Here is a 72,089-nt window from a genome sequence, read left to right on the forward strand (position 1 = left end):
TGGTAAAGAATAAGGTACTTGATATCAACCATAGGGATCCCGGTTTGGGATCTCTATGAAAGATGTGCCTGCACTGCAGTTTGAGCTTTATTTCGTGAAAATATGTTAAATAGTTCGGAAGATATAGATCAAAACAGATTATAATACACAACAATTCGTAACAATTCAATATGTACATATTAACATATGATATATTGTCAGAAGGTTGCTAACCGACAGTTTTACGTGAAATAAAAAAATATATAAGAAAAGTGAATAACTCAGTGGTAATTCGAATCAATTTTTGAAAGAAGGTGCGCGTCATGTGATCTCATTTAAAAGGTAAGGGTTAAAGTCCTTCATGTATTATATATCTTGCTTACTTCATCATTTTATAATTTTTCTGCTAATTTGTGCCTTTCGTGTCTATCCTGATGTGTAGAATGTGAAAACAGCATATTTTGTTCTGACATCGAAATATATATACAGGGTGCAGCAAAATTAACCGTTGCAGAAGACAAGATAATATTTCGTTTTCAGGAAAATATAAACGTTTTCTATAATTAGGGTATTTTCTCTTTGTGTTACGTAAAAATACACATATTTTAACTTCGGGTGTCATATGCAAGCAACATAGTGGTGTGTCAGGGAAGGGGTGTGCAGTGAAATATGCGTTATTTTGAAAAAAACACAAAAGTAGTAGCAAAAATGGTAAAGCATAAGGTACTTGATATCAACCATAGGGATTCCGGTTTGGGGTGTCTATGAAAGATATGCCTGCACTGCAGTTTGAGCTGAATTTCGTGAAAATATGTTAAATAGTTATGAAGATATAGATCAAAACAGATTATAATACGCAACAATTCGTAACAATTCAATATGTAACTATTGACATATGATATATTGTCAGAAGGTTGCCAACCAATAGTTTTACGTGAAATAAGAAAATTATAAGAAAAGTGAATAACTCAGTGGTAATTGGAATCAATTTTTGACAGAAGGTGTGCGTCACGTGATCTCATCGAAAAGGTAAAGGTTAAGTCGGTCATGTAGGATATATCTTACTACCTTCATCATTTTATAATTTTTCTGCTAATTTGTGCCTTTCGTACCTATCCTGATGTGTAGAATGTGAAAAAAGCATATTTTGTTCTGACATCGAAATATATATACAGGGTGCAGCAAAATTAACCGTTGCAGAAGACAAGATAATATTTCGTTTTCAGGAAAATATAAACGTTTTCTATAATTAGTGTATTTTCTCTTTGTGTTACGTAAAAATACACATATTTGAACTTCGGATGTCATATGCAAGCAGCATAGTGGTGTTTCAGGGTAGGGGTGTGCAGTGAAATATGCGTTATTTTGATAAAAACACAAAAGTAGTACTAAAAATGGTAAAGAATAAGGTACTTGATATCAACCATAGGGATCCCGGTTTGGGGTGTCTATGAAAGATGTGCCTGCACTGCAGTTTGAGCTTTATTTCGTGAAAATATGTTAAATAGTTCGGAAGATATAGACCAAAACAGATTATAATACACAACAATTCGTAACAATTCAATATGTACATATTGACATATGATATATTGTCAGAAGGTTGCTAACCGACAGTTCTACGTGAAATAAAAAAAATATAAGAAAAGTGAATAACTGAGTGGTAATTCGAATCAATTTTTGACAGAAGGTGTGCGTCACGTGTTCTCATCGAAAAGGTAATGGTTAAAGTCGTTCATGTTGGATATATGTTACTACCTTCATCATTCTAGAATTTTTCTGCTAATTTGTGCCTTTCGTATCTATCCTGATGTGTAGAATGTGAAACAGCATATTTCGTTCTGACATCGAAATATATATACAGGGTGCAGCAAAATTAACCGTTGCAGAAGACAAGATAATTTTTCGTTTTCAGGAAAATATAAACGTTTACTATAATTGGCGTATTTTCTCTTTGTGTTACGTAAAAATACACATATTTGAATTTCGGGTGTCATATGCAAGCAACATAGTGGTGTGTCAGGGTAGGGGTTTGCAGTGAAATATGCGTTATTATGAAAAAAGCAAAAAAGTAGTAGCAAACATAGTACAGAATAAGGTACTTGATATCAACCATAGGCATCCCGGTTTTGGACCTCTATGATAGATGTGCCTGCACTGCAGTTTGAGCTTTATTTCGTGAAAATATGTTAAATAGTTATGAAGATATAAACCAAAACAGATTATAATACACAACAATTCGTAACAATTCAATATGTAACTATTGACATATGATATACTGTCAGAAGGTTGCCAACCAACAGTTTTACGTGAAATAAGAAAATTATAAGAAAAGTGAATAACTCAGTGGTAATTGGAATCAATTTTTGACAGAAGGTGTGCGTCACGTGTTCTCATCGAAAAGGTAAAGGTTAAAGTCGTTCATGTGGGATATATCTTACCTCCTTCATCATTTTATAATTTTTCTGCTAATTTGTGCCTTTCGTATCTATCCTGATGTGTTGAATATGAAAACAGCATATTTTGTTCTGACATCGAAATATATATACAGGGTTCAGCAAAATTTACCGCTGCAGAAGACAAGATAATATTTCGTTTTTTGGAAAATATATACGTTTTCTATAATTAGGGTATTTTCTCTTTGTGTTACGTAAAAATACACATATTTGAGCTTCGGGTGTCATATACAAGCAACATAGTGGTGTCTCAAGGTAAGGGTTTGCAGTGAAATATGCGTTATTTTGAAAAAAGCAAAAAAGTAGTACCAAACTTGGTAGAGAATAAGGTACTTCATATCAACCATAGGGATCCCGGTTTGGGATCTCTATGAAAATGTGCCTGCACTGCAGTTTGAGCTTTATTTCGTGAAAATATGTTAAATAGTTCGGAAGAAATAGATCAAAACAGATTGTAATACACAACAATTCGTAACAATTCAAAATGTAAGTATCGAAATATGATATATTGTCAGAAGGTTGCCAACCAACAGTTTTATGTGAAATAAGAAAATTATAAGAAAGGTGAATAACTCAGTGGTAATTCGAATCAATTTTTGACACAAGGTGTGCGTCACGTGATCTCATCGAAAAGGTAAGAGTTAAAGTCGATCATGTAGAATATATCTTACTACCTTCATCATTTTATAATTTTTCTGCTAATTTGTGCCTTTCGTGTCTATCCTGATGTGTAGAATGTGAAAACAGCATATTTTGTTCTGACATCGAAATATATATACAGGGTGGAGCAAAATTAACCGTTGCAGAAGACAATATAATTTTTCGTTTTCAGGAAAGGTGCCTTCCATTTCAACTCAGGCAGAGCATGTACCATCACCATCTCAGATATTGTTGAAACTTTTTTTATAGCAACTAGACATGTTTTTAAGAGACCCAATTTTTTTGTTTTGTCGAAAAAAAATTTCCCGCCAAGTAATGGGCCATCAAAGACGGGGAGTACAATTTATGAATTGTAAAAGACATGGAAAATGGTCAACTTCGGAGCCCCACCATTCAGCTATGGAGACAGGTAGAGTTATAATTCTTGTTGTGGTATGTAGATAGGAATATAAATAAACTATATTTTATTATAGTTTGGTTTGCGCATGCGTATCTTTTTGTATATAAATTAACAAATGAACGTCAATTTATCTGAAAAGTCGAAGTTTGCGAATTTTTTTCGAGCACTTCCGTTTCGAATTTTAAAATTCTGTTTTCACGGTTGGTAAGACTTAGTTACCCGCTTTCCGACAAAAATTTTGTATCGCTTCTGTGGTCAACCGTTTTGTCGCAAAAAATTCGAGAAATTGTAAAATTTTGAAAAATCGCCATTTTTGGTCGCCATTTTCTCGAAAACACCATTTTTTAAAATTCTGAAAATTTGTCAGATGGTTCAACTTTACCTGAATAATAAACACAACAGATATCATTCTCGACCAATGCTTCATGGATTAACTGCAGCCTTTTAAATTTAGCGAAGTTTCGCTAATTTTGATGTCACAGTTAGCAACACTGGGAACAATAAAAGTGCAATGATTTGATGATGTTTGTGGTTCATATTCATTAAATGAAGAATAAAAGGTTTTCTTGGCTGATTTTTTATTATTTTGAACAAAGAGGCTCTCTGAAATAGTAAAACGAGCCCCCCCCCCAACTCCTCCGTTTTCTTAAACTGAAGTAATCTGAGGTGGAAATTGCGATTACGAAACACACAAATTTTAAGTTTACTTGAAATGGCCATCCAATGAATTCTGATGATCTATAAAAGGCCTAAAGTATTACCTCAGTATGATTTGGAATGCTCCAGACAAAGTCTCAATTAAGTGCGATGTCATTACAGTGATCGAAAAATGACAAAAAGTTTTTAAAAAAATCGTAACGTTTTCTTACGCATTCCAAAGAAATTTACTGAATTTTTAAACAGAACAATCCCAGCATAAAAATGAGTCACTCGGAATTTTATAGTATTCGACTAAAGTGTGTCAGTTCGCAACCTGAGAGGGAAGTGTGTGTGTGTGTGTGTGTGTATTGTGCAAATTTTAAGTTAGCTGCTACTGCGTTGCTACAAATCAAAGGTGCAACCTGTATTGAAGCTGTCATGAGTGACTTATTTCCTTTAGTAGTATGATCCGTAGAAAATGACAGCTTCTTCTTCAAGAATGTGGTGAATGTCCTGGAGTGGAAGAAATAAGTGTGGTGTCTTTAATTATTGATCCTGATGAAAATGAAAGTGGTTACGTATGCCATATGGGAGAATAATGATCTCGTTAAAAAAAAAAAAAAAAAAACACTGCCACTTTCTGTTTTCGAATCGTACATTGCCGGTTTAACTGTAAGAATTGTAATTCATGACTACATCAAGAAAATCCAAAGAGAATCAATTGCTACCGAAAACCACCGTATAAAATTTCAAGATACAAATTCTATTTTACTTCATGTGGACTTCGTTGAAAACTGGACTGTTATTCTAACTAACTCTAACTAACTCTATGGCCTATGGAACCCGGAGGTTCAGTGCCGCGTTCACAAAAGCTCTCCACTGACTTCTATCCTTAGCTAATTGCATCCAGTTTCTACTTTGTATTCCTATCTCTGCGAGATCCATCTTAATATTATCCTCCCATCTGCGCCTAGGTCTTCCTAATGGTCGTTTTCCTATGGGTCTACCAGTCAAGACTTTGAAAGCGTTTCTACTTTCTTCCATTCTAGCTACATGACCTGCCCACCTAAGCCTCCTAGACTTGACGACCCTAACAATGTTGGGTAAACCGTATAAACTATGTAGTTCCTCGTTATGAAGCTTCCGCCATTCCCCATTCTCGTTCCTCTTGGGTCCGAATATTCTTCTCAGGATCCTGTTCTCAAATACTTTCAGTCTATGTTCTTCCCTCAGAGTAAGCGACCATGTTTCGCAACCATACAGAACAACAGGCCTGATTATCGTTTTATATATTTTAAGCTTCAAATTCCTCGACAGAATTCGCGACGACAAGAGATTTTGAACCGAGTAGTAACACGAATTCCCTGCTTTTAGTCGACATTTAATTTCTTCGTGAATATGATTTTCGTCTGTTAATATTGATCCTAAATATTTGAAAGTATCCACTTTATCAAAAGCATTATTTAATATTTTAACGCCTCCACAATTTGCCGTATTACGGTCCCGACGCACTTCCATGTATTTAGTTTTCTCTGCATTTACTTCTAAACCCATGTCCCTGCAAGCGTTTAATAAGATCTCTGCATTTATTTCTACTGTTCTCCTATCCTCCCCTATTAAATTTACATCATCAGCATATGCCATAACCTGGTGAATGCCGTTCAACTCTAGGCCCTGGTTGCTATCTTTGATTTTCCTTATGGCGTATTCCAGCACAAAGTTAAATAATAATGGCGACAACGCATCTCCTTGTTTCAGGCCATTTTCGACGTGGAAGCTCGTGGACAACAATTTTCCTACCCGGACTTTACTTTGGGATTCACTTAAACATATCTTAATTAATCTAATTAGCTTTCTCGGTATTCCAAGTTCTGTAAGAACGTTGTATAATGTTTCTCTCCTAACCGAGTCGTAAGCCTTTCTAAAATCAATAAATAGTTGATGTACCGGGGTATTGTATTCCCACTTCTTTTCGAGTATTTGGCGAATGGTAAATATTTGGTCGATAGTTGATCGATTTCGTCTAAATCCGCACTGATAATCTCCAATAATTTCATCTGCGTATGGGGTCAATCTTGCTAACAGAATATTTGAAAGGATTTTATAGGATGTTGACAGAAGAGAAATGCCTCGATAATTATTACGGACTGTTATTCTACAAAGTGAAATTCAGAGTTATCACCGAAATATGAAACAATTGACAGTTTTGTTGTAATAAACGACGATAAAACACACGATTCGGTCATGTACTCATAGTCATAGACAAGATTCTAAACATACTCGAAGAAAAGCGAAAATATATTTTATAGAAAAAGGTTTGAATACGTGAAAATAGATGTCCACAATTTCCCAAACCGTGTCAGTGATTTCTGATGGTGCTGCATCCCACTTTAAAAATCGCTTTCAGATGTTCGAGATGCAGACAGGTCCGATAAAGCAGTGTTTTTGCAGTGAAACCGGCCATGCAAGGGTCTCTGCGACGGAAGGGGGGGGGGAAAGAATGTGGCAACGCGCCTTAGGCTAAAACAGATACACACTTGACAGTATTAAAACCGCAGAAGAAAAAAATGAAATGAAATTTTTAAGTTTTACGTTCCACGGTTATGCCGGTTAGGCTTAAGGAGACGGTGATCATGAGAAATGAATGAAAGGGAAAGTATGCGACCGGTAACTGGTATTCAACGAAGTAATCTTTGGCTTTCGGAAAATTGCGAAGTTTTTATGGCAGTAACCGGTCACCATGAACTAACTTCATACTTCCCCCAAAATCGAACTTTTGCAATTCAAAGTGTAGATTTAAGAAATCTGCAAAAAGGAACTTTTGTTATATACATATGTGTATGATAACCAGTGGTGCGTAGCAGAAATATTATGAATAAATCATGAATTACGTGAAGTTTAAGTGCTGTTTATGCTTCCACATGAACCTTCAGCAGGGTACAGGTTTCCAGAAGAGCATAAGAGAAGTGAAAATAAGTGTTTTGTGACTATCGACAATGTGCTACGCAGGGGCGGATCCAGGACGGACTTCTGGGGGGGGATTGTAATACTGCTACTTAGAGCTACTTTTAAGAGCTCCAAACTCTGGGATGGGTTTTATATATATATATATATATATATATATATAAGAAAGTTTCTTCTTCTGGGGGGGGGCGGCAATCGTCCCCCTAGATCCACTCCTGGATGAGTTATGAGTGAACCAACATCTATTGGAGCATCTGCACGGTTACATGCTATTAGCAAAGAAGGCAACAACCAAGCAAATGATTGGTCCATGTAAAAAAAAAAAAAAAAAAAAAAAATCAGTGAAATTTTGTTTCCGAAGACCATTTAAAGTAAGTAAACTTGAAATTTGTTTATTTCGTAATAGTAATTTCCACCTCAGATTACTTCAGTTTAAGAAAATGGAGAAGTAGAGGGAGGCTCATTTTACTATTTCAGAGAGCCTTTTTAATCAAAATAATAAAAAAAAACAGCCAAGAAAACCATTTATTCTTCATTTAATGAATGTGAACCACAAACATCATCAAATCATTGCACTTTCATTGTTCCCAGTGTTGCTAACTGTGACATCAAAATTAGCGAAACTTCGCTAACTTTAAAAGGCTGCAGTTAATCCATGAAGCATTGGTCGAGAATGATATTTGGTGTTTTTATTATTCAGGTAAAGTTGAACCATCTGACAAAATTTCAGAATTTTAAAAAATGGTGTTTTCGAGAAAATAGCGCCCAAAAATGGCGATTTTTCAAAATTTTACAATTTCTCGAATTTTTTGCGACAAAACGGTTGACCACAGAAGCGATACAAAATTTTTGCGGAAAGCGGGTAACTAAGTCTTACCAACCGTGAAAACAGAATTTTAAAATTCGAACCGGAAGTGCTCGAAAAAAATTCGCAAACTTCGACTTTTCAGATAAATTGACGTTCATTTGTTAATTTATATACAAAAAGATACGCATGCGCAAACCAAACTATAATAAAATATAGTTTATTTATATCCCTATGTACATACCACAATAAGAATTATAACTCTACCTGTCTCCATAGCTCAATGGTGAGGCTCCGAAATTGACCATTTTCCATGTCTTCTACAATTCATAAATTGTACTCTCCGTCTTTGATGGCCCATTACTTGGCGGAAAAATTTTTTTCGACAAAACAAAAAAATATGGGTCTCTTAAAAACATGTCTAGTTTGCAATAAACAAAGTTTCAACAATATCTGAGATGGTGATGGTACAATTTTATATTTTTTTGCCTGAGTTGAAATGGAAGGCACCGAAAATATAAACGTTTTCTATAATTAGGGTATTTTCTCTTTGTGTTACGTAAAAATACACATATTTGAACTTCGGGTGTCATATGCAAGCAACATAGTGGTGTGTCAGGGAAGAGGTTTGCAGTGAAATATGCTTTATTTTGAAAAAAAAACACAAAAGTAGTACCAAAAATGGTAAAGAATAAGGTACTTGATATCAACCATAGGGATTCCGGTTTGGGATCTCAATGAAAGATGTGCCTGCACTGCAGTTTGAGCTTTATTTCTTGAAAATATGTTAAATAGTTATGAAGATATAGATCAAAACAGATTATAATACGCAACAATTCGTAACAATTCAATATGTACATATTGACATATGATATATTGTCAGAAGGTTGCTAACAGACAGTTTCACGTGAAATAAAACAAATATAAGTAAAGTGAATAACTGATTGGTAATTCGAATCAATTTTTGACAGAAGGTGCGCGTCATGTGATCTCATTGAAAAGGTAAGGGTTAAAGTCCTTCATGTTTTTATATCTTGCTTACTTCATCATTTTATAATTTTTCTGCTAGTTTGTGGCTTTAGTATCTATCCTGATGTGTTGAATATGAAAACAGCATATTTTGTTCTGACATCGAAATATATATACAGGGTGCAGCAAAATTTACCGCTGCAGAAGAAAAGATAATATTTCGTTTTTTGGAAAATATAAACGTTTTCTATAATTAGGGTATTTTCTCTTTGTGTTACGTAAAAATACACATATTTGAACTTCGGGTGTCATATACAAGCAACATAGTGGTGTGTCAGGGTAAGGGTTTGCAGTGAAATATGCGTTATTTTGAAAAAAGCAAATAAGTAGTACCAAACTTGGTAGAGAATAAGGTACTTGGTATCAACCATAGGGACTCCGGCTTGCGGTGTCTATGAAAGATGTGCCTGCACTGCAATTTGATTCTTATTTCGTGAAAATATGTTAAATAGTTCGGAAGATATAGACCAAAACAGATTATAATACGCAACAATTAGTAACAATTCAATATGTACATATTAACATATGATATATTGTCAGAAGGTTGCAAACCGACAGTTTTACGTAAAATAAAAAAATATAAGAAAAGTAAATAACTCAGTGGTAATTGGAATCAATTTTTGACCGAAGGTGCGCGTGATGTGATCTCATTGAAAAGGTAAGGTTTAAAGTCGTTCATGTATTATATATCTTGCTTACTTCATCATTTTATAATTTCTCTGCTAATGTGTGTCTTTCGTATCTATCCTGATGTGTTGAATATGAAAACAGCATATTTTGTTCTGACATCGAAATATATATACAGGGTGCAGCAAAATTAACCGCTGCAGAAGACAAGATAATATTTCGTTTTCAGGAAAATATAAACGTCTTCTATAATTAGGGTATTTTCTCTTTGCGTTACGTAAAAGTACACATATTTGAACTTCGGGTGTCATACGCAAGCAACATAGTGGTGTGTCAGGAAAGGGATTTGCAGTTTTATTTTGAAAAAAACACAAAAGTAGTACCAAAAATGGTAAAGAATAAGGTACTTGATATCAACCATAGAGATCCCGGTTTGAGATCTCTATGAAAGATGTGCCTGCACTGCAGTTTGAGCTTTATTTCGTGAAAATATGTTAAATAGTTCGGAAGATATAGACCAAAACAGATTATAATATACAACAATTCGTAACAATTCAATATGTAAGTATTGACATATGATATATTTTCAGAAGGTTGCCAACCAACAGTTTTACGTGAAATAAGAAAAGTGAAAAACTGAGTGATAATTGGAATCAATTTTTGACAGAAGGTGTGCGTCACGTGTTCTCATCGAAAACGTAAGGGTTAAAGTCGTTCATGTGGGATATATCTTACCTCCTTCATCATTTTATAATTTTTCTGCTAATTTGTGCCTTTCGTATCCATCCTGATTTGTAGAATGTGAAAACAGCATATTTTGTTTTGACATTGAAATATATATACAGGGTGCAGCAAAATTAACCGTTGTTGAAGACAAGATAATATTTCGTTTTCAGGAAAATATAAACGTTTTCTATAATTAGGGTATTTTCTCTTTGTGTTACGTAAAAATACACATATTTTAACTTCGGGTGTCATATGCAAGCAACATAGTGGTGTGTCAGGGAAGGGGTGTGCAGTGAAATATGCGTTATTTTGAAAAAAAAAAACACAAAAGTAGTACCAAAAATGGTAAAGAATAAGGTACTTGATATCAACCATAGGGATTCCGGTTTGGGGTGTCTATGAAAGATGTGCCTGCACTGCAGTTTGAGCTTTATTTCGTGAAAATATGTTAAATAGTTATGAAGATAGATACCAAAAAAAAGATTATAATACACAACAATTCGTAACAATTCAATATGTAACTATTGACATATGATATATTGTCAGAAGGTTGCCAACCAACAGTTTTACGTGAAATAAGAAAATTATAAGAAAAGTGAATAACTCAGTGGTAATTGGAATCAATTTTTGACAGAAGGTGTGTGTCACGTGATCTCATCGAAAAGGTAAAGATTAAAGTCGGTCATGTAGGATATATCTTACTACCTTCATCATTTTATAATTTTTCTGCTAATTTGTGCCTTTCGTATCTATCCTGATGTGTAGAATGTGAAAACAGCATATTTCGTTCTGACATCGAAATATATATACAGGGTGCAGCAAAATTAACCGTTGCAGAAGACAAGATAATATTTCGTTTTCAGGAAAATATAAACGTTTTCTATAATTAGGGTATTTTCTCTTTGTGTTACGTAAAAATACACATATTTGAACTTCGGATGTCATATGCAAGCAACATAGTGGTGTTTCAGGGAAGGGGTGTGCAGTGAAATATGCGTTATTTTGATAAAAACACAAAAGTAGTACCAAAAATGGTAAAGAATAAGGTACTTGATATCAACCATAGGGATCCCGGTTTGGGATCTCTATGAAAGATGTGCCTGCACTGCAGTTTGAGCTTTATTTCGTGAAAATATGTTAAATAGTTCGGAAGATATAGATCAAAACAGATTATAATACACAACAATTCGTAACAATTCAATATGTACATATTGATATATGATATATTGTCAGAAGGTTGCTAACCGACAGTTTTACGTGAAATAAAAAAATATATAAGAAGAGTGAATAACTCAGTGGTAATTGGAATCAATTTTTGAAAGAAGGTGTGCGTCATGTGATCTCATTGAAAAGGTAAGGGTTAAAGTCCTTCATGTATTATATATCTTGCTTACTTCATCATTTTATAATTTTTCTGCTAATTTGTGCCTTTCGTATCAATCCTGATGTGTTGAATATGAAAACAGCATATTTTGTTCTGACATCGAAATATATATACAGGGTGCAGCAAAATTTACCGCTGCAGAAGAAAAGATAATATTTCGTTTTTTGAAAATATAAACGTTTTCTATAATTAGGGTATTTTCTCTTTGTGTTACGTAAAAATACACATATTTGAACTTCGGGTGTCATATACAAGCAACATAGTGGTGTGTCAGGGTAAGGGTTTGCAGTGAAATATGCGTTATTTTGAAGAAAGCAAATAAGTAGTACCAAACTTGGTAGAGAATAAGGTACTTGGTATCAACCATAGGGACTCCGGCTTGCGGTGTCTATGAAAGATGTGCCTGCACTGCAATTTGATTCTTATTTCGTGAAAATATGTTAAATAGTTCGGAAGATATAGACCAAAACAGATTATAATACGCAACAATTAGTAACAATTCAATATGTACATATTAACATATGATATATTGTCAGAAGGTTGCAAACCGACAGTTTTACGTAAAATAAAAAAATATAAGAAAAGTAAATAACTCAGTGGTAATTGGAATCAATTTTTGACCGAAGGTGCGCGTGATGTGATCTCATTGAAAAGGTAAGGTTTAAAGTCGTTCATGTATTATATATCTTGCTTACTTCATCATTTTATAATTTCTCTGCTAATGTGTGTCTTTCGTATCTATCCTGATGTGTTGAATATGAAAACAGCATATTTTGTTCTGACATCGAAATATATATACAGGGTGCAGCAAAATTAACCGCTGCAGAAGACAAGATAATATTTCGTTTTCAGGAAAATATAAACGTCTTCTATAATTAGGGTATTTTCTCTTTGCGTTACGTAAAAGTACACATATTTGAACTTCGGGTGTCATACGCAAGCAACATAGTGGTGTGTCAGGAAAGGGATTTGCAGTTTTATTTTGAAAAAAACACAAAAGTAGTACCAAAAATGGTAAAGAATAAGGTACTTGATATCAACCATAGAGATCCCGGTTTGAGATCTCTATGAAAGATGTGCCTGCACTGCAGTTTGAGCTTTATTTCGTGAAAATATGTTAAATAGTTCGGAAGATATAGACCAAAACAGATTATAATATACAACAATTCGTAACAATTCAATATGTAAGTATTGACATATGATATATTTTCAGAAGGTTGCCGACCAACAGTTTTACGTGAAATAAGAAAAGTGAAAAACTGAGTGATAATTGGAATCAATTTTTGACAGAAGGTGTGCGTCACGTGTTCTCATCGAAAACGTAAGGGTTAAAGTCGTTCATGTGGGATATATCTTACCTCCTTCATCATTTTATAATTTTTCTGCTAATTTGTGCCTTTCGTATCCATCCTGATTTGTAGAATGTGAAAACAGCATATTTTGTTCTGACATTGATATATATATACAGGGTGCAGCAAAATTAACCGTTGCAGAAGACAAGATAATATTTCGTTTTCAGGAAAATATAAACGTTTTGTATAATTAGCGTATTTTCTCTTTGTGTTACGTAAAAATACACATATTTGAACTTCGGGTGTCATATGCAAGCAACATAGTGGTGTGTCAGGGAAGGGGTGTGCAGTGAAATATGCGTTATTTTGAAAAAAACACAAAAGTAGTACCAAAAATGGTAGAGAATAAGGTACTTGATATCAACCATAGGGATCCCGGTTTGGGATCTCTATGAAAGATATGCCTGCACTGCAGTTTGAGCTTTATCTCGTGAAAATATGTTAAATAGTTCGGAAGATATAGATCAAAACAGATTACAATACACAACAATTCGTAACAATTCAATATGTACATATTGACATATGATATATTGTCAGAAGGTAGCTAACCGACAGTTTTACGTGAAATAAAAAAATATATAAGAAAAGTGAATAACTCAGTGGTAATTGGAATCAATTTTTGAAAGAAGGTGCGCGTCATGTGATCTCATTGAAAAGGTAAGGGTTAAAGTCCTTCATGTATTATATATCTTGCTTACTTCATCATTTTATAATTTTTCTGCTAATTTGTGCCTTTCGTATCTATCCTGATGTGTTGAATATGAAAACAGCATATTTTGTTCTGACATCGAAATATATATACAGGGTGCAGCAAAATTAACCGTTGTTGAAGACAAGATAATATTTCGTTTTCAGGAAAATATAAACGTTTTCTATAATTAGGGTATTTTCTCTTTGTGTTACGTAAAAATACACATATTTGAACTTCGGGTGTCATATGCAAGCAACATAGTGGTGTGTCAGGAAAGGGATTTGCAGTTTTATTTTGAAAAAAACACAAAAGTAGTACCAAAAATGGTAAAGAATAAGGTACTTGATATCAACCATAGGGATCCCGGTTTGGGATCTCTATGAAAGATGTGCCTGCACTGTAGTTTGAGCTTTATTTCGTGAAAATATGTTAAATAGTTCGGAAGATATAGACCAAAACAGATTATAATACGCAACAATTCGTAACAATTCAATATGTACATATTGACATATGATATATTGTCAGAAGGTTGCCAACCAACAGTTTTACGTGAAATAAGAAAATTATAAGAAAAGTGAATAACTGAGTGGTAATTGGAATCAATTTTTGACAGAAGGTGTGCGTCACGTGTTCTCATCGAAAACGTAAGGGTTAAAGTCGTTCATGTGGGATATATCTTACCTCCTTCATCATTTTATAATTTTTCTGCTAATTTGTGCCTTTCGTATCTATCCTGATGTGTAGAATGTGAAAACAGCATATTTTGTTCTGACATTGAAATACATATACAGGGTGCAGCAAAATTAACCGTTGCAGAAGACAAGATAATATTTCGTTTTCAGGAAAATATAAACGTTTTCTATAATTAGCGTATTTTCTCTTTGTGTTACGTAAAAATACACATATTTGAACTTCGGGTGTCATATGCAAGCAACATAGTGGTGTGTCAGGGAAGGGGTGTGCAGTGAAATATGCGTTATTTTGAAAAAAACACAAAAATAGTACCAAAAATGGTAGAGAATAAGGTACTTGATATCAACCATAGGGATCCCGGTTTGGGATCTCTATGAAAGATGTGCCTGCACTGCAATTTGAGCTTTATTTCGTGAAAATATGTTAAATAGTTCGGAAGATATAGACCAAAACAGATTATAATACACAACAATTAGTAACAATTCAATATGTACATATTGACATACGATATATTGTCAGAAGGTTGCCAACCAACAGTTTTACGTGAAATAAGAAAATTATAAGAAAACTGAATAATTCAGTGGTAATTCGAATCAATTTTTGACAGAAGGTGTGCGTCACGTGATCTCATCGAAAACGTAAGGGTTAAAGTCGTTCATGTAGGATATATCTTACTACCTTCATCATTTTATAATTTTTCTGCTAATTTGTGCCTTTCGTGTCTATCCTGATGTGTAGAATGTGAAAACAGCATATTTTGTTCTGACATCGAAATATATATACAGGGTGCAGCAAAATTAACCGTTGCTGAAGACAAGATAATATTTCGTTTTCAGGAAAATATAAACGTTTTCTATAATTAGGGTATTTTCTCTTTGTGTTACGTAAAAATACACATATTTTAACTTCGGGTGTCATATGCAAGCAACATAGTGGTGTGTCAGGGAAGGGGTTTGCAGTGAAATATGCGTTATTTTGAAAAAAACACAAAAGTAGTACCAAAAATTTTAAAAAATAAGGTACTTGATATCAACCTTAGGGATGCCGGTTTGGGATCTCTATGAAAGATGTGCCTGCTCTGCAGTTTGAGCTTTATTTCGTGAAAATATGTTAAATAGTTATGAAGATAGATACCAAAACAGATTATAATACACAACAATTCGTAACAATTCAATATGTAACTATTGACATATGATATATTGTCAGAAGGTTGCCAACCAATAGTTTTACGTGAAATAAGAAAATTATAAGAAAAGTGAATAACTCAGTGGTAATTGGAATCAATTTTTGACAGAAGGTGTGCGTCACGTGATCTCATCGAAAAGGTAAAGATTAAAGTCGGTCATGTAGGATATATCTTACTACCTTCATCATTTTATAATTTTTCTGCTAATTTGTGCCTTTCGTATCTATCCTGATGTGTAGAATGTGAAAACAGCATATTTTGTTCTGACATCGAAATATATATACAGGGTGCAGCAAAATTAACCGTTGCAGAAGACAAGATAATATTTCGTTTTCAGGAAAATATAAACGTTTTCTATAATTAGGGTATTGTCTCTTTATGTTACGTAAAAATACACATATTTGAACTTCGGATGTCATATGCAAGCAACATAGTGGTGTTTCAGGGAAGGGGTGTGCAGTGAAATATGCGTTATTTTGATAAAAACACAAAAGTAGTACCAAAAATGGTAAAGAATAAGGTACTTGATATCAACCATAGGGATCCTGGTTTGGGATCTCTATGAAAGATGTGCCTGCACTGCAGTTTGAGCTTTATTTCGTGAAAATATGTTAAATAGTTCGGAAGATATAGATCAAAACAGATTATAATAGACAACAATTCGTAACAATTCAATATGTACATATTAACATATGATATATTGTCAGAAGGTTGCTAACCGACAGTTTTACGTGAAATAAAAAAATATATAAGAAAAGTGAATAACTCAGTGGTAATTGGAATCAATTTTTGAAAGAAGGTGCGCGTCATGTGATCTCATTGAAAAGGTAAGGGTTAAAGTCCTTCATGTATTATATATCTTGCTTACTTCATCATTTTATAATTTTTCTGCTAATTTGTGCCTTTCGTATCTATCCTGATGTGTTGAATATGAAAACAGCATATTTTGTTCTGACATCGAAATATATATACAGGGTGCAGCAAAATTAACCGTTGCAGAAGACAAGATAATATTTCGTTTTCAGGAAAATATAAACGTTTTCTATAATTAGGGTATTTTCTCTTTGTGTTACGTAAAAATACACATATTTGAACTTCGGGTGTCATATGCAAGCAACATAGTGGTGTGTCAGGAAAGGGATTTGCTGTTTTTTTTTTAAAAAACACAAAAGTAGTACCAAAAATGGTAAAGAATAAGGTACTTGATATCAACCATAGGGATTCCGGTTTGAGGTGTCTATGAAAGATGTCCCTGCACTGCAGTTTGAGCTGAATTTCGTGAAAATATGTTAAATAGTTATGAAGATAGATACCAAAACAGATTATAATACACAACAATTCGTAATAATTCAATATGTAACTATTGACATATGATATATTGTCAGAAGGTTGCCAACCAATAGTTTTACGTGAAATAAGAAAATTATAAGAAAAGTGAATAACTCAGTGGTAATTGGAATCAATTTTTGACAGAAGGTGTGCGTCACGTGATCTCATCGAAAAGGTAAAGATTAAAGTCGGTCATGTAGGATATATCTTACTACCTTCATCATTTTATAATTTTTCTGCTAATTTGTGCCTTTCGTATCTATCCTGATGTGTAGAATGTGAAAACAGCATATTTTGTTCTGACGTCGAAATATATATACAGGGTGCAGCAAAATTAACCGTTGCAGAAGACAAGATAATATTTCGTTTTCAGGAAAATATAAACGTTTTCTATAATTAGGGTATTGTCTCTTTATGTTACGTAAAAATACACATATTTGAAGTTCGGATGTCATATGCAAGCAACATAGTGGTGTTTCAGGGTAAGGGTTTGCAGTGAAATATGCGTTATTTTGATAAAAACACAAAAGTAGTACCAAAAATGGTAAAGAATAAGGTACTTGATATCAACCATAGGGATCCTGGTTTGGGATCTCTATGAAAGATGTGCCTGCACTGCAGTTTGAGCTTTATTTCGTGAAAATATGTTAAATAGTTCGGAAGATATAGATCAAAACAGATTATAATAGACAACAATTTGTAACAATTCAATATGTACATGTTAACATATGATATATTGTCAGAAGGTTGCTAACCGACAGTTTTACGTGAAATAAAAAAAATATATAAGAAAAGTGAATAACTCAGTGGTAATTGGAATCAATTTTTGAAAGAAGGTGCGCATCATGTGATCTCATTGAAAAGGTAAGGGTTAAAGTCCTTCATGTATTATATATCTTTCTTACTTCATCATTTTATAATTTTTCTGCTAATTTGTGCCTTTCGTATCTATCCTGATGTGTTGAATATGAAAACAGCATATTTTGTTCTGACATCGAAATATATATACAGGGTGCAGCAAAATTAACCGTTGCAGAAGACAAGATAATATTTCGTTTTCAGGAAAATATAAACGTTTTCTATAATTAGGGTATTTTCTCTTTGTGTTACGTAAAAATACACATATTTGAACTTCGGGTGTCATATGCAAGCAACATAGTGGTGTGTCAGGAAAGGGATTTGCAGTTTTATTTTGAAAAAAAAACACAAAAGTAGTACCAGAAATGGTAAAGAATAAGGTACTTGATATCAACCATAGGGATCCCGGTTTGGGATCTCTATGAAAGATGTGCCTGCACTGCAGTTTGAGCTTTATTTCGTGAAAATATGTTAAACAGTTCGGAAGATATAGACCAAAACAGATTATAATACGCAACAATTCGTAACAATTCAATATGTACATATTGACATATGATATATTGTCAGAAGGTTGCCAACCAACAGTTTTACGTGAAATAAGAAAATTATAAGAAAAGTGAATAACTGAGTGGTAATTGGAATCAATTTTTGACAGAAGGTGTGCGTCACGTGTTCTCATCGAAAACGTAAGGGTTAAAGTCGTTCATGTGGGATATATTTTACCTCCTTCATCATTTTATAATTTTTCTGCTAATTTGTGCCTTTCGTATCTATCCTGATGTGTAGAATGTGAAAACAGCATATTTTGTTCTGACATTGAAATATATATACAGGGTGCAGCAAAATTAACCGTTGCAGAAGACAAGATAATATTCCGTTTTCAGGAAAATATAAACGTTTTCTATAATTAGCGTATTTTCTCTTTGTGTTACGTAAAAATACACATATTTGAACTTCGGGTGTCATATGCAAGCAACATAGTGGTGTGTCAGGGAAGGGGTGTGCAGTGAAATATGCGTTATTTTGAAAAAAACACAAAAGTAGTACCAAAAATGGTAGAGAATAAGGTACTTGATATCAACCATAGGGATCCCGGTTTGGGATCTCTATGAAAGATGTGCCTGCACTGCAATTTGAGCTTTATTTCGTGAAAATATGTTAAATAGTTCGGAAGATATAGACCAAAACAGATTATAATACACAACAATTAGTAACAATTCAATATGTACATATTGACATACGATATATTGTCAGAAGGTTGCCAACCAACAGTTTTACGTGAAATAAAAAAATATATAAGAAAAGTGAATAACTCAGTGGTAATTGGAATCAATTTTTGAAAGAAGGTGCGCGTCATGTGATCTCATTGAAAAGGTAAGGGTTAAAGTCCTTCATGTATTATATATCTTGCTTACTTCATCATTTTATAATTTTTCTGCTAATTTGTGCCTTTCGTATCTATCCTGATGTGTTGAATATGAAAACAGCATATTTTGTTCTGACATCGAAATATATATACAGGGTGCAGCAAAATTTACCGTTGCAGAAGACAAGATAATATTTCGTTTTCAGGAAAATATAAACGTTTTCTATAATTAGGGTATTTTCTCTTTGTGTTACGTAAAAATACACATATTTGAACTTCGGGTGTCATATGCAAGCAACATAGTGGTGTGTCAGGGAAGGGGTTTGCAGTGAAATATGCGTTATTTTGAAAAAAACACAAAAGTAGTACCAAAAATTGTAAAAAATAAGGTACTTGATATCAACCTTAGGGATGCCGGTTTGGGATCTTTATGAAAGATGTGCCTACTCTGCAATTTGAGCTGAATTTCGTGAAAATATGTTAAATAGTTATGAAGATAGATACCAAAACAGATTATAATACACAACAATTCGTAACAATTCAATATGTAACTATTGACATATGATATATTGTCAGAAGGTTGCCAACCAATAGTTTTACGTGAAATAAGAAAATTATAAGAAAAGTGAATAACTCAGTGGTAATTGGAATCAATTTTTGACAGAAGGTGTGCGTCACGTGATCTCATCGAAAAGGTAAAGATTAAAGTCGGTCATGTAGGATATATCTTACTACCTTCATCATTTTATAATTTTTCTGCTAATTTGTGCCTTTCGTATCTATCCTGATGTATAGAATGTGAAAACAGCATATTTTGTTCTGACGTCGAAATATATATACAGGGTGCAGCAAAATTAACCGTTGCAGAAGACAAGATAATATTTCGTTTTCAGGAAAATATAAACGTTTTCTATAATTAGGGTATTGTCTCTTTATGTTACGTAAAAATACACATATTTGAACTTCGTATGTCATATGCAAGCAACATAGTGGTGTTTCAGGGAAGGGGTGTGCAGTGAAATATGTGTTATTTTGATAAAAACACAAAAGTAGTACCAAAAATGGTAAAGAATAAGGTACTTGATATCAACCATAGGGATCCTGGTTTGGGGTGTCTATGAAAGATATGCCTGCACTGCAGTTTGAGCTTTATTTCGTGAAAATATGTTAAATAGTTCGGAAGATATAGATCAAAACAGATTATAATACACAACAATTCGTAACAATTCAATATGTACATATTGACATATGATATATTGTCAGAAGGTTGCTAACCGACAGTTTTACGTGAAATAAAAAAATATATAAGAAAAGTGAATAACTCAGTGGTAATTGGAATCAATTTTTGAAAGAAGGTGCGCGTCATGTGATCTCATTGAAAAGGTAAGGGTTAAAGTCCTTCATGTATTATATATCTTACTACCTTCATCATTTTATAATTTTTCTGCTAATTTGTGCCTTTCGTATCTATCCTGATGTGTTGAATATGAAAACAGCATATTTTGTTCTGACATCGAAATATATATACAGGGTGCAGCAAAATTAACCGTTGCAGAAGACAAGATAATATTTCGTTTTCAGGAAAATATAAACGTTTTCTATAATTAGGGTATTTTCTCTTTGTGTTACGTAAAAATACACATATTTGAACTTCGGGTGTCATATGCAAGCAACATAGTGGTGTGTCAGGAAAGGGATTTGCAGTTTTATTTTGAAAAAAACACAAAAGTAGTACCAAATTGGTAAAGAATAAGGTACTTGATATCAACCATAGGGATCCCGGTTTGGGATCTCTATGAAAGATGTGCCTGCACTGCAGTTTGAGCTTTATTTCGTGAAAATATGTTAAATAGTTCGGAAGATATAGACCAAAACAGATTATAATACGCAACAATTCGTAACAATTCAATATGTACATATTGACATATGATATATTGTCAGAAGGTTGCCAACCAACAGTTTTACGTGAAATAAGAAAATTATAAGAAAAGTGAATAACTGAGTGGTAATTGGAATCAATTTTTGACAGAAGGTGTGCGTCACGTGTTCTCATCGAAAACGTAAGGGTTAAAGTCGTTCATGTGGGATATATCTTACCTCCTTCATCATTTTATAATTTTTCTGCTAATTTGTGCCTTTCGTATCTATCCTGATGTGTAGAATGTGAAAACAGCATATTTTGTTCTGACATTGAAATACATATACAGGGTGCAGCAAAATTAACCGTTGCAGAAGACAAGATAATATTTCGTTTTCAGGAAAATATAAACGTTTTCTATAATTAGCGTATTTTCTCTTTGTGTTACGTAAAAATACACATATTTGAACTTCGGGTGTCATATGCAAGCAACATAGTGGTGTGTCAGGGAAGGGGTGTGCAGTGAAATATGCGTTATTTTGAAAAAAACACAAAGTAGTACCAAAAATGGTAGAGAATAAGGTACTTGATATCAACCTTAGGGATGCCGGTTTGGGATCTTTATGAAAGATGTGCCTACTCTGCAATTTGAGCTGAATTTCGTGAAAATATGTTAAATAATTATGAAGAGAGATACCAAAACAGATTATAATACACAACAATTCGTAACAATTCAATATGTAACTATTGACATATGATATATTGTCAGAAGGTTGCCAACCAATAGTTTTACGTGAAATAAGAAAATTATAAGAAAAGTGAATAACTCAGTGGTAATTGGAATCAATTTTTGACAGAAGGTGTGCGTCACGTGATCTCATCGAAAAGGTAAAGATTAAAGTCGGTCATGTAGGATATATCTTACTACCTTCATCATTTTATAATTTTTCTGCTAATTTGTGCCTATCGTATCTATCCTGATGTGTAGAATGTGAAAACAGCATATTTTGTTCTGACGTCGAAATATATATACAGGGTGCAGCAAAATTAACCGTTGCAGAAGACAAGATAATATTTCGTTTTCAGGAAAATATAAATGTTTTCTATAATTAGGGTATTGTCTCTTTATGTTACGTAAAAATACACATATTTGAACTTCGGATGTCATATGCAAGCAACATAGTGGTGTTTCAGGGAAGGGGTGTGCAGTGAAATATGTGTTATTTTGATAAAAACACAAAAGTAGTACCAAAAATGGTAAAGAATAAGGTACTTGATATCAACCATAGGGATCCTGGTTTGGGATCTCTATGAAAGAAGTGCCTGCACTGCAGTTTGAGCTTTATTTCGTGAAAATATGTTAAATAGTTCGGAAGATATAGATCAAAACAGATTATAATACACAACAATTCGTAACAATTCAATATGTACATGTTAACATATGATATATTGTCAGAAGGTTGCTAACCGACAGTTTTACGTGAAATAAAAAAATATATAAGAAAAGTGAATAACTCAGTGGTAATTGGAATCAATTTTTGAAAGAAGGTGCGCGTCATGTGATCTCATTGAAAAGGTAAGGGTTAAAGTCCTTCATGTATTATATATCTTGCTTACTTCATCATTTTATAATTTTTCTGCTAATTTGTGCCTTTCGTATCTATCCTGATGTGTTGAATATGAAAACAGCATATTTTGTTCTGACATCGAAATATATATACAGGGTGCAGCAAAATTAACCGTTGCAGAAGACAAGATAATATTTCGTTTTCAGGAAAATATAAACGTTTTCTATAATTAGGGTATTTTCTCTTTGTGTTACGTAAAAATACACATATTTGAACTTCGGGTGTCATATGCAAGCAACATAGTGGTGTGTCAGGAAAGGGATTTGCAGTTTTATTTTGAAAAAAACACAAAAGTAGTACCAAAAATGGTAAAGAATAAGGTACTTGATATCAACCATAGGGATCCCGGTTTGGGATCTCTATGAAAGATGTGCCTGCACTGCAGTTTGAGCTTTATTTCGTGAAAATATGTTAAATAGTTCGGAAGATATAGACCAAAACAGATTATAATACGCAACAATTCGTAACAATTCAATATGTACATATTGACATATGATATATTGTCAGAAGGTTGCCAACCAACAGTTTTACGTGAAATAAGAAAATTATAAGAAAAGTGAATAACTGAGTGGTAATTGGAATCAATTTTTGACAGAAGGTGTGCGTCACGTGTTCTCATCTAAAACGTAAGGGTTAAAGTCGTTCATGTGGGATATATCTTACCTCCTTCATCATTTTATAATTTTTCTGCTAATTTGTGCCTTTCGTATCTATCCTGATGTGTAGAATGTGAAAACAGCATATTTTGTTCTGACATTGAAATACATATACAGGGTGCAGCAAAATTAACCGTTGCTGAAGACAAGATAATATTTCGTTTTCAGGAAAATATAAACGTTTTCTATAATTAGGGTATTTTCTCTTTGTGTTACGTAAAAATACACATATTTTAACTTCGGGTGTCATATGCAAGCAACATAGTGGTGTGTCAGGGAAGGGGTGTGCAGTGAAATATGCGTTATTTTGAAAAAAAAACACAAAAGTAGTACCAAAAATGGTAAAGAATAAGGTACTTGATATCAATCATAGGGATTCCGGTTTGGGGTGTCTATGAAAGATGTGCCTGCACTGCAGTTTGAGCTTTATTTCGTGAAAATATGTTAAATAGTTCGGAAGATATAGATCAAAACAGATTATAATACACAACAATTCGTAACAATTCAATATGTACATATTGACATATGATATATTGTCAGAAGGTTGCTAACCGACAGTTTTACGTGAAATAAAAAAATATATAAGAAAAGTGAATAACTCAGTGGTAATTGGAATCAATTTTTGAAAGAAGGTGCGCGTCATGTGATCTCATTGAAAAGGTAAGGGTTAAAGTCCTTCATGTATTATATATCTTGCTTACTTCATCATTTTATAATTTTTCTGCTAATTTGTGCCTTTCGTATCTATCCTGATGTGTTGAATATGAAAACAGCATATTTTGTTCTGACAGCGAAATATATATACAGGGTGCAGCAAAATTTACCGTTGCAGAAGACAAGATAATATTTCGTTTTCAGGAAAATATAAACGTTTTCTATAATTAGGGTATTTTCTCTTTGTGTTACGTAAAAATACACATATTTGAACTTCGGGTGTCATATGCAAGCAACATAGTGGTGTGTCAGGGAAGGGGTTTGCAGTGAAATATGCGTTATTTTGAAAAAAACACAAAAGTAGTACCAAAAATTGTAAAAAATAAGGTACTTGATATCAACCTTAGGGATGCCGGTTTGGGATCTTTATGAAAGATGTGCCTGCTCTGCAATTTGAGCTGAATTTCGTGAAAATATGTTAAATAGTTATGAAGATAGATACCAAAACAGATTATAATACACAACAATTCGTAACAATTCAATATGTAACTATTGACATATGATATATTGTCAGAAGGTTGCCAACCAATAGTTTTACGTGAAATAAGAAAATTATAAGAAAAGTGAATAACTCAGTGGTAATTGGAATCAATTTTTGACAGAAGGTGTGCGTCACGTGATCTCATCGAAAAGGTAAAGATTAAAGTCGGTCATGTAGGATATATCTTACTACCTTCATCATTTTATAATTTTTCTGCTAATTTGTGCCTTTCGTATCTATCCTGATGTGTAGAATGTGAAAACAGCATATTTTGTTCTGACGTCGAAATATATATACAGGGTGCAGCAAAATTAACCGTTGCAGAAGACAAGATAATATTTCGTTTTCAGGAAAATATAAACGTTTTCTATAATTAGGGTATTGTCTCTTTATGTTACGTAAAAATACACATATTTGAACTTCGTATGTCATATGCAAGCAACATAGTGGTGTTTCAGGGAAGGGGTGTGCAGTGAAATATGTGTTATTTTGATAAAAATACAAAAGTAGTACCAAAAATGGTAAAGAATTAGGTACTTGATATCAACCATAGGGATCCTGGTTTGGGATCTCTATGAAATTGTGCCTGCACTGCAGTTTGAGCTTTATTTCGTGAAAATATGTTAAATAGTTCGGAAGATATAGATCAAAACAGATTATAATACACAACAATTCGTAACAATTCAATATGTACATGTTAACATATGATATATTGTCAGAAGTTTGCCAACCAATAGTTTTACGTGAAATAAGAAAATTATAAGAAAAGTGAATAACTCAGTGGTAATTGGAATCAATTTTTGACAGAAGGTGTGCGTCACGTGATCTCATCGAAAAGGTAAAGATTAAAGTCGGTCATGTAGGATATATCTTACTACCTTCATCATTTTATAATTTTTCTGCTAATTTGTGCCTATCGTATCTATCCTGATGTGTAGAATGTGAAAACAGCATATTTTGTTCTGACGTCGAAATATATATACAGGGTGCAGCAAAATTAACCGTTGCAGAAGACAAGATAATATTTCGTTTTCAGGAAAATATAAATGTTTTCTATAATTAGGGTATTGTCTCTTTATGTTACGTAAAAATACACATATTTGAACTTCGGATGTCATATGCAAGCAACATAGTGGTGTTTCAGGGAAGGGGTGTGCAGTGAAATATGTGTTATTTTGATAAAAACACAAAAGTAGTACCAAAAATGGTAAAGAATAAGGTACTTGATATCAACCATAGGGATCCTGGTTTGGTATCTCTATGAAAGAAGTGCCTGCACTGCAGTTTGAGCTTTATTTCGTGAAAATATGTTAAATAGTTCGGAAGATATAGATCAAAACAGATTATAATACACAACAATTCGTAACAATTCAATATGTACATGTTAACATATGATATATTGTCAGAAGGTTGCTAACCGACAGTTTTACGTGAAATAAAAAAATATATAAGAAAAGTGAATAACTCAGTGGTAATTGGAATCAATTTTTGAAAGAAGGTGCGCGTCATGTGATCTCATTGAAAAGGTAAGGGTTAAAGTCCTTCATGTATTATATATCTTGCTTACTTCATCATTTTATAATTTTTCTGCTAATTTGTGCCTTTCGTATCTATCCTGATGTGTTGAATATGAAAACAGCATATTTTGTTCTGACATCGAAATATATATACAGGGTGCAGCAAAATTAACCGTTGCAGAAGACAAGATAATATTTCGTTTTCAGGAAAATATAAACGTTTTCTATAATTAGGGTATTTTCTCTTTGTGTTACGTAAAAATACACATATTTGAACTTCGGGTGTCATATGCAAGCAACATAGTGGTGTGTCAGGAAAGGGATTTGCAGTTTTATTTTGAAAAAAACACAAAAGTAGTACCAAAAATGGTAAAGAATAAGGTACTTGATATCAACCATAGGGATCCCGGTTTGGGATCTCTATGAAAGATGTGCCTGCACTGCAGTTTGAGCTTTATTTCGTGAAAATATGTTAAATAGTTCGGAAGATATAGACCAAAACAGATTATAATACGCAACAATTCGTAACAATTCAATATGTACATATTGACATATGATATATTGTCAGAAGGTTGCCAACCAACAGTTTTACGTGAAATAAGAAAATTATAAGAAAAGTGAATAACTGAGTGGTAATTGGAATCAATTTTTGACAGAAGGTGTGCGTCACGTGTTCTCATCGAAAACGTAAGGGTTAAAGTCGTTCATGTGGGATATATCTTACCTCCTTCATCATTTTATAATTTTTCTGCTAATTTGTGCCTTTCGTATCTATCCTGATGTGTAGAATGTGAAAACAGCATATTTTGTTCTGACATTGAAATACATATACAGGGTGCAGCAAAATTAACCGTTGCTGAAGACAAGATAATATTTCGTTTTCAGGAAAATATAAACGTTTTCTATAATTAGGGTATTTTCTCTTTGTGTTACGTAAAAATACACATATTTTAACTTCGGGTGTCATATGCAAGCAACATAGTGGTGTGTCAGGGAAGGGGTGTGCAGTGAAATATGCGTTATTTTGAAAAAAAAAACACAAAAGTAGTACCAAAAATGGTAAAGAATAAGGTACTTGATATCAATCATAGGGATTCCGGTTTGGGGTGTCTATGAAAGATATGCCTGCACTGCAGTTTGAGCTTTATTTCGTGAAAATATGTTAAATAGTTCGGAAGATATAGATCAAAACAGATTATAATACACAACAATTCGTAACAATTCAATATGTACATATTGACATATGATATATTGTCAGAAGGTTGCTAACCGACAGTTTTACGTGAAATAAAAAAATATATAAGAAAAGTGAATAACTCAGTGGTAATTGGAATCAATTTTTGAAAGAAGGTGCGCGTCATGTGATGTCATTGAAAAGGTAAGGGTTAAAGTCCTTCATGTATTATATATCTTGCTTACTTCATCATTTTATAATTTTTCTGCTAATTTGTGCCTTTCGTATCTATCCTGATGTGTTGAATATGAAAACAGCATATTTTGTTCTGACAGCGAAATATATATACAGGGTGCAGCAAAATTTACCGTTGCAGAAGACAAGATAATATTTCGTTTTCAGGAAAATATAAACGTTTTCTATAATTAGGGTATTTTCTCTTTGTGTTACGTAAAAATACACATATTTGAACTTCGGGTGTCATATGCAAGCAACATAGTGGTGTGTCAGGGAAGGGGTTTGCAGTGAAATATGCGTTATTTTGAAAAAAACACAAAAGTAGTACCAAAAATTGTAAAAAATAAGGTACTTGATATCAACCTTAGGGATGCCGGTTTGTGATCTTTATGAAAGATGTGCCTGCTCTGCAATTTGAGCTGAATTTCGTGAAAATATGTTAAATAGTTATGAAGATAGATACCAAAACAGATTATAATACACAACAATTCGTAACAATTCAATATGTAACTATTGACATATGATATATTGCCAGAAGGTTGCCAACCAATAGTTTTACGTGAAATAAGAAAATTATAAGAAAAGTGAATAACTCAGTGGTAATTGGAATCAATTTTTGACAGAAGGTGTGCGTCACGTGATCTCATCGAAAAGGTAAAGATTAAAGTCGGTCATGTAGGATATATCTTACTACCTTCATCATTTTATAATTTTTCTGCTAATTTGTGCCTTTCGTATCTATCCTGATGTGTAGAATGTGAAAACAGCATATTTTGTTCTGACGTCGAAATATATATACAGGGTGCAGCAAAATTAACCGTTGCAGAAGACAAGATAATATTTCGTTTTCAGGAAAATATAAACGTTTTCTATAATTAGGGTATTGTCTCTTTATGTTACGTAAAAATACACATATTTGAACTTCGTATGTCATATGCAAGCAACATAGTGGTGTTTCAGGGAAGGGGTGTGCAGTGAAATATGTGTTATTTTGATAAAAATACAAAAGTAGTACCAAAAATGGTAAAGAATAAGGTACTTGATATCAACCATAGGGATCCTGGTTTGGGATCTCTATGAAAGATGTGCCTGCACTGCAGTTTGAGCTTTATTTCGTGAAAATATGTTAAATAGTTCGGAAGATATAGATCAAAACAGATTATAATACACAACAATTCGTAACAATTCAATATGTACATGTTAACATATGATATATTGTCAGAAGTTTGCTAACCGACAGTTTTACGTGAAATAAAAAAATATATAAGAAAAGTGAATAACTCAGTGGTAATTGGAATCAATTTTTGAAAGAAGGTGCGCGTCATGTGATCTCATTGAAAAGGTAAGGGTTAAAGTCCTTCATGTATTATATATCTTGCTTACTTCATCATTTTATAATTTTTCTGCTAATTTGTGCCTTTCGTATCTATCCTGATGTGTTGAATATGAAAACAGCATATTTTGTTCTGACATCGAAATATATATACAGGGTGCAGCAAAATTTACCGTTGCAGAAGACAAGATAATATTTCGTTTTCAGGAAAATATAAACGTTTTCTACAATTAGGGTATTTTCTCTTTGTGTTACGTAAAAATACACATATTTGAACTTCGGGTGTCATATGCAAGCAACATAGTGGTGTGTCAGGGAAGGGGTTTGCAGTGAAATATGCGTTATTTTGAAAAAAACACAAAAGTAGTACCAAAAATTGTAAAAAATAAGGTACTTGATATCAACCTTAGGGATGCCGGTTTGGGATCTTTATGAAAGATGTGCCTGTCTGCAATTTGAGCTGAATTTCGTGAAAATATGTTAAATAGTTATGAAGAGAGATACCAAAACAGATTATAATACACAACAATTCGTAACAATTCAATATGTAACTATTGACATATGATATATTGTCAGAAGGTTGCCAACCAATAGTTTTACGTGAAATAAGAAAATTATAAGAAAAGTGAATAACTCAGTGGTAATTGGAATCAATTTTTGACAGAAGGTGTGCGTCACGTGATCTCATCGAAAAGGTAAAGATTAAAGTCGGTCATGTAGGATATATCTTACTACCTTCATCATTTTATAATTTTTCTGCTAATTTGTGCCTTTCGTATCTATCCTGATGTGTAGAATGTGAAAACAACATATTTTGTTCTGACGTCGAAATATATATACAGGGTGCAGCAAAATTAACCGTTGCAGAAGACAAGATAATATTTCGTTTTCAGGAAAATATAAATGTTTTCTATAATTAGGGTATTGTCTCTTTATGTTACGTAAAAATACACATATTTGAACTTCGGATGTCATATGCAAGCAACACAGTGGTGTTTCAGGGAAGGTGTGTGCAGTGAAATATGTGTTATTTTGATAAAAACACAAAAGTAGTACCAAAAAGGGTAAAGAATAAGGTACTTGATATCAACCATAGGGATCCTGGTTTGGGATCTCTATGAAAGATGTGCCTGCACTGCAGTTTGAGCTTTATTTCGTGAAAATATGTTAAATAGTTCGGAAGATATAGATCAATACAGATTATAATACACAACAATTCGTAACAATTCAATATGTACATGTTAACATATGATATATTGTCAGAAGGTTGCTAACCGACAGTTTTACGTGAAATAAAAAAATATATAAGAAAAGTGAATAACTCAGTGGTAATTGGAATCAATTTTTGAAAGAAGGTGCGCGTCATGTGATCTCATTGAAAAGGTAAGGGTTAAAGTCCTTCATGTATTATATATCTTGGTTACTTCATCATTTTATAATTTTTCTGCTAATTTGTGCCTTTCGTATCTATCCTGATGTGTTGAATATGAAAACAGCATATTTTGTTCTGACATCGAAATATATATACAGGGTGCAGCAAAATTAACCGTTGCAGAAGACAAGATAATATTTCGTTTTCAGGAAAATATAAACGTTTTCTATAATTAGGGTATTTTCTCTTTGTGTTACGTAAAAATACACATATTTGAACTTCGGGTGTCATATGCAAGCAACATAGTGGTGTGTCAGGAAAGGGATTTGCAGTTTTATTTTGAAAAAAACACAAAAGTAGTACCAAAAATGGTAAAGAATAAGGTACTTGATATCAACCATAGGGATCCCGGTTTGGGATCTCTATGAAAGATGTGCCTGCACTGCAGTTTGAGCTTTATTTCGTGAAAATATGTTAAATAGTTCGGAAGATATAGACCAAAACAGATTATAATACGCAACAATTCGTAACAATTCAATATGTACATATTGACATATGATATATTGTCAGAAGGTTGCCAACCAACAGTTTTACGTGAAATAAGAAAATTATAAGAAAAGTGAATAACTGAGTGGTAATTGGAATCAATTTTTGACAGAAGGTGTGCGTCACGTGTTCTCATCGAAAACGTAAGGGTTAAAGTCGTTCATGTGGGATATATCTTACCTCCTTCATCATTTTATAATTTTTCTGCTAATTTGTGCCTTTCGTATCTATCCTGATGTGTAGAATGTGAAAACAGCATATTTTGTTCTGACATTGAAATACATATACAGGGTGCAGCAAAATTAACCGTTGCAGAAGACAAGATAATATTTCGTTTTCAGGAAAATATAAACGTTTTCTATAATTAGCGTATTTTCTCTTTGTGTTACGTAAAAATACACATATTTGAACTTTGGGTGTCATATGCAAGCAACATAGTGGTGTGTCAGGGTAGGGGTGTGCAGTGAAATATGCGTTATTTTGAAAAAAACACAAAAGTAGTACCAAAAATGGTAGAGAATAAGGTACTTGATATCAACCATAGGGATCCCGGTTTGGGATCTCTATGAAAGATGTGCCTGCACTGCAATTTGAGCTTTATTTCGTGAAAATATGTTAAATAGTTCGGAAGATATAGACCAAAACAGATTATAATACACAACAATTAGTAACAATTCAATATGTACATATTGACATACGATATATTGTCAGAAGGTTGCCAACCAACAGTTTTACGTGAAATAAGAAAATTATAAGAAAAGTGAATAACTGAGTGGTAATTGGAATCAATTTTTGACAGAAGGTGTGCGTCACGTGTTCTCATCGAAAACGTAAGGGTTAAAGTCGTTCATGTTGGATATATCTTACCTCCTTCATCATTTTATAATTTTTCTGCTAATTTGTGCCTTTCGTATCTATCCTGATGTGTAGAATGTGAAAACAGCATATTTTGTTCTGACATTGAAATACATATACAGGGTGCAGCAAAATTAACCGTTGCAGAAGACAAGATAATATTTCGTTTTCAGGAAAATATAAACGTTTTCTATAATTAGCGTATTTTCTCTTTGTGTTACGTAAAAATACACATATTTGAACTTCGGGTGTCATATGCAAGCAACATAGTGGTGTGTCAGGGAAGGGGTGTGCAGTGAAATATGCGTTAATTTGAAAAAAACACAAAAGTAGTACCAAAAATGGTAGAGAATAAGGTACTTGATATCAACCATAGGGATCCCGGTTTGGGATCTTTATGAAAGATGTGCCTACTCTGCAATTTGAGCTGAATTTCGTGAAAATATGTTAAATAGTTATGAAGATAGATACCAAAACAGATTATAATACACAACAATTCGTAACAATTCAATATGTAACTATTGACATATGATATATTGTCAGAAGGTTGCCAACCAAGAGTTTTACGTGAAATATGAAAATTATAAGAAAAGTGAATAACTCAGTGGTAATTGGAATCAATTTTTGACAGAAGGTGTGCGTCACGTGATCTCATCGAAAAGGTAAAGATTAAAGTCGGTCATGTAGGATATATCTTACTACCTTCATCATTTTATAATTTTTCTGCTAATTTGTGCCTTTCGTATCTATCCTGATGTGTAGAATGTGAAAACAGCATATTTTGTTCTGACATCGAAATATATATACAGGGTGCAGCAAAATTAACCGTTGCAGAAGACAAGATAATATTTCGTTTTCAGGAAAATATAAACGTTTTCTATAATTAGGATATTGTCTCTTTATGTTACGTAAAAATACACATATTTGAACTTCGGATGTCATATGCAACCAACATAGTGGTGTTTCAGGGAAGGGGTGTGCAGTGAAATATGCGTTATTTTGATAAAAACACAAAAGTAGTACCAAAAATGGTAAAGAATAAGGTACTTGATATCAACCATAGGGATCCTGGTTTGGGATCTCTATGAAGGATGTGCCTGCTCTGCAGTTTGAGCTTTATTTCGTGAAAATATGTTAAATAGTTCGGAAGATATAGATCAAAACAGATTATAATAGACAACAATTCGTAACAATTCAATATGTACATATTAACATATGATATATTGTCAGAAGGTTGCTAACCGAAAGTTTTACGTGAAATAAAAAAATATATAAGAAAAGTGAATAACTCAGTGGTAATTGGAATCAATTTTTGAAAGAAGGTGCGCGTCATGTGATCTCATTGAAAACGTAAGGGTTAAAGTCCTTCATGTATTATATATCTTGCTTACTTCATCATTTTATAATTTTTCTGCTAATTTGTGCCTTTCGTATCTATCCTGATGTGTTGAATATGAAAACAGCATATTTTGTTCTGACATCGAAATATATATACAGGGTGCAGCAAAATTAACCGTTGCAGAAGACAAGATAATATTTCGTTTTCAGGAAAATATAAACGTTTTCTATAATTAGGGTATTTTCTCTTTGTGTTACGTAAAAATACACATATTTGAACTTCGGGTGTCATATGCAAGCAACATAGTGGTGTGTCAGGAAAGGGATTTGCAGTTTTATTTTGAAAAAAACACAAAAGTAGTACCAAAAATGGTAAAGAATAAGGTACTTGATATCAACCATAGGGATTCCGGTTTGAGGTGTCTATGAAAGATGTCCCTGCACTGCAGTTTGAGCTGAATTTCGTGAAAATATGTTAAATAGTTATGAAGATACATACCAAAACAGATTATAATACACAACAATTCGTAATAATTCAATATGTAACTATTGACATATGATATATTGTCAGAAGGTTGCCAACCAATAGTTTTACGTGAAATAATTAAATTATAAGAAAAGTGAATAACTCAGTGGTAATTGGAATCAATTTTTGACAGAAGGTGTGCGTCACGTGATCTCATCGAAAAGGTAAAGATTAAAGTCGGTCATGTAGGATATATCTTACTACCTTCATCATTTTATAATTTTTCTGCTAATTTGAGCCTTTCGTATCTATCCTGATGTGTAGAATGTGAAAACAGCATATTTTGTTCTGACGTCGAAATATATATACAGGGTGCAGCAAAATTAACCGTTGCAGAAGACAAGATAATATTTCGTTTTCAGGAAAATATAAACGTTTTCTATAATTAGGGTATTGTCTCTTTATGTTACGTAAAAATACACATATTTGAACTTCGGATGTCATATGCAAGCAACATAGTGGTGTTTCAGGGAAGGGGTGTGCAGTGAAATATGCGTTATTTTGATAAATACACAAAAGTAGTACCAAAAATGGTAAAGAATAAGGTACTTGATATCAACCATAGGGATCCTGGTTTGGGATCTCTATGAAAGATGTGCCTGCACTGCAGTTTGAGCTTTATTTCGTGAAAATATGTTAAATAGTTCGGAAGATATAGACCAAAACAGATTATAATACGCAACAATTCGTAACAATTCAATATGAACATATTGACATATGATATATTGTCAGAAGGTTGCTAACCAACAGTTTTACGTGAAATAAGAAAATTATAAGGAAAGTGAATAACTGAGTGGTAATTGGAATCAATTTTTGACAGAAGGTGTGCGTCACGTGTTCTCATCGAAAACGTAAGGGTTAAAGTCGTTCATGTGGGATATATCTTACCTCCTTCATCATTTTATAATTTTTCTGCTAATTTGTGCCTTTCGTATCTATCCTGATGTGTAGAATGTGAAAACAGCATATTTTGTTCTGACATTGAAATACATATACAGGGTGCAGCAAAATTAACCGTTGCAGAAGACAAGATAATATTTCGTTTTCAGGAAAATATAAACGTTTTCTATAATTAGCGTATTTTCTCTTTGTGTTGCGTAAAAATACACATATTTGAACTTCGGGTGTCATATGCAAGCAACATAGTGGTGTGTCAGGGAAGGGGTGTGTAGTGAAATATGCGTTATTTTGAAAAAAACACAAAAGTAGTACCAAAATTGGTAGAGAATAAGGTACTTGATATCAACCATAGGGATCCCGGTTTTTGATCTCTATGAAAGATGTGCCTGCACTGCAATTTGAGCTTTATTTCGTGAAAATATGTTAAATAGTTCGGAAGATATAGACCAAAACAGATTATAATACACAACAATTAGTAACAATTCAATATGTACATATTGACATACGATATATTGTCAGAAGGTTGCCAACCAACAGTTTTACGTGAAATAAGAAAATTATAAGAAAACTGAATAATTCAGTGGTAATTCGAATCAATTTTTGACAGAAGGTGTGCGTCACGTGATCTCATCGAAAACGTAAGGGTTAAAGTCGTTCATGTATTATATATCTTGCTTACTTCATCATTTTATAATTTTTCTGCTAATTTGTGCCTTTCGTATCTATCCTGATGTGTTGAATATGAAAACAGCATATTTTGTTCTGACATCGAAATATATATACAGGGTGCAGCAAAATTTACCGTTGCAGAAGACAAGATAATATTTCGTTTTCAGGAAAATATAAACGTTTTCTATAATTAGGGTATTTTCTCTTTGTGTTACGTAAAAATACACATATTTGAACTTCGGGTGTCATATGCAAGCAAGATAGTGGTGTGTCAGGGAAGGGGTTTGCAGTGAAATATGCGTTATTTTGAAAAAAACACAAAAGTAGTACCAAAAATTGTAAAAAATAAGGTACTTGATATCAACCTTAGGGATGCCGGTTTGGGATCTTTATGAAAGATGTGACTACTCTGCAATTTGAGCTGAATTTCGTGAAAATATGTTAAATAGTTATGAAGATAGATACCAAAACAGATTATAATACACAACAATTCGTAACAATTCAATATGTAACTATTGACATATGATATATTGTCAGAAGGTTGCCATCCAATAGTTTTACGTGAAATATGAAAATTATAAGAAAAGTGAATAACTCAGTGGTAATTGGAATCAATTTTTGACAGAAGGTGTGCGTCACGTGATCTCATCGAAAAGGTAAAGATTAAAGTCGGTCATGTAGGATATATCTTACTACCTTCATCATTTTATAATTTTTCTGCTAATTTGTGCCTTTCGTATCTATCCTGATGTGTAGAATGTGAAAACAGCATATTTTGTTCTGACATCGAAATATATATACAGGGTGCAGCAAAATTAACCGTTGCAGAAGACAAGATAATATTTCGTTTTCAGGAAAATATAAACGTTTTCTATAATTATTGTATTGTCTCTTTATGTTACGTAAAAATACACATATTTGAACTTCGGATGTCATATGCAAGCAACATAGTGGTGTTTCAGGGAAGGGGTGTGCAGTGAAATATGCGTTATTTTGATAAAAACACAAAAGTAGTACCAAAAATGGTAAAGAATAAGGTACTTGATATCAACCATAGGGATCCTGGTTTGGGATCTCTATGAAAGATGTGCCTGCTCTGCAGTTTGAGCTTTATTTCGTGAAAATATGTTAAATAGTTCGGAAGATATAGATCAAAACAGATTATAATTGCAACAATTCGTAACAATTCAATATGTACATATTAACATATGATATATTGTCAGAAGGTTGCTAACCGACAGTTTAACGTGAAATAAAAAAATATATAAGAAAAATGAATAACTCAGTGGTAATTGGAATCAATTTTTGAAAGAAGGTGCGCGTCATGTGATCTCATTGAAAAGGTAAGGGTTAAAGTCCTTCATGTATTATATATCTTGCTTACTTCATCATTTTATAATTTTTCTGCTAATTTGTGCCTTTCGTATCTATCCTGATGTGTTGAATATGAAAACAGCATATTTTGTTCTGACATCGAAATATATATACAGGGTGCAGCAAAATTAACCGTTGCAGAAGACAAGATAATATTTCGTTTTCAGGAAAATATAAACGTTTTCTATAATTAGGGTATTTTCTATTTGATTTACGTAAAAATACACATATTTGAACTTCGGGTGTCATATGCAAGCAACATAGTGGTGTGTCAGGAAAGGGATTTGCAGTTTTATTTTGAAAAAAAACACAAAAGTAGTACCAAAAATGGTAAAGAATAAGGTACTTGATATCAACCATAGGGATCCCGGTTTGGGATCTCTATGAAAGATGTGCCTGCACTGCAGTTTGAGCTTTATTTCGTGAAAATATGTTAAATAGTTCGGAAGATATAGACCAAAACAGATTATAATACGCAACAATTCGTAACAATTCAATATGAACATATTGACATATGATATATTGTCAGAAGGTTGCTAACCAACAGTTTTACGTGAAATAAGAAAATTATAAGGAAAGTGAATAACTGAGTGGTAATTGGAATCAATTTTTGACAGAAGGTGTGCGTCACGTGTTCTCATCGAAAACGTAAGGGTTAAAGTCGTTCATGTGGGATATATCTTACCTCCTTCATCATTTTATAATTTTTCTGCTAATTTGTGCCTTTCGTATCTATCCTGATGTGTAGAATGTGAAAACAGCATATTTTGTTCTGACATTGAAATACATATACAGGGTGCAGCAAAATTAACCGTTGCAGAAGACAAGATAATATTTCGTTTTCAGGAAAATATAAACGTTTTCTATAATTAGCGTATTTTCTCTTTGTGTTGCGTAAAAATACACATATTTGAACTTCGGGTGTCATATGCAAGCAACATAGTGGTGTGTCAGGGAAGGGGTGTGTAGTGAAATATGCGTTATTTTGAAAAAAACACAAAAGTAGTACCAAAATTGGTAGAGAATAAGGTACTTGATATCAACCATAGGGATCCCGGTTTTTGATCTCTATGAAAGATGTGCCTGCACTGCAATTTGAGCTTTATTTCGTGAAAATATGTTAAATAGTTCGGAAGATATAGACCAAAACAGATTATAATACACAACAATTAGTAACAATTCAATATGTACATATTGACATACGATATATTGTCAGAAGGTTGCCAACCAACAGTTTTACGTGAAATAAGAAAATTATAAGAAAACTGAATAATTCAGTGGTAATTCGAATCAATTTTTGACAGAAGGTGTGCGTCACGTGATCTCATCGAAAACGTAAGGGTTAAAGTCGTTCATGTATTATATATCTTGCTTACTTCATCATTTTATAATTTTTCTGCTAATTTGTGCCTTTCGTATCTATCCTGATGTGTTGAATATGAAAACAGCATATTTTGTTCTGACATCGAAATATATATACAGGGTGCAGCAAAATTTACCGTTGCAGAAGACAAGATAATATTTCGTTTTCAGGAAAATATAAACGTTTTCTATAATTAGGGTATTTTCTCTTTGTGTTACGTAAAAATACACATATTTGAACTTCGGGTGTCATATGCAAGCAAGATAGTGGTGTGTCAGGGAAGGGGTTTGCAGTGAAATATGCGTTATTTTGAAAAAAACACAAAAGTAGTACCAAAAATTGTAAAAAATAAGGTACTTGATATCAACCTTAGGGATGCCGGTTTGGGATCTTTATGAAAGATGTGCCTACTCTGCAATTTGAGCTGAATTTCGTGAAAATATGTTAAATAGTTATGAAGATAGATACCAAAACAGATTATAATACACAACAATTCGTAACAATTCAATATGTAACTATTGACATATGATATATTGTCAGAAGGTTGCCATCCAATAGTTTTACGTGAAATATGAAAATTATAAGAAAAGTGAATAACTCAGTGGTAATTGGAATCAATTTTTGACAGAAGGTGTGCGTCACGTGATCTCATCGAAAAGGTAAAGATTAAAGTCGGTCATGTAGGATATATCTTACTACCTTCATCATTTTATAATTTTTCTGCTAATTTGTGCCTTTCGTATCTATCCTGATGTGTAGAATGTGAAAACAGCATATTTTGTTCTGACATCGAAATATATATACAGGGTGCAGCAAAATTAACCGTTGCAGAAGACAAGATAATATTTCGTTTTCAGGAAAATATAAACGTTTTCTATAATTATTGTATTGTCTCTTTATGTTACGTAAAAATACACATATTTGAACTTCGGATGTCATATGCAAGCAACATAGTGGTGTTTCAGGGAAGGGGTGTGCAGTGAAATATGCGTTATTTTGATAAAAACACAAAAGTAGTACCAAAAATGGTAAAGAATAAGGTACTTGATATCAACCATAGGGATCCTGGTTTGGGATCTCTATGAAAGATGTGCCTGCTCTGCAGTTTGAGCTTTATTTCGTGAAAATATGTTAAATAGTTCGGAAGATATAGATCAAAACAGATTATAATTGCAACAATTCGTAACAATTCAATATGTACATATTAACATATGATATATTGTCAGAAGGTTGCTAACCGACAGTTTAACGTGAAATAAAAAAATATATAAGAAAAATGAATAACTCAGTGGTAATTGGAATCAATTTTTGAAAGAAGGTGCGCGTCATGTGATCTCATTGAAAAGGTAAGGGTTAAAGTCCTTCATGTATTATATATCTTGCTTACTTCATCATTTTATAATTTTTCTGCTAATTTGTGCCTTTCGTATCTATCCTGATGTGTTGAATATGAAAACAGCATATTTTGTTCTGACATCGAAATATATATACAGGGTGCAGCAAAATTAACCGTTGCAGAAGACAAGATAATATTTCGTTTTCAGGAAAATATAAACGTTTTCTATAATTAGGGTATTTTCTCTTTGTGTTACGTAAAAATACACATATTTGAACTTCGGGTGTCATATGCAAGCAACATAGTGGTGTGTCAGGAAAGGGATTTGCAGTTTTATTTTGAAAAAAACACAAAAGTAGTACCAAAAATGGTAAAGAATAAGGTACTTGATATCAACCATAGGGATCCCGGTTTGGGATCTCTATGAAAGATGTGCCTGCACTGTAGTTTGAGCTTTATTTCGTGAAAATATGTTAAATAGTTCGGAAGATATAGACCAAAACAGATTATAATACACAACAATTCGTAACAATTCAATATGTAAGTATTGACATATGATATATTTTCAGAAGGTTGCCAACCAACAGTTTTACGTGAAATAAGAAAATTATAAGAAAAGTGAAAAACTGAGTGATAATTGGAATCAATTTTTGACAGAAGGTGTGCGTCACGTGTTCTCATCGAAAACGTAAGGGTTAAAGTCGTTCATGTGGGATATATCTTACCTCCTTCATCATTTTATAATTTTTCTGCTAATTTGTGCCTTTCGTATCTATCCTGATTTGTAGAATGTGAAAACAGCATATTTTGTTCTGACATTGAAATATATATACAGGGTGCAGCAAAATTAACCGTTGCAGAAGACAAGATAATATTTCGTTTTCAGGAAAATATAAACGTTTTGTATAATTAGCGTATTTTCTCTTTGTGTTACGTAAAAATACACATATTTGAACTTCGGGTGTCATATGCAAGCAACATAGTGGTGTGTCAGGGAAGGGGTGTGCAGTGAAATATGCGTTATTTTGAAAAAAACACAAAAGTAGTACCAAAAATGGTAAAGAATAAGGTACTTGATATCAACCATAGGGATCCCGGTTTGGGATCTCTATGAAAGATATGCCTGCACTGCAGTTTGAGCTTTATCTCGTGAAAATATGTTAAATAGTTCGGAAGATATAGATCAAAACAGATTACAATACACAACAATTCGTAACAATTCAATATGTACATATTGACATATGATATATTGTCAGAAGGTAGCTAACCGACAGTTTTACGTGAAATAAAAAAATATATAAGAAAAGTGAATAACTCAGTGGTAATTGGAATCAATTTTTGAAAGAAGGTGCGCGTCATGTGATCTCATTGAAAAGGTAAGGGTTAAAGTTCTTCATGTATTATATATCTTGCTTACTTCATCATTTTATAATTTTTCTGCTAATTTGTGCCTTTCGTATCTATCCTGATGTGTTGAATATGAAAACAGCATATTTTGTTCTGACATCGAAATATATATACAGGGTGCAGCAAAATTAACCGTTGCAGAAGACAAGATAATATTTCGTTTTCAGGAAAATATAAACGTTTTCTATAATTAGGGTATTTTCTCTTTGTGTTACGTAAAAATACACATATTTGAACTTCGGGTGTCATATGCAAGCAACATAGTGGTGTGTCAGGAAAGGGATTTGCAGTTTTATTTTGAAAAAAAAAACACAAAAGTAGTACCAAAAATGGTAAAGAATAAGGTACTTGATATCAACCATAGGGATCCCGGTTTGGGATCTCTATGAAAGATGTGCCTGCACTGCAGTTTGAGCTTTATTTCGTGAAAATATGTTAAACAGTTCGGAAGATATAGACCAAAACAGATTATAATACGCAACAATTAGTAACAATTCAATATGTACATATTGACATATGATATATTGTCAGAAGGTTGCCAACCAACAGTTTTACGTGAAATAAGAAAATTATAAAAAAAGTGAATAACTGAGTGGTAATTGGAATCAATTTTTGACAGAAGGTGTGCGTCACGTGTTCTCATAGAAAACGTAAGGGTTAAAGTCGTTCATGTGGGATATATCTTACCTCCTTCATCATTTTATAATTTTTCTGCTAATTTGTGCCTTTCGTATCTATCCTGATGTGTAGAATGTGAAAACAGCATATTTTGTTCTGACATTGAAATATATATACAGGGTGCAGCAAAATTAAACGTTGCAGAAGACAAGATAATATTTCGTTTTCTGGAAAATATAAACGTTTTCTATAATTAGGGAATTTTCTCTTTGTGTTACGTAAAAATACACATATTTGAACTTCGGGTGTCATATGCAAGCAACATAGTGGTGTGTCAGGGAAGGGGTTTGCAGTGAAATATGCGTTATTTTGAAAAAAACACAAAAGTAGTACCAAAAATGGTAGAGAATAAGGTACTTGATATCAACCATAGGGATCCCGGTTTGGGATCTCTATGAAAGATGTGCCTGCACTGCAATTTGAGCTTTATTTCGTGAAAATATGTTAAATAGTTCGGAAGATATAGACCAAAACAGATTATAATACACAACAATTAGTAACAATTCAATATGTACATATTGACATACGATATATTGTCAGAAGGTTGCCAACCAACAGTTTTACGTGAAATAAGAAAATTATAGGAAAACTGAATAATTCAGTGGTAATTCGAATCAATTTTTGACAGAAGGTGTGCGTCACGTGATCTCATCGAAAACGTAAGGGTTAAAGTCGTTGATGTATTATATATCTTGCTTACTTCATCATTTTATAATTTTTCTGCTAATTTGTGCCTTTCGTATCTATCCTGATGTGTTGAATATGAAAACAGCATATTTTGTTCTGACATCGAAATATATATACAGGGTGCAGCAAAATTTATGGTTGCAGAAGACAAGATAATATTTCGTTTTCAGGAAAATATAAACGTTTTTTTTAATTAGGGTATTTTCTCTTTGTGTTACGTAAAAATACACATATTTGAACTTCGGGTGTCATATGCAAGCAACATAGTGGTGTGTCAGGAAAGGGGTTTGCAGTTTTATTTTGAAAAAAACACAAAAGTAGTACCAAAAATGGTAAAGAATAAGGTACTTGATATCAACCATAGGGATTCCGGTTTGAGGTGTCTATGAAAGATGTCCCTGCACTGCAGTTTGAGCTGAATTTCGTGAAAATATGTTAAATAGTTATGAAGATAGATACCAAAACAGATTATAATACACAACAATTCGTAATAATTCAATATGTAACTATTGACATATGATATATTGTCAGAAGGTTGCCAACCAATAGTTTTACGTGAAATAAGAAAATTATAAGAAAAGTGAATAACTCAGTGGTAATTGGAATCAATTTTTGACAGAAGGTGTGCGTCACGTGATCTCATCGAAAAGGTAAAGATTAAAGTCGGTCATGTAGGATATATCTTACTACCTTCATCATTTTATAATTTTTGTGCTAATTTGTGCCTTTCGTATCTATCCTGATGTGTAGAATGTGAAAACAGCATATTTTGTTCTGACGTCGAAATATATATACAGGGTGCAGCAAAATTAACCGTTGCAGAAGACAAGATAATATTTCGTTTTCAGGAAAATATAAACGTTTTCTATAATTAGGGTATTGTCTCTTTATGTTACGTAAAAATACACATATTTGAACTTCGGATGTCATATGCAAGCAACATAGTGGTGTTTCAGGGAAGGGGTGTGCAGTGAAATATGCGTTATTTTGATAAAAACACAAAAGTAGTACCAAAAATGGTAAAGAATAAGGTACTTGATATCAACCATAGGGATCCTGGTTTGGGATCTCTATGAAAGATGTGCCTGCACTGCAGTTTGAGCTTTATTTCGTGAAAATATGTTAAATAGTTCGGAAGATATAGATCAAAACAGATTATAATAGACAACAATTCGTAACAATTCAATATGTACATGTTAACATATGATATATTGTCAGAAGGTTGCTAACCGACAGTTTTACGTGAAATAAAAAAATATATAAGAAAAGTGAATAACTCAGTGGTAATTGGAATCAATTTTTGAAAGAAGGTGCGCGTCATGTGATCTCATTGAAAAGGTAAGGGTTAAAGTCCTTCATGTATTATATATCTTGCTTACTTCATCATTTTATAATTTTTCTGCTAATTTGTGCCTTTCGTATCTATCCTCATGTGTAGAATGTGAAAACAGCATATTTTGTTCTGACGTCGAAATATATATACAGGGTGCAGCAAAATTAACCGTTGCAGAAGACAAGATAATATTTCGTTTTCAGGAAAATATAAACGTTTTCTATAATTAGGGTATTGTCTCTTTATGTTACGTAAAAATACACATATTTGAACTTCGGATGTCATATGCAAGCAACATAGTGGTGTTTCAGGGAAGGGGTGTGCAGTGAAATATGCGTTATTTTGATAAAAACACAAAAGTAGTACCAAAAATGGTAAAGAATAAGGTACTTGATATCAACCATAGGGATCCTGGTTTGGGATCTCTATGAAAGATGTGCCTGCACTGCAGTTTGAGCTTTATTTCGTGAAAATATGTTAAATAGTTCGGAAGATATAGATCAAAACAGATTATAATAGACAACAATTCGTAACAATTCAATATGTACATGTTAACATATGATATATTGTCAGAAGGTTGCCAACCAACAGTTTTACGTGAAATAAGAAAATTATAAGAAAACTGAATAATTCAGTGGTAATTCGAATCAATTTTTGACAGAAGGTGTGCGTCACGTGTTCTCATCGAAAACGTAAGGGTTAAAGTCGTTCATGTATTATATATCTTGCTTACTTCATCATTTTATAATTTTTCTGCTAATTTGTGCCTTTCGTATCTATCCTGATGTGTTGAATATGAAAACAGCATATTTTGTTCTGACATCGAAATATATATACAGGGTGCAGCAAAATTTACCGTTGCAGAAGACAAGATAATATTTCGTTTTCAGGAAAATATAAACGTTTTCTATAATTAGGGTATTTTCTCTTTGTGTTACGTAAAAATACACATATTTGAACTTCGGGTGTCATATGCAAGCAACATAGTGGTGTGTCAGGGAAGGGGTTTGCAGTGAAATATGCGTTATTTTGAAAAAAACACAAAAGTAGTACCAAAAATTGTAAAAAATAAGGTACTTGATATCAACCTTAGGGATGCCGGTTTGGGATCTTTATGAAAGATGTGCCTGCTCTGCAATTTGAGCTGAATTTCGTGAAAATATGTTAAATAGTTATGAAGATAGATACCAAAACAGATTATAATACACAACAATTCGTAACAATTCAATATGTAACTATTGACATATGATATATTGTCAGAAGTTTGCCAACCAATAGTTTTACGTGAAATATGAAAATTATAAGAAAAGTGAATAACTCAGTGGTAATTGGAATCAATTTTTGACAGAAGGTGTGCGTCACGTGATCTCATCGGAAAGGTAAAGATTAAAGTCGGTCATGTAGGATATATCTTACTACCTTCATCATTTTATAATTTTTCTGCTAATTTGTGCCTTTCGTATCTATCCTGATGTGTAGAATGTGAAAACAGCATATTTTGTTCTGACATCGAAATATATATACAGGGTGCAGCAAAATTAACCGTTGCAGAAGACAAGATAATATTTCGTTTTCAGGAAAATATAAACGTTTTCTATAATTAGGGTATTGTCTCTTTATGTTACGTAAAAATACACATATTTGAACTTCGGATGTCATATGCAAGCAACATAGTGATGTTTCAGGGAAGGGGTGTGCAGTGAAATATGCGTTATTTTGATAAAAACACAAAAGTAGTACCAAAAATGGTAAAGAATAAGGTACTTGATATCAACCATAGGGATCCTGGTTTGGGACCTCTATGAAAGATGGGCCTGCACTGCAGTTTGAGCTTTATTTCGTGAAAATATGTTAAATAGTTCGGAAGATATAGATCAAAACAGATTATAATAGACAACAATTCGTAACAATTCAATATGTACATATTAACATATGATATATTGTCAGAAGGTTGCTAACCGACAGTTTTACGTGAAATAAAAAAATATATAAGAAAAGTGAATAACTCAGTGGTAATTGTAATCAATTTTTGAAAGAAGGTGCGCGTCATGTGATCTCATTGAAAAGGTAAGGGTTAAAGTCCTTCATGTATTATATATCTTGCTTACTTCATCATTTTATAATTTTTCTGCTAATTTGTGCCTTTCGTATCTATCCTGATGTGTTGAATATGAAAACAGCATATTTTGTTCTGACATCGAAATATATATACAGGGTGCAGAAAAATTAACCGTTGCAGAAGACAAGATAATATTTCGTTTTCAGGAAAATATAAACGTTTTCTATAATTAGGGTATTTTCTCTTTGTGTTACGTAAAAATACACATATTTGAACTTCGGGTGTCATATGCAAGCAACATAGTGGTGTGTCAGGAAAGGGATTTGAAGTTTTATTTTGAAAAAAACACAAAAGTAGTACCAAAAATGGTAAAGAATAAGGTACTTGATATCAACCATAGGGATTCCGGTTTGAGGTGTCTATGAAAGATGTCCCTGTACTGCAGTTTGAGCTGAATTTCGTGAAAATATGTTAAATAGTTATGAAGATAGATACCAAAACAGATTATAATACACAACAATTCGTAATAATTCAATATGTAACTATTGACATATGATATATTGTCAGAAGGTTGCCAACCAATAGTTTTACGTGAAATAAGAAAATTATAAGAAAAGTGAATAACTCAGTGGTAATTGGAATCAATTTTTGACAGAAGGTGTGCGTCACGTGATCTCATCGAAAAGTTAAAGATTAAAGTCGGTCATGTAGGATATATCTTACTACCTTCATCATTTTATAATTTTTCTGCTAATTTGTGCCTTTCGTGTCTATCCTGATGTGTAGAATGTGAAAACAGCATATTTTGTTCTGACATCGAAATATATATACAGGGTGCAGCAAAATTAACCGTTGCTGAAGACAAGATAATATTTCGTTTTCAGGAAAATATAAACGTTTTCTATAATTAGGGTATTTTCTCTTTGTGTTACGTAAAAATACACATATTTTAACTTCGGGTGTCATATGCAAGCAACATAGTGGTGTTTCAGGGAAGGGGTGTGCAGTGAAATATGCGTTATTTTGAAAAAAAAAACACAAAAGTAGTACCAAAAATGGTAAAAAATAAGGTACTTGATATCAATCATAGGGATTCCGGTTTGGGGTGTCTATGAAAGATATGCCTGCACTGCAGTTTGAGCTTTATTTCGTGAAAATATGTTAAATAGTTCGGAAGATATAGATCAAAACAGATTATAATACACAACAATTCGTAATAATTCAATATGTACATATTGACATATGATATATTGTCAGAAGATTGCTAACAGACAGTTTTACGTGAAATAAAAAAATATATAAGAAAAGTGAATAACTCAGTGGTAATTGGAATCAATTTTTGAAAGAAGGTGCGCGTCATGTGATCTCATTGAAAAGGTAAGGGTTAAAGTCCTTCATGTATTATATATCTTGCTTACTTCATCATTTTATAATTTTTCTGCTAATTTGTGCCTTTCGTATCTATCCTGATGTGTTGAATATGAAAACAGCATGTTTTGTTCTGACATCGAAATATATATACAGGGTGCAGCAAAATTAACCGTTGCAGAAGACAAGATAATATTTCGTTTTCAGGAAAATATAAACGTTTTCTATAATTAGGGTATTTTCTCTTTGTGTTACGTAAAAATACACATATTTGAACTTCGGGTGTCATATGCAAGGAACATAGTGGTGTGTCAGGGAAGGGTTTTGCAGTGAAATATGCGTTATTTTGAAAAAAACACAAAAGTAGTACCAAAAATTGTAAAAAATAAGGTACTTGATATCAACCTTAGGGATGCCGGTTTGGGATCTTTATGAAAGATGTGCCTGCTCTGCAATTTGAGCTGAATTTCGTGAAAATATGTTAAATAGTTATGAAGATAGATACCAAAACAGATTATAATACACAACAATTCGTAACAATTCAATATGTAACTATTGACATATGATATATTGTCAGAAGGTTGCCAACCAATAGTTTTACGTGAAATAAGAAAATTATAAGAAAAGTGAATAACTCAGTGGTAATTGGAATCAATTTTTGACAGAAGGTGTGCGTCACGTGATCTCATCGAAAAGGTAAAGATTAAAGTCGGTCATGTAGCATATATCTTACTACCTTCATCATTTTATAATTTTTCTGCTAATTTGTGCCTTTCGTATCTATCCTGATGTGTAGAATGTGAAAACAGCATATTTTGTTCTGACATTGAAATATATATACAGGGTGCAGCAAAATTAACCGTTGCAGAAGACAAGATAATATTTCGCTTTCAGGAAAATATAAACGTTTTCTATAATTAGCGTATTTTCTCTTTGTGTTACGTAAAAATACACATATTTGAACTTCGGGTGTCATATGCAAGCAACATAGTGGTGTGTCAGGGAAGGGGTGTGCAGTGAAATATGCGTTATTTTGAAAAAAACACAAAAGTAGTACCAAAAATGGTAGAGAATAAGGTACTTGATATCAACCATAGGGATCCCGGTTTGGGATCTCTATGAAGGATGTGCCTGCACTGCAATTTGAGCTTTATTTCGTGAAAATATGTTAAATAGTTCGGAAGATATAGACCAAAACAGATTATAATACACAACAATTAGTAACAATTCAATATGTACATATTGACATACGATATATTGTCAGAAGGTTGCCAACCAACAGTTTTACGTGAAATAAGAAAATTATAAGAAAACTGAATAATTCAGTGGTAATTCGAATCAATTTTTGACAGAAGGTGTGCGTCACGTGTTCTCATCGAAAACGTAAGGGTTAAAGTCGTTCATGTATTATATATCTTCCTTACTTCATCATTTTATAATTTTTCTGCTAATTTGTGCCTTTCGTATCTATCCTGATGTGTTGAATATGAAAACAGCATATTTTGTTCTGACATCGAAATATATATACAGGGTGCAGCAAAATTTACCGTTGCAGAAGACAAGATAATATTTCGTTTTCAGGAAAATATAAACGTTTTCTATAATTAGGGTATTTTCTCTTTGTGTTACGTAAAAATACACATATTTGAACTTCGGGTGTCATATGCAAGCAACATAGTGGTGTGTCAGGGAAGGGGTTTGCAGTGAAATATGCGTTATTTTGAAAAAAACACAAAAGTAGTACCAAAAATTGTAAAAAATAAGGTACTTGATATCAACCTTAGGCATGCCGGTTTGGGATCTTTATGAAAGATGTGCCTGCTCTGCAATTTGAGCTTTATTTCGTGAAAATATGTTAAATAGTTCGGAAGATATAGATCAAAACAGATTATAATAGACAACAATTCGTAACAATTCAATATGTACATATTAACATATGATATATTGTCAGAAGGTTGCTAACCGACAGTTTTACGTGAAATAAAAAAATATATAAGAAAAGTGAATAACTCAGTGGTAATTGTAATCAATTTTTGAAAGAAGGTGCGCGTCATGTGATCTCATTGAAAAGGTAAGGGTTAAAGTCCTTCATGTATTATATATCTTGCTTACTTCATCATTTTATAATTTTTCTGCTAATTTGTGCCTTTCGTATCTATCCTGATGTGTTGAATATGAAAACAGCATATTTTGTTCTGACATCGAAATATATATACAGGGTGCAGCAAAATTAACCGTTGCAGAAGACAAGATAATATTTCGTTTTCAGGAAAATATAAACGTTTTCTATAATTAGGGTATTTTCTCTTTGTGTTACGTAAAAATACACATATTTGAACTTCGGGTGTCATATGCAAGCAACATAGTGGTGTGTCAGGAAAGGGATTTGAAGTTTTATTTTGAAAAAAACACAAAAGTAGTACCAAAAATGGTAAAGAATAAGGTACTTGATATCAACCATAGGGATTCCGGTTTGAGGTGTCTATGAAAGATGTCCCTGTACTGCAGTTTGAGCTGAATTTCGTGAAAATATGTTAAATAGTTATGAAGATAGATACCAAAACAGATTATAATACACAACAATTCGTAATAATTCAATATGTAACTATTGACATATGATATATTGTCAGAAGGTTGCCAACCAATAGTTTTACGTGAAATAAGAAAATTATAAGAAAAGTGAATAACTCAGTGGTAATTGGAATCAATTTTTGACAGAAGGTGTGCGTCACGTGATCTCATCGAAAAGGTAAAGATTAAAGTCGGTCATGTAGGATATATCTTACTACCTTCATCATTTTATAATTTTTCTGCTAATTTGTGCCTTTCGTATCTATCCTGATGTGTAGAATGTGAAAACAGCATATTTTGTTCTGACGTCGAAATATATATACAGGGTGCAGCAAAATTAACCGTTGCAGAAGACAAGATAATATTTCGTTTTCAGGAAAATATAAACGTTTTCTATAATTAGGGTATTGTCTCTTTATGTTACGTAAAAATACACATATTTGAACTTCGGATGTCATATGCAAGCAACATAGTGGTGTTTCAGGGAAGGGGTGTGCAGTGAAATATGCGTTATTTTGATAAAAACACAAAAGTAGTACCAAAAATGGTAAAGAATAAGGTACTTGATATCAACCATAGGGATCCTGGTTTGGGATCTCTATGAAAGATGTGCCTGCACTGCAGTTTGAGCTTTATTTCGTGAAAATATGTTAAATAGTTCGGAAGATATAGATCAAAACAGATTATAATAGACAACAATTCGTAACAATTCAATATGTACATGTTAACATATGATATATTGTCAGAAGGTTGCTAACCGACAGTTTTACGTGAAATAAAAAAATATATAAGAAAAGTGAATAACTCAGTGGTAATTGGAATCAATTTTTGAAAGAAGGTGCGCGTCATGTGATCTCATTGAAAAGGTAAGTGTTAAAGTCCTTCATGTATTATATATCTTGCTTACTTCATCATTTTATAATTTTTCTGCTAATTTGTGCCTTTCGTATCTATCCTGATGTGTTGAATATGAAAACAGTATATTTTGTTCTGACATCGAAATATATATACAGGGTGCAGCAAAATTAACCGTTGCAGAAGACAAGGTAATATTTCGTTTTCAGGAAAATATAAACGTTTTCTATAATTAGGGTATTTTCTCTTTGTGTTACGTAAAAATACACATATTTGAACTTCGGGTGTCATATGCAAGCAACATAGTGGTGTGTCAGGAAAGGGATTTGCAGTTTCATTTTGAAAAAAAACACAAAAGTAGTACCAAAAATGGTAAAGAATAAGGTACTTGATATCAACCATAGGGATCCCGGTTTGGGATCTCTATGAAAGATGTGCCTGCACTGCAGTTTGAGCTTTATTACGTGAAAATATGTTAAACAGTTCGGAAGATATAGACCAAAACAGATTATAATACGCAACAATTAGTAACAATTCAATATGTACATATTGACATATGATATATTGTCAGAAGGTTGCCAACCAACAGTTTTACGTGAAATAAGAAAATTATAAGAAAAGTGAATAACTGAGTGGTAATTCGAATCAATTTTTGGCAGAAGGTGTGCGTCACGTGATCTCATCGAAAACGTAAGGGTTAAAGTCGTTCATGTAGAATATATCTTACTATCTTCATCATTTTTTTAATTTTTCTGCTAATTTGTGCCTTTCGTGTCTATCCTGATGTGTAGAATGTGAAAACAGCATATTTTGTTCTGACATCGAAATATATATACAGGGTGCAGCAAAATTAACCGTTGCTGAAGACAAGATAATATTTCGTTTTCAGGAAAATATAAACGTTTTCTATAATTAGGGTATTTTCTCTTTGTGTTACGTAAAAATACACATATTTTAACTTCGGGTGTCATATGCAAGCAACATAGTGGTGTTTCAGGGAAGGGGTGTGCAGTGAAATATGCGTTATTTTGAAAAAAAAACACAAAAGTAGTACCAAAAATGGTAAAGAATAAGGTACTTGATATCAATCATAGGGATTCCGGTTTGGGGTGTCTATGAAAGATATGCCTGCACTGCAGTTTGAGCTTTATTTCGTGAAAATATGTTAAATAGTTCGGAAGATATAGATCAAAACAGATTATAATACACAACAATTCGTAACAATTCAATATGTACATATTGACATATGATATATTGTCAGAAGATTGCTAACAGACAGTTTTACGTGAAATAAAAAAATATATAAGAAAAGTGAATAACTCAGTGGTAATTGGAATCAATTTTTGAAAGAAGGTGCGCGTCATGTGATCTCATTGAAAAGGTAAGGGTTAAAGTCCTTCATGTATTATATATCTTGCTTACTTCATCATTTTATAATTTTTCTGCTAATTTGTGCCTTTCGTATCTATCCTGATGTGTTGAATATGAAAACAGCATATTTTGTTCTGACATCGAAATATATATACAGGGTGCAGCAAAATTAACCGTTGCAGAAGACAAGATAATATTTCGTTTTCAGGAAAATATAAACGTTTTCTATAATTAGGGTATTTTCTCTTTGTGTTACGTAAAAATACACATATTTGAACTTCGGGTGTCATATGCAAGCAACATAGTGGTGTGTCAGGGAAGGGGTTTGCAGTGAAATATGCGTTATTTTGAAAAAAACACAAAAGTAGTACCAAAAATTGTAAAAAATAAGGTACTTGATATCAACCTTAGGGATGCCGGTTTGGGATCTTTATGAAAGATGTGCCTGCTCTGCAATTTGAGCTGAATTTCGTGAAAATATGTTAAATAGTTATGAAGATAGATACCAAAACAGATTATAATACACAACAATTCGTAACAATTCAATATGTAACTATTGACATATGATATATTGTCAGAAGTTTGCCAACCAATAGTTTTACATGAAATATGAAAATTATAAGAAAAGTGAATAACTCAGTGGTAATTGGAATCAATTTTTGACAGAAGGTGTGCGTCACGTGATCTCATCGAAAAGGTAAAGATTAAAGTCGGTCATGTAGGATATATCTTACTACCTTCATCATTTTATAATTTTTCTGCTAATTTGTGCCTTTCGTATCTATCCTGATGTGTAGAATGTGAAAACAGCATATTTTGTTCTGACATCGAAATATATATACAGGGTGCAGCAAAATTAACCGTTGCAGAAGACAAGATAATATTTCGTTTTCAGGAAAATATAAACGTTTTCTATAATTAGGGTATTGTCTCTTTATGTTACGTAAAAATACACATATTTGAACTTCGGATGTCATATGCAAGCAACATAGTGATGTTTCAGGGAAGGGGTGTGCAGTGAAATATGCGTTATTTTGATAAAAACACAAAAGTAGTACCAAAAATGGTAAAGAATAAGGTACTTGATATCAACCATAGGGATCCTGGTTTGGGACCTCTATGAAAGATGTGCCTGCACTGCAGTTTGAGCTTTATTTCGTGAAAATATGTTAAATAGTTCGGAAGATATAGATCAAAACAGATTATAATAGACAACAATTCGTAACAATTCAATATGTACATATTAACATATGATATATTGTCAGAAGGTTGCTAACCGACAGTTTTACGTGAAATAAAAAAATATATAAGAAAAGTGAATAACTCAGTGGTAATTGTAATCAATTTTTGAAAGAAGGTGCGCGTCATGTGATCTCATTGAAAAGGTAAGGGTTAAAGTCCTTCATGTATTATATATCTTGCTTACTTCATCATTTTATAATTTTTCTGCTAATTTGTGCCTTTCGTATCTATCCTGATGTGTTGAATATGAAAACAGCATATTTTGTTCTGACATCGAAATATATATACAGGGTGCAGCAAAATTAACCGTTGCAGAAGACAAGATAATATTTCGTTTTCAGGAAAATATAAACGTTTTCTATAATTAGGGTATTTTCTCTTTGTGTTACGTAAAAATACACATATTTGAACTTCGGGTGTCATATGCAAGCAACATAGTGGTGTGTCAGGAAAGGGATTTGCAGTTTCATTTTGAAAAAAAACACAAAAGTAGTACCAAAAATGGTAAAGAATAAGGTACTTGATATCAACCATAGGGATCCCGGTTTGGGATCTCTGTGAAAGATGTGCCTGCACTGCAGTTTGAGCTTTATTACGTGAAAATATGTTAAACAGTTCGGAAGATATAGACCAAAACAGATTATAATACGCAACAATTAGTAACAATTCAATATGTACATATTGACATATGATATATTGTCAGAAGGTTGCCAACCAACAGTTTTACGTGAAATAAGAAAATTATAAGAAAAGTGAATAACTGAGTGGTAATTCGAATCAATTTTTGACAGAAGGTGTGCGTCACGTGATCTCATCGAAAACGTAAGGGTTAAAGTCGTTCATGTAGAATATATCTTACTATCTTCATCATTTTTTTAATTTTTCTGCTAATTTGTGCCTTTCGTGTCTATCCTGATGTGTAGAATGTGAAAACAGCATATTTTGTTCTGACATCGAAATATATATACAGGGTGCAGCAAAATTAACCGTTGCTGAAGACAAGATAATATTTCGTTTTCAGGAAAATATAAACGTTTTCTATAATTAGGGTATTTTCTCTTTGTGTTACGTAAAAATACACATATTTTAACTTCGGGTGTCATATGCAAGCAACATAGTGGTGTTTCAGGGAAGGGGTGTGCAGTGAAATATGCGTTATTTTGAAAAAAAAAACACAAAAGTAGTACCAAAAATGGTAAAGAATAAGGTACTTGATATCAATCATAGGGATTCCGGTTTGGGGTGTCTATGAAAGATATGCCTGCACTGCAGTTTGAGCTTTATTTCGTGAAAATATGTTAAATAGTTCGGAAGATATAGATCAAAACAGATTATAATACACAACAATTCGTAACAATTCAATATGTACATATTGACATATGATATATTGTCAGAAGATTGCTAACAGACAGTTTTACGTGAAATAAAAAAATATATAAGAAAAGTGAATAACTCAGTGGTAATTGGAATCAATTTTTGAAAGAAGGTGCGCGTCATGTGATCTCATTGAAAAGGTAAGGGTTAAAGTCCTTCATGTATTATATATCTTGCTTACTTCATCATTTTATAATTTTTCTGCTAATTTGTGCCTTTCGTATCTATCCTGATGTGTTGAATATGAAAACAGCATATTTTGTTCTGACATCGAAATATATATACAGGGTGCAGCAAAATTAACCGTTGCAGAAGACAAGATAATATTTCGTTTTCAGGAAAATATAAACGTTTTCTATAATTAGGGTATTTTCTCTTTGTGTTACGTAAAAATACACATATTTGAACTTCGGGTGTCATATGCAAGGAACATAGTGGTGTGTCAGGGAAGGGGTTTGCAGTGAAATATGCGTTATTTTGAAAAAAACACAAAAGTAGTACCAAAAATTGTAAAAAATAAGGTACTTGATATCAACCTTAGGGATGCCGGTTTGGGATCTTTATGAAAGATGTGCCTGCTCTGCAATTTGAGCTGAATTTCGTGAAAATATGTTAAATAGTTCGGAAGATATAGATCAAAACAGATTATAATACACAACAATTCGTAACAATTCAATATGTAACTATTGACAAATGATATATTGTCAGAAGGTTGCCAACCAATAGTTTTACGTGAAATAAGAAAATTATAAGAAAAGTGAATAACTCAGTGGTAATTGGAATCAATTTTTGACAGAAGGTGTGAGTCACGTGATCTCATCGAAAAGGTAAAGATTAAAGTAGGTCATGTAGGATATATCTTACTACCTTCATCATTTTATAATTTTTCTGCTAATTTGTGCCTTTCGTATCTATCCTGATGTGTAGAATGTGAAAACAGCATATTTTGTTCTGACATCGAAATATATATACAGGGTGCAGCAAAATTAACCGTTGCAGAAGACAAGATAATATTTCGTTTTCAGGAAAATATAAACGTTTTCTAAAATTAGTGTATTGTCTCTTTATGTTACGTAAAAATACACATATTTGAACTTCTGATGTCATATGCAAGCAACATAGTGGTGTTTCAGGGAAGGGGTGTGCAGTGAAATTTGCGTTATTTTGATAAAAACACAAAAGTAGTACCAAAAATTGTAAAGAATAAGGTACTTGATATCAACCATAGGCATCCTGGTTTGGGATCTCTATGAAAGATGTGCCTGCACTGCAGTTTGAGCTTTATTTCGTGAAAATATGTTAAATAGTTCGGAAGATATAGATCAAAACAGATTATAATAGACAACAATTCGTAACAATTCAATATGTACATATTAACATATGATATATTGTCAGAAGGTTGCTAACCGATAGTTTTACGTGAAATAAAAAAATATATAAGAAAAGTGAATAACTCAGTGGTAATTCGAATCAATTTTTGAAAGAAGGTGCGCGTCATGTGATCTCATTGAAAAGGTAAGGGTTAAAGTCCTTCATGTATTATATATCTTGCTTACTTCATCATTTTATAATTTTTCTGCTAATTTGTGCCTTTCGTATCTATCCTGATGTGTTGAATATGAAAACAGCATATTTTGTTCTGACATCGAAATATATATACAGGGTGCAGCAAAATTAACCGTTGCAGAAGACAAGATAATATTTCGTTTTCAGGAAAATATAACCGTTTTCTATAATTAGGGTATTTTCTCTTTGTGTTACGTAAAAATACACATATTTGAACTTCGGGTGTCATATGCAAGCAACATAGTGGTGTGTCAGGAAAGGGATTTGCAGTTTTATTTTGAAAAAAAACACAAAAGTAGTACCAAAAATGGTAAAGAATAAGGTACTTGATATCAACCATAGGGATCCCGGTTTGGGATCTCTATGAAAGATGTGCATCCACTGCAATTTGAGCTTTATTTCGTGAAAATATGTTAAATAGTTCGGAAGATATAGATCAAAACAGATTATAATACGCAACAATTAGTAACAATTCAATATGTACATATTGACATATGATATATTGTCAGAAGGTTGCCAACCAACAGTTTTGCGTGAAATAAGAAAATTATAAGAAAAGTGAATAACTCAGTGGTAATTCGAATCAATTTTTGACAGAAGGTGTGCGTCACGTGATCTCATCGAAAAGGTAAGGGTTAAAGTCGTTCATGTAGAATATATCTTACTACCTTCATCATTTTATAATTTTTCTGCTAATTTGTGCCTTTCGTGTCTATCCTGATGTGTAGAATGTGAAAACAGCATATTTTGTTCTGACATCGAAATATATATACAGGGTGCAGCAAAATTAACCGTTGCTGAAGACAAGATAATATTTCGTTTTCAGGAAAATATAAACGTTTTCTATAATTAGGGTATTTTCTCTTTGTGTTACGTAAAAATACAAATATTTTAACTTCGGGTGTCATATGCAAGCAACATAGTGGTGTGTCAGGGAAGGGGTGTGCAGTGAAATATGCGTTATTTTGAAAAAAAAAACACAAAAGTAGTACCAAAAATGGTAAAGAATAAGGTACTTGATATCAACTATAGGGATTCCGGTTTGGGGTGTCTATGAAAGATGTGCCTGCACTGCAGTTTGAGCTTTATTTCGTGAAAATATGTTAAATAGTTATGAAGATAGATACCAAAACAGATTATAATACACAACAATTCGTAACAATTCAATATGTAAGTATTGACATATGATATATTGTCAGAAGGTTGCCAACCAACAGTTTTACGTGAAATAAGAAAATTATAAGAAAAGTGAATAACTCAGTGGTAATTGGAATCAATTTTTGACAGAAGGTGTGCGTCACGTGATCTCATCGAAAAGGTAAAGATTAAAGTCGGTCATGTAGGATATATCTTACGACCTTCATCATTTTATAATTTTTCTGCTAATTTGTGCCTTTCGTATCTATCCTGATGTGTAGAATGTGAAAACATCATATTTCGTTCTGACATCGAAATATATATACAGGGTGCAGCAAAATTAACCGTTGCAGAAGACAAGATAATATTTCGTTTTCAGGAAAATATAAACGTTTTCTATAATTAGGGTATTTTCTCTTTGTGTTACGTAAAAATACACATATTTGAACTTCGGGTGTCATATGCAAGCAACATAGTGGTGTGTAAGGAAAGGGATTTGCAGTTTTATTTTAAAAAAAACACAAAAGTAGTACCAAAAATGGTAAAGAATAAGGTACTTGATATCAACCATAGGGATCCCGGTTTGGGATCTCTATGAAAGATGTGCCTGCACTGCAGTTTGAGCTTTATTTCGTGAAAATATGTTAAATAGTTATGAAGATATAAACCAAAACAGATTATAATACACAACAATTCGTAACAATTCTATATGTAAGTATTCACATATGATATATTGTCACAAGGTTGCCAACCAACAGTTTTACGTGAAATAAGAAAATTATAAGAAAAGTGAATAACTCAGTGGTAATTGGAATCAATTTTTTACAGAAGGTGTGCGTCACGTGTTCTCATCGAAAAGGTAAGGGTTAAAGTCGTTCTTGTAGGATATATCTTACTACCTTCATCATTTTATAATTTTTCTGCTAATTTGTGCCTTTCCTATCTATCCTGATGTGTAGAATGTGAAAACAGCATATTTTGTTCTGACATCGAAATATATATATAGAGGGTGCAGCAAAATTAACCGTTACATAAATCAAGATAATATTTCGTTTTCAGGAAAATATAAACGTTTTCTATAATTAGTGTATTTTCTCTTTGTGTTACGTAAAAATACACATATTTGAACTTCGGGTGTCATATGCAAGCAACATAGTGGTGTGTCAGGGTAGGGGTTTGCAGTGAAAAATGCGTTATTTTGAAAAAAGCAAAAAAGTAGTACCAAACATGGTAGAGAATAAGGTACTTGATATCAACCATAGGGATCCCGGTTTGGGACCTCTATGATAGATGTGCCTGCACTGCAGTTTGAGCTTTATTTCGTGAAAATATGTTAAATAGTTATGAAGATATAAACCAAAACAGATTATAATACACAACAATTCGTAACAATTCTATATGTAAGTATTCACATATGATATATTGTCACAAGGTTGCCAACCAACAGTTTTACGTGAAATAAGAAAATTATAAGAAAAGTGAATAACTCAGTGGTAATTGGAATCAATTTTTTACAGAAGGTGTGCGTCACGTGTTCTCATCGAAAAGGTAAGGGTTAAAGTCGTTCTTGTAGGATATATCTTACTACCTTCATCATTTTATAATTTTTCTGCTAATTTGTGCCTTTCCTATCTATCCTGATGTGTAGAATGTGAAAACAGCATATTTTGTTCTGACATCGAAATATATATATAGAGGGTGCAGCAAAATTAACCGTTACATAAATCAAGATAATATTTCGTTTTCAGGAAAATATAAACGTTTTCTATAATTAGTGTATTTTCTCTTTGTGTTACGTAAAAATACACATATTTGAACTTCGGGTGTCATATGCAAGCAACATAGTGGTGTGTCAGGGTAGGGGTTTGCAGTGAAATATGCGTTATTTTGAAAAAAGCAAAAAAGTAGTACCAAACATGGTAGAGAATAAGGTACTTGATATCAACCATAGGGATCCCGGTTTGGTACCTCTATGATAGATGTGCCTGCACTGCAGTTTGAGCTTTATTTCGTGAAAATATGTTAAATAGTTATGAAGATATAAACCAAAACAGATTATAATACACAACAATTCGTAACAATTCTATATGTAAGTATTCACATATGATATATTGTCAGAAGGTTGCCAACCAACAGTTTTACGTGAAATAAGAAAATTATAAGAAAAGTGAATAACTGAGTGGTAATTGGAATCAATTTTTGACAGAAGGTGTGCGTCACGTGTTCTCATCGAAAAGGTAAAGGTTAAAGTCGTTCATGTGGGATATATCTTACCTCCTTCATCATTTTATAATTTTTCTGCTAATTTGTGCCTTTCGTATCTATCCTGATGTGTTGAATATGAAAACAGCATATTTTGTTCTGACATCGAAATATATATACAGGGTGCAGCAAAATTTACCGCTGCAGAAGACAAGATAATATTTCGTTTTTTGGAAAATATAAACGTTTTCTATAATTAGGGTATTTTCTCTTTGTGTTACGTAAAAATACACATATTTGAGCTTCGGGTGTCATATACAAGCAACATAGTGGTGTCTCAAGGTAAGGGTTTGCAGTGAAATATGCGTTATTTTGAAAAAAACCACAAAAGTAGTACCAAACTTGGTAGAGAATAAGGTACTTCATATCAACCATAGGGATCCCGGTTTGGGATCTCTATGAAAATGTGCCTGCACTGCAGTTTGAGCTTTATTTCGTGAAAATATGTTAAATAGTTCGGAAGAAATAGATCAAAACAGATTGTAATACACAACAATTCGTAAAAATTCAAAATGTAAGTATCGAAATATGATATATTGTCAGAAGGTTGCCAACCAACAGTTTTATGTGAAATAAGAAAATTATAAGAAAGGTGAATAACTCAGTGGTAATTGGAATCAATTTTTGACAGAAGGTGTGCGTCACGTGATCTCATCGAAAAGGTAAGGGTTAAAGTCGTTCATGTAGAATATATCTTACTACCTTCATCATTTTATAATTTTTCTGCTAATTTGTGCCTTTCGTGTCTATCCTGATGTGTAGAATGTGAAAACAGCATATTTTGTTCTGACATCGGAATATATATACAGGGTGGAGCAAAATTAACCGTTGAAGAAGACAAGATAACATTTCGTTTTCAGGAAAATATAAACGTTTTCTATAATTAGGGTATTTTCTCTTTGTGTTACCTAAAAATACACATATTTTAACTTCAGGTGTCATATGCAAGCAGCATAGTGGTGTGTCAGGGAAGGGGTGTGCAGTGAAATATGCGTTATTTTGAAAAAAATACAAAAGTAGTACCGAAAATGGTAAAGAATAAGGTACTTGATATCAACCATAGGGATCCCGGTTTGGGATCTCTATGAAAGATGTGCCTGCACTGCAGTTTGAGCTTTATTTCGTGAAAATATGTTAAATAGTTCGGAAGATATAGATCAAAACAGATTATAATACACAACAATTCGTAACAATTCAATATGTAAGTATTGACATATGATATATTGTCAGAAGGTTGCCAACCAACAGTTTTACGTGAAATAAGAAAATTATAAGAAAAGTGAATAACTCAGTGGTAATTGGAATCAATTTTTGACAGAAGGTGTGCGTCACGCGTTCTCATCGAAAAGGTAAGGGTTAAAGTCCTTCATGTATTATATATTTTGCTTACTTCATCATTTTATAATTTTTCTGCTAATTTGTGCCTTTCGTATCTATCCTGATGTGTTGAATATGAAAACAGCATATTTTGTTCTGACATCGAAATATATATACAGGGTGGAGCAAAATTAACCATTGCAGAAGACAAGATAACATTTCGTTTTCAGGAAAATATAAACGTTTTCTATAATTAGGGTATTTTCTCTTTGTGTTACCTAAAAATACACATATTTGAACTTCGGGTGTCATATGCAAGCAACATAGTGGTGTGTCAGGGAAGGGGTTTGCAGTGAAATATGCGCTATTTTGAAAAAAAAAAAACACAAAAGTAGTACCAAAAATGGTAAGGAATAAGGTACTTGATATCAACCATAGGGATCCCGGCTTTCGGTGTCTATGAAAGATGTGCCTGCACTGCAGTTTGGGCTTTATTTCGTGAAAATATGTTAAACAGTTATGAAGATATAGATCAAAACAGATTATAATACACAACAATTCGTAACAATTCAATATGTACATATTGACATATGATATATTGTCAGAAGGTTGCTAACCGACAGTTTTACGTGAAATAAAAAAATATATAAGAAAAGTGAATAACTCAGTGGTAATTCGAATCATTTTTTGAAAGAAGGTGCGCGTCATGTGATCTCATTGAAAAGGTAAGGGTTAAAGTCCTTCATGTATTATATATCTTGCTTACTTCATCATTTTATAATTTTTCTGCTATATTGTGCCTTTCGTATCTATCCTGATGTGTTGAATATGAAAACAGCATATTTTGTTCTGACATCGAAATATATATACAGGGTGCAGCAAAATTTACCGCTGCATGAGACAAGATAATATTTCGTTTTCAGGAAAATATAAACGTTTTCTATAATTAGCGTATTTTCTTTTTGTGTTACGTAAAAATACACATATTTGAACTTCGGGTGTCATATGCAAGCAACATAGTGGTGTGTCAGGGTAGAGGTTTGCAGTGAAATATGCGTTATTTTGAAAAAAGCAAAAAAGCAGTACCAAACATGGTAGAGAATAAGGTACTTGATATCAACCATAGGGATCCCGGTTTGGGACCTCTATGATAGATGTGCCTGCACTGCAGTTTGAGCTTTATTTCGTGAAAATATGTTAAATAGTTATGAAGATATAAACCAAAACAGATTATAATACACAACAATTCGTAACAATTCTATATGTAAGTATTCACATATGATATATTGTCACAAGGTTGCCAACCAACAGTTTTACGTGAAATAAGAAAATTATAAGAAAAGTGAATAACTCAGTGGTAATTGGAATCAATTTTTTACAGAAGGTGTGCGTCACGTGTTCTCATCGAAAAGGTAAGGGTTAAAGTCGTTCTTGTAGGATATATCTTACTACCTTCATCATTTTATAATTTTTCTGCTAATTTGTGCCTTTCCTATCTATCCTGATGTGTAGAATGTGAAAACAGCATATTTTGTTCTGACATCGAAATATATATATAGAGGGTGCAGCAAAATTAACCGTTACATAAATCAAGATAATATTTCGTTTTCAGGAAAATATAAACGTTTTCTATAATTAGTGTATTTTCTCTTTGTGTTACGTAAAAATACACATATTTGAACTTCGGGTGTCATATGCAAGCAACATAGTGGTGTGTCAGGGTAGGGGTTTGCAGTGAAATATGCGTTATTTTGAAAAAAGCAAAAAAGTAGTACCAAACATGGTAGAGAATAAGGTACTTGATATCAACCATAGGGATCCCGGTTTGGGACCTCTATGATAGATGTGCCTGCACTGCAGTTTGAGCTTTATTTCGTGAAAATATGTTAAATAGTTATGAAGATATAAACCAAAACAGATTATAATACACAACAACTCGTAACAATTCTATATGTAAGTATTCACATATGATATATTGTCAGAAGGTTGCCAACCAACAGTTTTACGTGAAATAAGAAAATTATAAGAAAAGTGAATAACTGAGTGGTAATTGGAATCAATTTTTGACAGAAGGTGTGCGTCACGTGTTCTCATCGAAAAGGTAAAGGTTAAAGTCGTTCATGTGGGATATATCTTACCTCCTTCATCATTTTATAATTTTTCTGCTAATTTGTGCCTTTCGTATCTATCCTGATGTGTTGAATATGAAAACAGCATATTTTGTTCTGACATCGAAATATATATACAGGGTGCAGCAAAATTTACCGCTGCAGAAGACAAGATAATATTTCGTTTTTTGGAAAATATAAACGTTTTCTATAATTAGGGTATTTTCTCTTTGTGTTACGTAAAAATACACATATTTGAGCTTCGGGTGTCATATACAAGCAACATAGTGGTGTCTCAAGGTAAGGGTTTGCAGTGAAATATGCGTTATTTTGAAAAAAACCACAAAAGTAGTACCAAACTTGGTAGAGAATAAGGTACTTCATATCAACCATAGGGATCCCGGTTTGGGATCTCTATGAAAATGTGCCTGCACTGCAGTTTGAGCTTTATTTCGTGAAAATATGTTAAATAGTTCGGAAGAAATAGATCAAAACAGATTGTAATACACAACAATTCGTAAAAATTCAAAATGTAAGTATCGAAATATGATATATTGTCAGAAGGTTGCCAACCAACAGTTTTATGTGAAATAAGAAAATTATAAGAAAGGTGAATAACTCAGTGGTAATTGGAATCAATTTTTGACAGAAGGTGTGCGTCACGTGATCTCATCGAAAAGGTAAGGGTTAAAGTCGTTCATGTAGAATATATCTTACTACCTTCATCATTTTATAATTTTTCTGCTAATTTGTGCCTTTCGTGTCTATCCTGATGTGTAGAATGTGAAAACAGCATATTTTGTTCTGACATCGGAATATATATACAGGGTGGAGCAAAATTAACCGTTGAAGAAGACAAGATAATATTTCGTTTTCAGGAAAATATAAACGTTTTCTATAATTAGGGTATTTTCTCTTTGTGTTACGTAAAAATACACATATTTGAACTTCGGGTGTCATATACAAGCAACATAGTGGTGTGTCAGGGTAAGGGTTTGCAGTGAAATATGCGTTATTTTGAAAAAAGCAAAAAAGTAGTACCAAACTTGGTAGAGAATAAGGTACTTGGTATCAACCATAGGGACTCCGGCTTGCGGTGTCTATGAAAGATTTGCCTGCACTGCAATTTGATTCTTATTTCGTGAAAATATGTTAAACAGTTCGGAAGATATAGACCAAAACAGATTATAATACGCAACAATTAGTAACAATTCAATATGTACATATTAACATATGATATATTGTCAGAAGGTTGCTAACGGACAGTTTTACGTAAAATAAAAAAATATAAGAAAAGTAAATAACTCAGTGGTAATTGGAATCAATTTTTGACCGAAGGTGCGCGTGATGTGATCTCATTGAAAAGGTAAGGTTTAAAGTCGTTCATGTATTATATATCTTGCTTACTTCATCATTTTATAATTTTTCTGCTAATGTGTGCCTTTCGTATCTATCCTGATGTGTTGAATATGAAAACAGCATATTTTGTTCTGACATCGAAATATATATACAGGGTGCAGCAAAATTAACCGCTGCAGAAGACAAGATAATATTTCGTTTTCAGGAAAATATAAACGTCTTCTATAATTAGGGTATTTTCTCTTTGCGTTACGTAAAAGTACACATATTTGAACTTCGGGTGTCATATGCAAGCAACATAGTGGTGTGTCAGGAAAGGGATTTCCAGTTTTATTTTGAAAAAAACACAAAAGTAGTACCAAAAATGGTAAAGAATAAGGTACTTGATATCAACCATAGGGATCCCGGTTTGAGATCTCTATGAAAGATGTGCCTGCACTGCAGTTTGAGCTTTATTTCGTGAAAATGTGTTAAATAGTTCGGAAGATATAGATCAAAACAGATTGTAATACACAACAATTCGTAACAATTCAATATGTAAGTATCGACATATGATATATTATCAGAAGGTTGCCAACCAACAGTTTTACGTGAAATAAGAAAATTATAAGAAAAGTGAATAACTCTGTGGTAATTGGAATCAATTTTTGACAGAAGGTGTGCGTCACGTGATCTCATCGAAAAGGTAAAGGTTAAAGTCGTTCATGTATTATATATCTTGCTTACTTCATCATTTTATAATTTTTCTGCTAATTTGTGCCTTTCGTATCTATCCTGATGTGTTGAATATGAAAACAGCATATTTTGTTCTGACATCGAAATATATATACAGGGTGCAGCAAAATTAACCGTTGCAGAAGACAAGATAATATTTCGTTTTCAGGAAAATATAAACGTTTTCTATAATTAGGGTATTTTCTCTTTGTGTTACGTAAAAATACACATATTTGAACTTCGGATGTCATATGCAACCAACATAGTGGTGTTTCAGGGAAGGGGTGTACAGTGAAATATGCGTTATTTTGATAAAAACACAAAAGTAGTACCAAAAATGGTAAAGAATAAGGTACTTGATATCAACCATAGGGATCCCGGGTTGGGACCTCTATGGAAGATGTGTCTGCACTGAAGTTTGAGCTTTATTTCGTGAAAATATGTTAAATAGTTATGAAGATAAAGATCAAAACAGATTATAATACACAACAATTCGTAACAATTCAATATGTACATATTGACATATGATATATTGTCAGAAGGTTGCTAACCGACAGTTTTACGTGAAATAAAAAAATATATAAGAAAAGTGAATAACTCAGTGGTAATTCGAATCAATTTTTGAAAGAAGGTGCGCGTCATGTGATCTCATTGAAAAGGTAAGGGTTAAAGTCCTTCATGTATTATATATCTTGCTTACTTCATCATTTTATAATTTTTCTGCTAATTTGTGCCTTTCGTATCTATCCTGATGTGTTGAATATGAAAACAGCATATTTTGTTCTGACATCGAAATATATATACAGGGTGCAGCAAAATTTACCGTTGCATGAGACAAGATAATATTTCGTTTTCTTTAAAATATAAACATTTTCTATAATTAGGGTATTTTCTCTTTGTGTTACGTAAGAATACACATATTTGAACTTCGGGTGTCATATACAAGCAACATAGTGGTGTGTCAGGGTAAAGGTTTGCAGTGAAATATGCGTTATTTTGAAAAAAGCAAAAAAGTAGTACCAAACTTGGTAGATAATACGGTACTTGATATCTACCATAGGGATTCCGGCTTGCGGTGTCTATGAAAGATGTGCCTGCACTGCAATTTGAGCTTTATTTCGTGAAAATATGTTAAATAGTTCGGAAGATATAGACCAAAACAGATTATAATACACAACAATTCGTAACAATTCAATATGTAAGTATTGACATATTATATATTGTCAAAAGGTTGCCAACCAACAGTTTTACGTGAAATAAGAAAATTATAAGAAAAGTGAATAACTCAGTGGTAATTGGAATCAGTTTTTGACAGAAGGTGTGCGTCACGTGTTCTCATCGAAAACGTAAGGGTTAAAGTCGGTCATGTGGGATATATCTTACCTCCTTCATCATTTTATAATTTTTCTGCTAATTTGTGCCTTTCGTATCTATCCTGATGTGCAGAATGTTAAAACAGCATATTTTGTTCTGACATCGAAATATATATACAGGGTGCAGCAAAATTAACCGCTGCAGAAGACAAGATAATATTTCGTTTTCAGGAAAATATAAACGTTTTCTATAATTAGCGTATTTTCTCTTTGTGTTACGTAAAAATACACATATTTGAACTTCGGGTGTCATATGCAAGCAACATAGTGGTGTGTCAGGGTAGGGGTTTGCAGTGAAATATGCGTTATTTTGAAAAAAGCAAAAAAGTAGTACCAAACATGGTAGAGAATAAGGTACTTGATATCAACCATAGGGATCCCGGTTTGGGACCTCTATGATAGATGTGCCTGCACTGCAGTTTGCGCTTTATTTCGTGAAAATATGTTAAATAGTTATGAAGATATAAACCAAAACAGATTATAATACACAACAATTCGTAACAATTCAATATGTAAGTATTGACATATGATATATTGTCAGAAATTTGCCAACCAACAGTTTTACGTGAAATAAGAAAATTATAAGAAAAGTGAATAACTGAGTGGTAAATGGAATCAATTTTTCACAGAAGGTGTGCGTCACGTGTTCTCATCGAAAAGGTAAGGGTTAAAGTCGTTCTTGTAGGATATATCTTACTACCTTCATCATTTTATAATTTTTCTGCTAATTTGTGCCTTTCGTATCTATCCTGATGTGTAGAAGGTGAAAACAGCATATTTTGTTCTGACATCGAAATATATATATAGAGGGTGCAGCAAAATTAACCGTTACATAAGGCAAGATAATATTTCGTTTTCAGGAAAATATAAACGTTTTCTATAATTAGGGTATTTTCTCTTTGTGTTACGTAAATATACACATATTTGAACTTCGGGTGTGATATGCAAGCAACATAGTGGTGTGTCAGGGTTAGGGTTTCCAGTGAAATATGCGTTATTTTGAAAAAAACACAAAAGTAGTACCAAAAATGGTAAAAAATAATGTACTTGATATCAACCTTAGGGATCCCGATTTGGCATCTCTATGAAAGATGTGCCTGCTCTGCAGTTTGAGTTTTATTTCGTGAAAATGTGTTAAATAGTTCGGAAGATATAGATCAAAACAGATTGTAATACACAACAATTCGTAACAATTCAATATGTAAGTATCGACATATGATATATTATCAGAAGGTTGCCAACCAACAGTTTTACGTGAAATAAGAAAATTATAAGAAAAGTGAATAACTCAGTGGTAATTGGAATCAATTTTTGACAGAAGGTGTGCGTCATGTGATCTCATCGAAAAGGTAAAGGTTAAAGTCGTTCATGTATTATATATCTTGCTTACTTCATCATTTTATAATTTTTCTGCTAATTTGTGCCTTTCGTATCTATCCTGATGTGTTGAATATGAAAACAGCATATTTTGTTCTGACATCGAAATATATATACAGGGTGCAGCAAAATTAACCGTTGCATAAGACAAGATAATATTTCGTTTTCAGGAAAATATAAACGTTTTCTATAATTAGGGTATTTTCTCTTTGTGTTATGTAAAAATACACATATTTGAACTTCGGATGTCATATGCAACCAACATAGTGGTGTTTCAGGGAAGGGGTGTGCAGTGAAATATGCGTTATTTTGATAAAAACACAAAAGCAGTACCAAAAATGGTAAAGAATAAGGTACTTGATATCAACCATAGGGATCCCGGTTTGGGACCTCTATGAAAGATGTGTCTGCACTGAAGTTTGAGCTTTATTTCGTGAAAATATGTTAAATAGTTATGAAGATAAAGATCAAAACAGATTATAATACACAACAATTCGTAACAATTCAATATGTACATATTGACATATGATATATTGTCAGAAGGTTGCTAACCGACAGTTTTACGTGAAATAAAAAAATATATAAGAGAAGTGAATAACTCAGTGGTAATTCGAATCAATTTTTGAAAGAAGGTGCGCGTCATGTGATCTCATTGAAAAGGTAAGGGTTAAAGTCCTTCATGTATTATATATCTTGCTTACTTCATGATTTTATAATTTTTCTGCTAATTTGTGCCTTTCGTATCTATCCTGATGTGTTGAATATGAAAACAGCATATTTTGTTCTGACATCGAAATATATATACAGGGTGCAGCAAAATTTACCGTTGCATGAGACAAGATAATATTTCGTTTTCTGGAAAATATAAACGTTTTCTATAATTAGGGTATTTTCTCTTTGTGTTACGTAAATATACACATATTTGAACTTCGGGTGTGATATGCAAGCAACATAGTGGTGTGTCAGGGTTAGGGTTTCCAGTGAAATATGCGTTATTTTGAAAAAAACACAAAAGTAGTACCAAAAATTGTAAAAAATAATGTACTTGATATCAACCTTAGGGATCCCGATTTGGCATCTCTATGAAAGATGTGCCTGCTCTGCAGTTTGAGTTTTATTTCGTGAAAATATGTTAAATAGTTCGGAAGATATAGACCAAAACAGATTATAATACACAACAATTCGTAACAATTCAATATGTAACTATTGACATATGATATACTGTCAGAAGGTTGCCAACCAACAGTTTTACGTGAAATAAGAAAATTATAAGAAAAGTGAATAACTCAGTGGTAATTGGAATCAATTTTTGACAGAAGGTGTGCGTCACGTGTTCTCATCGAAAAGGTAAAGGTTAAAGTCGTTCATGTGGGATATATCTTACCTCCATCATCATTTTATAATTTTTCTGCTAATTTGTGCCTTTCGTATCTATCCTGATGTGTTGAATATGAAAACAGCATATTTTGTTCTGACATCGAAATATATATACAGGGTGCATCAAAATTTACCGCTGTAGAAGACAAGATAATATTTCGTTTTTTGGAAAATATAAACGTTTTCTATAATTAGGGTATTTTCTCTTTGTGTTACGTAAAAATACACATATTTGAGCTTCGGGTGTCATATACAAGCAACATAGTGGTGTCTCAAGGTAAGGGTTTGCAGTGAAATATGCGTTATTTTGAAAAAAGCAAAAAAGTAGTACCAAACTTGGTAGAGAATAAGGTACTTCATATCAACCATAGGGATCCCGGTTTGGGATCTCTATGAAAATGTGCCTGCACTGCAGTTTGAGCTTTATTTCGTGAAAATATGTTAAATAGTTCGGAAGAAATAGATCAAAACAGATTGTAATACACAACAATTCGTAACAATTCAAAAGGTAAGTATCGAAATATGATATATTGTCAGAAGGTTGCCAACCAACAGTTTTATTTGAAATAAGAAAATTATAAGAAAGGTGAATAACTCAGTGGTAATTCGAATCAATTTTTGACAGAAGGTGTGCGTCACGTGATCTCATCGAAAAGGTAAGGGTTAAAGTCGTTCATGTAGAATATATCTTACTACCTTCATCATTTTATAATTTTTCTGCTAATTTGTGCCTTTCGTGTCTATCCTGATGTGTAGAATGTGAAAACAGCATATTTTGTTCTGACATCGAAATATATATACAGGTTGCAGCAAAATTTACCGCTGCAGAAGACAAGATAATATTTCGTTTTTTGGAAAATATAAACGTTTTCTATAATTAGGGTATTTTCTCTTTGTGTTACGTAAAAATACACATATTTGAGCTTCGGGTGTCATATACAAGCAACATAGTGGTGTCTCAAGGTAAGGGTTTGCAGTGAAATATGCGTTAATTTGAAAAAAGCAAAAAAGTAGTACCAAACTTGGTAGAGAATAAGGTACTTCATATCAACCATAGGGATCCCGGTTTGGGATCTCTATGAAAGATGTGCCTGCACTGCAGTTTGAGTTTTATTTCGTGAAAATATGTTAAATAGTTCGGAAGATATAGACCAAAACAGATTATAATACACAACAATTCGTAACAATTCAATATGTAAGTATTGACATATTATATATTGTCAAAAGGTTGCCAACCAACAGTTTTACGTGAAATAAGAAAATTATAAGAAAAGTGAATAACTCAGTGGTAATTGGAATCAATTTTTGACAGAAGGTGTGCGTCACTTGTTCTCATCGAAAAGGTAAAGGTTAAAGTCGTTCATGTGGGATATATCTTACCTCCTTCATCATTTTATAATTTTTCTGCTAATTTGTGCCTTTCGTATCTATCCTGATGTGTTGAACATGAAAACAGCATATTTTGTTCTGACATCGAAATATATATATAGAGGGTGCAGCAAAATTAACCGTTACATAAGGCAAGATAATATTTCGTTTTCAGGAAAATATAAACGTTTTCTATAATTAGGGTATTTTCTCTTTGTGTTACGTAAATATACACATATTTGAACTTCGGGTGTCATATGCAAGCAACATAGTGGTGTGTCAGGGTTGGGGTTTGCAGTGAAATATGCGTTATTTTGAAAAAAACACAAAAGTAATACCAAAAATGGTAAAAAATAATGTACTTGATATCAACCTTAGGGATCCCGATTTGGGATCTGTATGAAAGATGTGCCTGCTCTGCAGTTTGAGTTTTATTTCGTGAAAATATGTTAAATAGTTCGGAAGATATAGACCAAAACAGATTATAATACACAACAATTCGTAACAATTCAATATGTAACTATTGACATATGATATATTGTCAGAAGGTTGCCAACCAACAGTTTTACGTGAAATAAGAAAATTATAAGAAAAGTGAATAACTCAGTGGTAATTGGAATCAATTTTTGACAGAAGGTGTGCGTCACGTGTTCCCATCGAAAAGGTAAAGGTTAAAGTCGTTCATGTGGGATATATCTTACCTCCTTCATCATTTTATAATTTTTGCCTAATTTGCTAATTTGTGCCTTTCGTATCTATCCTGATGTGTTGAATATGAAAACAGCATATTTTGTTCTGACATCGAAATATATATACAGGGTGCAGCAAAATTTACCGCTGCAGAAGACAAGATAATATTTCGTTTTTTGGAAAATATAAACGTTTTCTATAATTAGGGTATTTTCTCTTTGTGTTACGTAAAAATACACATATTTGAGCTTCGGGTGTCATATACAAGCAACATAGTGGTGTCTCAAGGTAAAGGTTTGCAGTGAAATATGCGTTATTTTGAAAATCAAAAAAGTAGTACCAAACTTGGTAGAGAATAAGGTACTTCATATCAACCATAGGGATCCCGGTTTGGGTCTCTATGAAAGATATGCCTGCACTGCAGTTTGAGCTTTATTTCGTGAAAATATGTTAAATAGTTCGGAAGATATAGATCAAAACAGATTATAATACACAACAATTCGTAACAATTCAATATGTACATATTGACATATGATATATTGTCAGAAGGTTGCTAACCGACAGTTTTACGTGAAATAAAAAAATATATAAGAAAAGTGAATAACTCAGTGGTAATTCGAATCAATTTTTGAAAGAAGGTGCGCGTCATGTGATCTCATTGAAAAGGTAAGGGTTAAAGTCCTTCATGTATTATATATCTTGCTTACTTCATCATTTTATAATTTTTCTGCTAATTTGTGCCTTTCGTGTCTATCCTGATGTGTAGAATGTGAAAACAGCATGTTTTGTTCTGACATCGAAATATATATAGGGTGGAGCAAAATTAACCGTTGCAGAAGACAAGATAATATTTCGTTTTCAGGAAAATATAAACGTTTTCTATAATTAGGGTATTTTCTCTTTGTGTTACGTAAAAACACACATATTTGAACTTCGGGTGTCATATGCAAGCAACATAGTGGTGTTTCAGGGAAGGGGTGTGCAGTGAAATATGCGTTATTTTGATAAAAACACAAAAGTAGTACCAAAAATGGTAAAGAATAAGGTACTTGATATCAACCATAGGGATCCTGGTTTGGGATCTCTATGAAAGATGTGCCTGCTCTGCAGTTTGAGCTTTATTTCGTGAAAATATGTTAAATAGTTATGAAGATATAGATCAAAACAGATTATAATACGCAACAATTCGTAACAATTCAATATGTACATATTGACATATGATATATTGTCAGAAGGTTGCTAACAGACCATTTTACGTGAAATAAAACAAATATAAGAAAAGTGAATAACTGATTGGTAATTCGAATCAATTTTTGACAGAGGGTGCGCGTCGTGTGATCTCATTGAAAAAGTAAGGGTTAAAGTCCTTCATGTTTTTATATCTTGCTTACTTCATCATTTTATAATTTTTCTGCTAATTTGTGCCTTTAGTATCTATCCTGATGTGTTGAATATGAAAACAGCATATTTTGTTCTGA

Source organism: Thermobia domestica, chromosome 18 (genome assembly GCF_964235325.1).
Source record: "Thermobia domestica chromosome 18, izTheDome1.hap1.1, whole genome shotgun sequence".
Lineage (NCBI taxonomy): Eukaryota > Metazoa > Arthropoda > Insecta > Zygentoma > Lepismatidae > Thermobia > Thermobia domestica.